At 42.5% G+C, this 60,948-nt stretch overlaps 1 protein-coding gene across 1 annotated transcript; it reads right to left on the reverse strand.

Annotated features, from left to right (window-relative positions):
• Window positions 1-33,960: 33,960 nt before the first annotated feature.
• LOC124619896 (pyrethroid hydrolase Ces2a-like) lies at window positions 33,961-60,048 on the reverse strand. Its single transcript, XM_047146526.1, has 6 exons — window positions 59,880-60,048; window positions 53,053-53,218; window positions 47,859-48,049; window positions 47,639-47,768; window positions 39,603-39,729; window positions 33,961-34,225 (listed from the first exon to the last, which is right to left on the reverse strand). Exons 1-6 carry the CDS (start codon window positions 60,030-60,032, stop codon window positions 34,063-34,065), a joined length of 930 nt encoding a protein of 309 aa, XP_047002482.1. The 5' UTR covers window positions 60,033-60,048; the 3' UTR covers window positions 33,961-34,062.
• Window positions 60,049-60,948: the final 900 nt, after the last annotated feature.

A 60,948-nucleotide genomic window follows, 5' to 3' on the forward strand; every position in this document is an offset into this window, starting at 1 on the left:
GTCTTAGCTTATTAAAATTGCAAGGCTATTCTTCTTAGTCCTTAAACCGTAAAAAAAAAGATGTTTCTTTTTCGGTACGTGGCCTTCAGCCGAGTTGACTTTCAAAATTACAATTGAAAGTTCCTTGTGCCTAGGCCATAAGCCGTAAATTAGTTTCAAGTTGGTATGTGGCCTTCAGCCGAGTTTTCAGCCTTTTCAAATCAAAAGCTGAAAAATTTTGTCTAGGCCTTAAACCACAAGAAATATTTTCTAGTTTGTCTGAGGCCTTCAGCTGAGTTTTCCTGCTCAAATTAAAAATTGAAAATTTCTTTGTCTGGGCTTTAAGCCGTTGGATTGTTTGGGTTTTGTATGCGGCCTTCAGCCGAGTTCTATGTGAATCATTTTAGGATAAAGCCTTTAGCCTATTATAGTTGAAATTAAGAAACTCTTCCCTTTAGGCCTTATGCTGTAAAATTGTTTTCTGCAGGGTGTGTGGCCTTCAGCAGAGTTTTGATATCTCTTAAATTAAAAATTAAAAATCCTTGTCTTATCCTTAAGTCATAAGATTGTTAGTCTTTAGTATGAGACGATCAGCACAGTTTTACACGAAATATTTTAAGATAAGGCCTTCAGCCTTTTCAAATTGAAAGCACTTCTTCCTAGGCCTTAAGCCATTAAATTGTCTTGTTGATATGCGGCCTTCAGCCGAGTTTTAGGCTTATTTAGATTAAACATTGAAAATCTTGGTCTCGGCTTTAAGCCGTATCACTCTGCTTGATTGATGCGAGGCCTTCAGCCGAGTTATATGGGAAAAATTTAAGCTAATTGTTTCAGCCTATTTATATTGAAGGTACAAAAAATATTTCTAAAGAATTGAAACTTCCAGAAGAACTCCTTCCTTGCTTAGGCCTTGCGTCTTGGATTTTCGATGTGGCCTTCAGCCGATCTACATTAAATCAAAGGAGGTCTTTCGTTAAAACCTTCAGAGTTTTTGATTCTTGCATGTGTGATTGTCTGTTTTAATTAATAAAGTTTATATGTTGAGTGCAACTGACAGTAACTTATTCTGGCCCCTTTCCACAAATATAACCACACCCGCTTTGTCCTGCTATCACAGGGATTTCAGTAAGGAATGAGGAGGTTCTGCGCAGGATCGGAGAGGAGAGGAGTATGTGGAAAACAGTAATAAGGAGAAGGGACAAGATGATAGAACATCTGTTAAGACATGAGGGACTGACTTCCACGGTACTAGAGGAAGCTATAGAGGGCAAAAACTGTAGACGAAGAGAGACTGGAATACATTCGGCAAATAATTGAGGACGTAGTTGGCAAGTGCTACTCTGAGATGAAGAGGAGGGCACAGGAGAGGAACTCGTGGCGGGAAGATGAGTGATGACACAAAAAACAAAAAAATTCGGAGAACTGATTACACTGACGGTATGACTAAGAGGGACATTACCCTTGTGTATATTTGCGGTTCATAAAGCCTGGGGTGTCTGGCGACACCTGCTGTTAATTTCGTCAGCAATTCAGTTGGCATAAAATAGTTCTTTAATGGATTCCCTTTCTTTTGGACAGGTATGACACCATGAAAGACTGTGAGGACACATTTCCTAGAATATTACTGCTAACCTAGAACTCCCTTATTTAGGAGGAATCTAACGTGTTAAGAAATTAAAGATTCGGGGCGTGGAGGGGAGGGGGGGGGGGCTGCAGAGGGGGTTCCTGTATCTGTTTCTTTCTTGGGTTGCGAAATACGCAACCACAAAAGAAGGAAAGAAGTTATGTAATTCAAAATGCCCCAGGAAACACTCTGAATTAAAAATAACGTTTATTCTTACGGGTTAGATAGCCTTTTAACGTAAGACTGAACAATAAGATTGCTAGTGTATAAAAGAAAGTTAATGGTCACCCACATATTTTAGGTGGTGTTGTTTCCAGAAACCATGGTCCTTGCAAATGAGTTCTAATTCTCATAATCGTGGGAATTCAACGTGAATGAAAGTGTCTACTTTCAGTAGTGCCTACCATCTGCTATCTGAATCATTTAATTTAGTGCGTGCAGTAATACACCTGCTATCTCACAACACGTTGTCGCCTTGTCGTAGCTTTATCTCTCGTTCGGGAATGGCAGCTCCCCGATTCAAGGGCTCAGTCATCTGACATACTTGTTGTCTTCTTTAATGATGCTGGAGATCGCCTGGAGTAGGTCAAAATGACACGAATTATCGTTCAGACGAAATTAACAGAGTAGTGTAATTCATAACTGAATGGAATTAATCTTATGTATCCATGCAGTATCATCTTTGTCACTAAGAATCTCTACGTCGAAACACTATCCTTCATACCACATGAAAATTGCTCACAAAGTGTTCGCCATAAAGTGAACAAAGTAACGCTTAGTACCAAAACAGTATTGTTGATCTTATTCTACATTGTGCTGCATACATATAGTAAGGGGTCCGTATGAATGCACTTTGGGCGCGAGTTTCTTCGAATTTCCGGAACGAACGAAAGGATAATGTTTTACGAGTCGGGACGTGGAATACCAGATATTTGAAGGTGGCAGGGAAGATGGAAAATCTGAAATGGGAATGGCAAAACGACAAGAATTCCAAGTGAGATGAGTATAGGGTAATACAACATCAGCAGGGTGGGATATAGCGGAAGTATGATTCGTTATTATTAGCAAGAGAGGGCAGAGAATGAGTTACTGTGAACAGCTTAGTGACAGCATTTTTCTCAACGTAAACGATAGCAATCAATATTGACAACCATATTTGACCGATACATGCCGACGTCGAAAGTAAAAAGAAGGGATAGAAGAGAGAATGTGAGGAATAGAACGAGTAATTCAGTATGTAACGGGATATGAAAATCTAATGGTTATGGGGGATTGTAATGGGGATGCAGGGGAAGAAATGGTTGCGGGAGAATATGGAATTGGTAGTGGAAATGAGACAGGAGAAAGACTAATTCAGTTCTGCAATAAATTTTTCCTAATAACGGCGAATATTCTGTTCAAGAATCACAAAAGGGGGAGATATACTTGGAAAAGGCCGGCAAATACGGGGGGATACCAGTTAGATTGCATCGTAATCGGTCAGAGATTCCGAAATCAGATACTTGACTGTAGGGTGCACCCAAGAGCAGATATAGACACAGATCACAATCTAGGAGTGCTGAATAGCAGGCTTAAGCATAAGAAACGAGCCAGGAAAAATCAACGTACAAATAGGTGGCGTACAGAAATACTAAGGAATGAAATGAGACCCTTGAATTTCTCTGAGGCTATAGATTCTTCGATAATGAATACCTTAATAGACGGTTCAGTTGAAGAGGGATCACAGATGTTGCCCATAAATAGGTAGCCACAAGGAAGGTAACTGCGAAGAAACCATGGTTAACAGAAAAAATACTTCAGTTGATCGTGGAAGAAGGAAGTACGAAAATTTTCGGGAAAATCCAGAGTTACAGAAATGCAAGTGACTTAGGGATGAAGTAAGTAGGAAGTGTTGGAAAGCTAAGGTGGAATGGCTGCAAGTAAAATGTAAAGAATTAGAAAATAAATGATTGCTGGAAGGACTGACTCAGCTTATAGAAAAGTCGGCCTTCCGTGAAATTAAAAGCAAGGCTGGTAACATTATGAATGCGATGGGAATTCCACTGTTAAATGAAGGGGAGAGAGCGATAGGTTGAAATAGTACATTAGGACTTCTGTGGTAGGGGAGACATGTCTGATGACTTGATGGAAGAAGAAATAGTAGTCCGTGAAGAAAACATATGGGATCCAGTATTAGAATCAGTATTGAAATAGCTGTGAAAAATTTAGGATCTAATAACGCAGAAGGGATAAATAATATTCCAGCAGAATTTCTAAAATCATTGGGGGAAGTGGCAACTAAATGACTCTTCACGTTGGTGTCTAGAATATGTGAGTCTGGCAATACACCATCGGAATTTCGGGAAAATATCATCTATACAATTCTAAAGACTGCACAAGCCAAGTGCGAGAGTTATGGGACAATGAACTTAACAGCTCATGCGTCCCAGTTGCCGACAAGAACCATAAACAGAAGTACGGAGAATTAAATTGAAGACATGTTAGATGACTATGAGTTTACCCATAGGAAGCGTAAAAACACCAGAGAGGTAGTTCTGGCATTAAGGTTGATAATGGAAGCAAGACTAAAGAAAAATGAAGACATTTTCATAGAATTTTTCGACGTGAGAAAGTTTTCGACATTATAAAATTGTGCAAGTTGTTCCAAATTCTGAGAAAATCTATGTAAGGTGTAGGGAAGGACGGGTAATATACCATATGCACAAGAGCCAAGAGGGAACAATAGCAATGTAAAACTAAAAACGAAGTAGTCGTTTCACAAAGAATGTAAGGCAGGGCTGTAGTCTTTCGCCTCTACTGTGCAGTCTGTCTATATCGAAGAAGCAATGACAGACATAGAAGAAAGGTTCAAGAGTGGAATTAAAATTGAAAGTGAAAGAGATAAAATTCGTTAATGACATTGCTATCATTATTGGAAAACAAGAAGAATTACAGGATTTGCTGAATGGAGTGAACGGTCTAATGAGTACGCTGTGTGGATTGGGAGTAAATCGTAGACAGGCGAGGTAATGTGAAGCAGCAGAAATGAGAACAGTGAGATAGTTAACATCAAGATCAATAAGCACGAGGCTGCTTCCTACGCAGCAAAAGAACCCATGACGGACGGAGCAAGGAGGACATAAAAAGCAGACTAGCACTGGGAAAAGGGAAGTCTTGGCCTGGAGTAGTCTCCTGGATTGAAGCATATGCTTTTAATTTGAGGAAGAAATTTCTGAGAATGTATGCTTGGAGCAGTTCATTGTATGGTACTGAAATCTGGGCTGTGGGAAAACCGAACAGAATAGAATCGAAGCATTTGAGATGTGGTGCTACATAAGAAGGTTGAAAATTACATGGACTGATAAGGTAAGAAATTGGGTGGTTCCCCGCGCAATGTACGAGGAAAGGAATACATGGAAAACACTGACAATAAGAAGGGACAGAATGGTAAGGCGTCTGTTAAAATATAAGGGGGTAAGCTCCATGTTATTAGAGGGAGCTGTTGAGGTAAAATTGTAGAGGAAGACAGAGATTGGAATACACGAAGCAAATAATGGATGACGTAAGTTGCAAGAGCTACTCTGAGATGAAGAGTTTGGCACAAGATTGGAATTCGTGGCGCCGCCCCCCCCCCCCCCTCCCCAAATAAAAAGACATAAACCAGAGTTCTTTAATAATTCCGCTGTCATTGTGACAGTCATGGCAGTTTTAAAGTATCGGAGAGGACACATTTCCTAGAGTATTAGCGTCAACCTACGTTGCCTTTAGATGGAATCTGAGGCTTTGCCTAGGGGGGAGAGGAGGGATTTTTTGTGCGAATTACATATAACAATGAAAGAAATTATGTAATTCAAAACGCCTCAAGGAAGCTGTTTGTCATTAAGAAATTGTTTATTCCTATGTGGGAAACAGCCTCGCAATATAAGACTGAACTACAAAACTGTTAACGCGTAAAAGAGAGCTAATGCTCCTTCACGTATATTAGTTGGCGTGATTCCCAGAAATCGTGGTCCGTAAAACATGAATTCTACTTCTGTTTTCAGTATCGTGAGAATTCAACTTGAATAAAAGTGTCTACAATCGAGAGTTTCTGATTTCTGCTATCTGAGTGATTTAATTTGCTGCTTGCAGGAATAACCCGCTATCTCTCAACACTTTATCGCCTTGTTGTAACCTTATCGCTCGGTCGGGAGTGGCAACTCAGGTGGTATACTTACTGTCTATTTTAATGATATTGGAGAATCGAAACGAGTAGGTCTAAGGACACGAGTTATCGTTCGGACGGAATTAACAGAGTACTGGTATTCATAACTCAACGAAACTATATATAATGCAGAAACGAAATTTCGTCTTTGTAATGAAGAGTCACTGCTTCGGAACACAGTTCTTCAAACTACTTTATCTCGCTTCCCGAGCATGGGGTCCCAGGTTCAATTCCCGGCGGGGTCACTGCATTTAACTGGCATCAAGATGAATGGGTGTTTGTGTTTTTCTCATCATTTCATCATCATTCATGTAAGTGGCGAGATTGGACCGCGCAGTTGAGCTCCCCACAAACCAAGCTTCATCATCAGCGTCGCTGAAAAGATATTTATGATATTGTGAATAAAGCAATTCGTAGTACAAACGTATTCGTGTTGATCTTATTGAGTGATTCAGTGCTTAAATGTAGTAAGCGGTTGGTATGAATAGACTTGCGATGCTCTTACTTTGAACGTCCGGAACGGATAAGATTGCAATAATGAGTAAAAACGTTGGAATCAGTCTAACTCTCCCTTTGTAACTGAAGAAATAATGTGGTGATTTGATATAGCCTAGCGTTACCTTTGGCCGACAGTACAGCAGGACAAATGCGAGTGCTCAAAAAATTACGTGTAAAGACTCGTGTGGGACATCAACCACAGGTAAATAATACATGTAACAGATTTTTCTCGAGAGAGTACCATGCTGAAATGCCAAACTGGCTATGTAACAGACACAGTTGTAGCCGGACGTGAGATGCAGTGGAAAGGAGAATTAGAAGATATGGCTCATGATACCAAGGAATAATGTGTTCCAACAGAGAATTAATTGCAGTAGAGTAACACTGAGGTGACAACAAAGTTATGGGAGAGCAGTATGCACAATGATGGTAGTATCGCACATTTAAGTTATACTAAGGCTATCGAGAAAGTAAGTTCCGATCGTCCGCGAAATGGGCACTACTGTAAAAATAAAAAAAAAAATGTTTTACTTGCAACAGCTAGCCACAACTCCCAGCTAATTATTAAATAATCTCCGTTCCGACTTAGACATTTGTCGTTGCGTTGTACCAATTTTCAATACTCTTGTCATAGAAGGCTAGTGCTTTCCGCTAGTTCTCTACACAAGTCTACAGCTCGTTATCTATGCCAAAATGTTGTCTTCATAGTCAGCGGTTCGTGCGAGCAGACATGAACCTCAGCGGATCAATAGCGGTCTGTATTGTGGTTGATCAAACACACCCCACTGAAAACGCTGTAGGTGAATCTTCATTGCCCCTGCAGAGTGCAGCTGAGAATTGTCATGAAGAATGAACTTCGTGACAGCTGTGTTACGTGGGCTGCATAGCTTCAGGAGAAATTTCTCACCAGGCCCTCGTACTTGGCGCGAGACACTATTTTCTAGGTACATTTACGTGCTCACTGTGAGCTCAGAACTGAAAAAAGCGTTGTGATGCGATGGGCGGGTGTTCCACAGACTCGGCCCAACACATATGTGCAAAGCGTCATCGGATTTTTGCAGTGGTTCCTGGATAGCCGTCGTAAAAGGCAGTGCAGTGGAGAAGGTGTCATTTGCTCTCAGGTGACTCTTGTGAAAATGTTTCCGATGTAATAACGGCTGCATTTTGGGAATTAACGGACTGACAGCAAGGAATGGTAGTTTGGGATAGACGCATGGGATATTCTATTTCAAAAATCGTAAGGGATTTCAATATTAAGTTTGTAACCTCCCCACAAAAATTTTCGAATGACAAAAATTTTGAGTGACAATGAAAATCGTGCTAAGTGTAACCTCCCAGCAAAAAACAAAATTTAATGACAATGATTGAGAACTAGCAATCTGAGCCATGTGTAAGCTCCCCACGAAAATGAAAGTCAATTCAATAAAAAATGAAATCTCAGTGACAATGAAAACGCAAATAGACCGAAATGTCGATCTTAGGCCCTGTTCTTACCTCAGTAAAATTGCATCTGCTCTTATTTTTCGCCATAGCTTGGAGGAAATGCATCGCAAAAATTCTTTGAACTTAAGTAAATTTTTTCTTTAAGTAAATGCATGGGAAATTTTCTTTCAATAAAATGTTTGTTTTGTTAAAATGCTTGGTTCGAAAGCAAAATTATTATTGGGGCGATGGTTGAACAAATTAATTACACTTAAGATACATTACATTATCAGATGAGCGCAATGCTGCTTCATTACCTTATTTAAAAAATGTACCTCGTCCTGAATCTTGACCAGAGTCCCATGTCGACGCCCGCCGACTCCTCACACACAACTCCGACTGTCTCTCGCGCGCTACTACATGCTCTCGCGACTCGCTACGTACAACAACTTACTCGCAACTCGACCGCAACTGCACCTGCCGACTCCCTACATGCAACTGAACTCTCGCGCGGTCAAGCGCAGACTAGCAACGATAAATAACTCTCTGGTCAGAGATTCTGTCATGCCTCGCCATCGCTGTACTAAATACATACGCGTTTCAAGTTCACACCGTCAGGGGTGTGCCGAGAATTCCAACTTTCAGGCATCACCTCTCACAACATACAACGCTTTGGCCGACGGCCTTAACTCAATGACCGAGTACAACAGCCTTTGCGTAGAGTTGTCAGTACTAACAGACAATTGACAATGCCTGAAATAACCACAGAAATCAATATAGAATTTGAATCGAATGTATACTTTAGGACAGTGCAGTGAAACTTGGCGTTAATGGGCAACGACGACAGATGCCTTTGCTAACATCACGACGTCGCCTGCAGCGACACTCCTGGGCCCGTGAGCGTTTCGATTGGACGTTAGACGACTAGAAATCTGTGGCCTGGGCAGATGCGTTACGATTTCAGCTGATAAGAGTTGATGGTAGGGTTCGAATGTGGCGCAGACGCCAACGAAGCCATAGACCTAAGTTGTCAACAAGGCTCTGTGCAATTTGGTGGCGGTTCAGTAATGGTGTGGGCTAAGTTTGAATGAGTCAGCTGGTTCAACTGAACAGCCAGATGTGAATCCCATCGAACATTCCATTCACAAAATCCTGCACCGGCAACACTTTCACAAATGTGGAAGCAGCACGGCTCAATATTGCGGCAGTCCCACTGACTTTGCGAGTCTATGCAAAGTCGAACTGGCGCACTAAGCCAGGCAAAGGGAGTCCCGACACGATGTTAGGAGGTATCCCATGACATTTGTCACTTCAGTGTAATATGGGAGAGGCATTCAGTCACCAGTAGACAAGTGCTGATGAAGAAGGTAACCTGAATACATGTGAAAGCTGTGCATGTACCAGAAGTGGTCCTACAATTTCATCATTACGCTGGAGAGGATAGGGGTGGAGGGGGGGGGGAGGGTAAGTGGGAGGTGGGAGATGACACACAATTGTGACAACGGAGCCTGGCGATGGTGTCAGTCCTCTAAGTATTCAAACTGCAGTCTGGCTCATTTCTCTCAACGGTAGGTAATTTGGCGGAGACCTTCTTGGTAGAAGTATAGGTTTTGGATGTTAGTAAATCAACTCGACGTCGTTCGTGCAACGATTTCCTCATCCACGGAAAGAAGCGGAAGTTATTGGTGGGCCGTCAAAATGGTCGGTGAGGCAAAATTTAATAGCCGAATGAAGCAACATACGTGTCTATATACCGTGCAGGATGAAATGGGGCTTTGTCGTGGAGCGAAAACATCTCTTTGGGAATCCCCCCCCCACTGTCCGACATTTCACCTGTACTGCTTCTTCTACTAATGAGATCTCGATATTATGATCCTATGACGATCGGTCCCTTACCAGCATAAATTGATTGCACCACGCCACGAGAGTGCAAAAAACAGAGATAGGTTGCCACTTCGCTGTCGTCTTTCAGACTTGCCTGACCACACTGCATTCCTCTGCACCACCATATCACTGTGACATACGATTGTGAATTGTTTCTGTAAACCTTCAGAAACTCAGACTGTTTTATCACTTCCACCATCTGAAAACGAATTACAGCATGAAGCTTCACTTTATCAAAAGTTAGCGCCATTTTCTTTTTGCTCTCCCACCGGAGTACTGCGGGACTATGGCGAAGAGATACAATGTATATGAGGAACCCAGACGTATATCTGCAAACAAAGTTATGTATGTAACTGTGCTTTTTTGAGGTAATAACTGAAACTTCATTAGTACACCTCATAATATAAATATAGATTTAGATGAAACTGTAAATGCCAAATCTTCTACAGAGCTCATACTACACTTAGCTTTCTTAAGAGATGTCGGAGGAATACGCTGGATAGTCATAAGTCTCGGTCCATTTCTAAGAAGTAGCGCATGCATTTTTATAATACGCGTATGTGTTAATTTTCACTTTTTGTTTAGATTTTCGTCACACTTGAACATGGCTTTCATCCATTTCGAAGTACTGGTCCCATCTTTGAAGAGCCGCTACGACAGACAACTAAAAACTGGGTTTATTTCATTTGGTTGTTGCCTGTATTAACACTTGTTATCATGAAAGAGAGTGACTGCACTGTAATTGTGAAAGAAGGGGATGTGATTTGGTTTAGTGCGAGCCAGTCAAACTAGCCCACCGGAGCAAAGATTAGCGGGAGAATTAGAAAACAATGACGTTCCAGTTGACGATGCACCACAGTCATCTCAAATTTCGGGGTAAAACTGGAACAGAATGTCTCGATAAATGCAACAACGGGGAACGGTATTTTTTTTGGCGACGGCCAGCTGTACGATTTTAATTATTCTGATTCTTCTTACGTTAGTCAGGTAATGCAAATGAACCGGAAACCCTGGAAGCAGATGCCAGATTTGGTTTTCTCTCTGCGAAGGAAAAAAGTAGGAAGTAGCATGTGAAGAAAGCAGAACCAGTGTGCATGCGTAGCTACAATTTTCCAAAAAATACCGCATAAAAACGAGCTTTTCTGGTGCTCATACTTCAGTTCCTATTGGTGATAAGAAGATAGGGTCAAGTGATCTGCGTAGCCCTTGGGCCAACATAAGAAGCGTCTCATTGTCACTACTCGACAGTACACGGTCAAAATATGAACATTACACACTTCCTCCCGCTTAATAATGAAGCAAATCGGTTGGTTCGTTTTGCATTTGCTGTGGATTACGGTGGACTTATTGGGACTTATCAAAGCATTATTAGCTCAAGGCTGGTTCCTCTGAAAACCCCACAAAAGGGTTTTTACCTATATTTTTGCCGTCACCAGCGTACCAAAACCCGGTCAAGGCACTAAGATGGTTATACACAGCCAATGAGTATAACATTTACGATATATTCCTAAAATCCTAATGTCAAACAACCTGGAAAATTTTCTTAATATCTTTATCCACATCCGAGATACCCAACCTGTAAGCCGGCCGTTGTGGTCAAGCGGTTCTAGGCGCTTCAGTCCGGAACCGCGCGACTGCTACGGTCGCAGGTTCGAATCCTGCCTCGGGCATGGATGTGTGTGATGTCCTTATGTTAGTTAGGTTTAAGTAGTTCTAAGTTATAGGGGACTGATGACCTCAGATGTTAAGTCCCATAGTGCTCAGAGCCATTTGAACCATTTGAACCCAACCTGTAAACGTGAAATTCGCACGTTAAATAGACCTAAGTTGTCAACAAGGCTCTGTGCAATTTGGTGGCGGTTCAGTAATGGTGTGGGCTAAGTTTGAATGAGTCAGCTGGTTCAACTGAACAGCCAGATGTGAATCCCATCGAACATTCCATTCACAAAATCCTGCACCGGCAACACTTTCACAAATGTGGAAGCAGCACGGCTCAATATTGCGGCAGTCCCACTGACTTTGCGAGTCTATGCAAAGTCGAACTGGCGCACTAAGCCAGGCAAAGGGAGTCCCGACACGATGTTAGGAGGTATCCCATGACATTTGTCACTTCAGTGTAATATGGGAGAGGCATTCAGTCACCAGTAGACAAGTGCTGATGAAGAAGGTAACCTGAATACATGTGAAAGCTGTGCATGTACCAGAAGTGGTCCTACAATTTCATCATTACGCTGGAGAGGATAGGGGTGGAGGGGGGGGGGAGGGTAAGTGGGAGGTGGGAGATGACACACAATTGTGACAACGGAGCCTGGCGATGGTGTCAGTCCTCTAAGTATTCAAACTGCAGTCTGGCTCATTTCTCTCAACGGTAGGTAATTTGGCGGAGACCTTCTTGGTAGAAGTATAGGTTTTGGATGTTAGTAAATCAACTCGACGTCGTTCGTGCAACGATTTCCTCATCCACGGAAAGAAGCGGAAGTTATTGGTGGGCCGTCAAAATGGTCGGTGAGGCAAAATTTAATAGCCGAATGAAGCAACATACGTGTCTATATACCGTGCAGGATGAAATGGGGCTTTGTCGTGGAGCGAAAACATCTCTTTGGGAATCCCCCCCCCACTGTCCGACATTTCACCTGTACTGCTTCTTCTACTAATGAGATCTCGATATTATGATCCTATGACGATCGGTCCCTTACCAGCATAAATTGATTGCACCACGCCACGAGAGTGCAAAAAACAGAGATAGGTTGCCACTTCGCTGTCGTCTTTCAGACTTGCCTGACCACACTGCATTCCTCTGCACCACCATATCACTGTGACATACGATTGTGAATTGTTTCTGTAAACCTTCAGAAACTCAGACTGTTTTATCACTTCCACCATCTGAAAACGAATTACAGCATGAAGCTTCACTTTATCAAAAGTTAGCGCCATTTTCTTTTTGCTCTCCCACCGGAGTACTGCGGGACTATGGCGAAGAGATACAATGTATATGAGGAACCCAGACGTATATCTGCAAACAAAGTTATGTATGTAACTGTGCTTTTTTGAGGTAATAACTGAAACTTCATTAGTACACCTCATAATATAAATATAGATTTAGATGAAACTGTAAATGCCAAATCTTCTACAGAGCTCATACTACACTTAGCTTTCTTAAGAGATGTCGGAGGAATACGCTGGATAGTCATAAGTCTCGGTCCATTTCTAAGAAGTAGCGCATGCATTTTTATAATACGCGTATGTGTTAATTTTCACTTTTTGTTTAGATTTTCGTCACACTTGAACATGGCTTTCATCCATTTCGAAGTACTGGTCCCATCTTTGAAGAGCCGCTACGACAGACAACTAAAAACTGGGTTTATTTCATTTGGTTGTTGCCTGTATTAACACTTGTTATCATGAAAGAGAGTGACTGCACTGTAATTGTGAAAGAAGGGGATGTGATTTGGTTTAGTGCGAGCCAGTCAAACTAGCCCACCGGAGCAAAGATTAGCGGGAGAATTAGAAAACAATGACGTTCCAGTTGACGATGCACCACAGTCATCTCAAATTTCGGGGTAAAACTGGAACAGAATGTCTCGATAAATGCAACAACGGGGAACGGTATTTTTTTTGGCGACGGCCAGCTGTACGATTTTAATTATTCTGATTCTTCTTACGTTAGTCAGGTAATGCAAATGAACCGGAAACCCTGGAAGCAGATGCCAGATTTGGTTTTCTCTCTGCGAAGGAAAAAAGTAGGAAGTAGCATGTGAAGAAAGCAGAACCAGTGTGCATGCGTAGCTACAATTTTCCAAAAAATACCGCATAAAAACGAGCTTTTCTGGTGCTCATACTTCAGTTCCTATTGGTGATAAGAAGATAGGGTCAAGTGATCTGCGTAGCCCTTGGGCCAACATAAGAAGCGTCTCATTGTCACTACTCGACAGTACACGGTCAAAATATGAACATTACACACTTCCTCCCGCTTAATAATGAAGCAAATCGGTTGGTTCGTTTTGCATTTGCTGTGGATTACGGTGGACTTATTGGGACTTATCAAAGCATTATTAGCTCAAGGCTGGTTCCTCTGAAAACCCCACAAAAGGGTTTTTACCTATATTTTTGCCGTCACCAGCGTACCAAAACCCGGTCAAGGCACTAAGATGGTTATACACAGCCAATGAGTATAACATTTACGATATATTCCTAAAATCCTAATGTCAAACAACCTGGAAAATTTTCTTAATATCTTTATCCACATCCGAGATACCCAACCTGTAAGCCGGCCGTTGTGGTCAAGCGGTTCTAGGCGCTTCAGTCCGGAACCGCGCGACTGCTACGGTCGCAGGTTCGAATCCTGCCTCGGGCATGGATGTGTGTGATGTCCTTATGTTAGTTAGGTTTAAGTAGTTCTAAGTTATAGGGGACTGATGACCTCAGATGTTAAGTCCCATAGTGCTCAGAGCCATTTGAACCATTTGAACCCAACCTGTAAACGTGAAATTCGCACGTTAAATATGGTGTCCCGTGATAACGCAGTTAGTAAAATGACGTAACAAGGATAAATACGCTGAAAAGTGTCTCCGTTATCATCTGGGAACCCCCTGTTGTAGTACTGAAGCAAATGAAATGTTTTTTTGTCACGCAAAATACGGTCTGAAGTGTAACACAACTTTTGCGGGTTTTAATTTCACATAAGTAATCTATCTAAATTTTACCGATCAATAAATATCTTTTCACATAAGTTACATGCGCTGCTGCAGCGTGGGGGAAAAAGGAAAACCAGCAGAAAAATGCTCCTATCAGAGCACAAAAAATGCTAGTATGTCCCTGTTTAATTAAAAGACTATGACTAAAAAGTAGTACCAGCTGCTTCATTCTACCTTCCTCGGCACCTATAAAAACTTGCCCAAAAATTTTGACACACGAACGCATTTGCGTTTTTTATGGTGCGAGAGAAGACACTGGCAATGGAGAAGAGACGGAAAAGAGATAATGAACGGTCATTGTGTTATACAGTGAGTGAGGGAGACAATGACAGTGTGAGGGAAAGAGACACAGTGAAGTGGATCATACTCGGCAATGCCAGAAAATAGTGATGAAGACGGTGTAGGGAGGAGGGAGGAGGAAACAATAGAGGGAAAGAGAAAGTGGGAGTGAATGAGAGCCAGAGATAATGAAAGGTGTAGTATGTGACAATGACAACGGGGAAGAGAGAGACAATAATAGGGGAAGGAGACAGCAGCGTTAGGAAGGAAGGAATGAGATATTCCAGCAAGAGAGAGCAATGGGGAGGCAGTCTCAGTGGAAGGAGAGTGTAGTAGTAGGGCAGAACTAAAGGGGCCGTATTTGTGTCGCAGGAGACAAGTAGACAATGGCGGAAAGACACAACGAGATAATTACAGTGAGTTGGGCAGATTGAGTGGGTGTGAAAGGACCACTGGCTGTGGATGGCTGTCTGCCACTCTCAGCGATTGACTAGTGAGTGTGAGTGAGTTGCAGTTAGGGGAGCTTGTGGGAGTCTGAGATGAGTTGCATCTTAAGAAATATGCGAATGTGTTAGCATGTCAAAAGCTTTGGGAAAACTTTTATGGTGCTGAGGAAGATACAACGAGGCAGCTGGAATCCCAATTTTTAGTCAGTCTTCTAAATAACAGGAACATATTGATATACATTTTTATGTTATTTATTCGAGTGCTCTGATATTCGAGAGTGTGCTTACGTCGTTCATCGAAGTCTGTGCTGCGTGTCTATGTTTCAGGGCGTGCGGTTGCAGCTGTAGCGGTTCTAAAGTTAAGTCCCGACAGTTAGTAAATTTAGTAATTTTCGACTGTGTCTCGTGTTGTTTTTGGCTAAATAACGGTTTTATAAACTTTCGGAGATTTTCACCCACTGTGTTTTTTAGAGTTGCCTGTGCGCTGAAGCCATTTATTAAATTTAGTACCGTAGTTATAGTTGAGGTTCGTTACTGTTTGCATCGAAATATTTCAGTAAAGCTTTCGTTCACTGTGCAAATTTCGGTGAGTGTTTTAGTTGACGTTTGACTTTTTGGTTTTACGTATGAAATTGTGTGAAGTGTTGGAGGTATTCGTATTAGTTGTGGTTTAGTAGTATTAATAAAAGTTGTTGCTTTCTTAGCGGAGAAAGAATGTGAAGAGCACTATTGTTTGTTCTTTAAATAGTTCTACTGTTTTACCTGAACTTACGTAACGTAGACATTAGGTTTTTCAGGAACTATTAAAATTTTGCCATGAGTAGCGCGTTAAGGTGAAAGATTGTTCAAAGTATTTTCATTTGGGGGGGGGGAGGGGGGGAGGGGAGAGATGCAGTGGGGAAGCCAGTGGAAATTTTAGCGAGATCCTCTGCTGGAAATGCAAAATTCGTAGCAGAAATATGGCGACAGAGGAGTAGGAGAGTAAGATCTCTGCTCTTCATGTGCAGTTACAAGACGCAAAGGAAGAACTAGATAGAGTGAGGAGGGTGAAGGGTGCTGGGAAATGGGAAGTGGCTGTTGATAAGAAGGCAGCTAGGAGGAGGAGATATTAAGACCGTTGTATTTTGTTTATAATCGATAGATTTTACCAACTGTCAGAGTTGAGTGGAGAGTAACCTCTGGTAGCTCTCGGTGTAAGAAACAGGCAGCAGACCTCAGCAGTTATAGAGCCTAAGTCGGTTGCAAATTCTAACAGAAATAAGAAGTATCTTCGGCTAGATAGCTCGAATAGCAGAGGTGTGGGCCAGCAGCTGCAGGGATTGTTGGGGAATGAATAGTCGGTCACCAGCATTCTGAAGCCTAGTGCAAGGTTGCTTCAGCTGACTGTTAAGGTAGAGGTGCCACGTAGGAATTTTAAGAAAGAGGATCAGGTAGTAATTGTGGGTGGAGCAGACAACAGTCTTCATAGAGAGGGAGAGTATGATGTAGATGGTGACCTGGTAAGGATAGCTACTCAAAGTGGTGGCACTAAGGTACTCTTCATGCAGCTGTTTCAGTTTCGAGATTGGTCTCATCTTAATGCTGCCATTAGGCGTCTTAATATGGGGCTGGAGAAGGCCCTGATGGCGGAGACCATAGCTGACGTTGCACTGGTGACAGATGAGTGTGTCAATAGATCGGATGCATGGCCTGCACCTCAGTAGGTATGGGAAGGGGGAGGCTGGCGAAGCTTATAGGTGACAGTGTAGTGGGCGGTGGTGGGATCACTCATGAAAAAATTCGTGTAATAGTGTTAGAGCTGCACCTTTTCTAGATTGAAGTCAGCTGATAGGTATCCGTGCTTAAAGGACGTCCCTCTAACAAAGAAATCACCTTCAGAGGAGGTGAGGTATCCAATCACAGAAGGAATTAGCACACATCATCAAAGTATAAGAGGTATTGGAGATAATGATAGTGAACTTGTAACCTCCGCGTTCACAGTCGAGCTACTGAATTGCGATATAACTCACCGTGATCTATGCCTAAATTCTGCAGTGAGTAAGGCTATCGCTACCGAAGGAAAATTACACCGGTTAGTTGAAGGAAAGTGTCCAACAGACTCTTCTGAAGGAAGAATCTATTCTAAACTTAAGCTGAATACTGATGATAATTTTGAAATGGGTGGAATATAGTGCACTCACGAAATGCACATAGGGGAAAAAGTGTACCACGTAATATTTACTACAAAATTTACTGATTGTACAAAAAAAACACTTATTAGCTAAAAAGGGTACAATTAAACGGTCCCCAGCCCGCTAGAGCAATGAAGCTCCAGAATCTTAAGAAAAGTGAAAGCAAAGAAATTTAAACAATAATCACTGTCGTGGCAACAGAAGGTTGTCAAGCTTCTCAAAAAAATGGTTCAAATGGCTCTGAGCACTATTCGACTTAACTTCTGAAGTCATCAGTCGCCTAGAACTTAGAACTAATTAAACCTAACTAACCTAAGGACATCACACACATCCATGCCCGAGGCAGGATTCGAACCTGCGACCGTAGCGGTCACGCGGTTCCAGACTGAAGCGCCTTTAACCGCACGGCCACACCGGCCGGCTGTCAAGCTTCTCCACAGCACACCAGTTAACGAGGATATAAATGAATCAGAAAGCAATGAGATTGAAATTACTTCTTGTGAAATACTAAATTTTGAATGTGAAATTAAATAACGTCACTGGTTAAATAAATGACTGGCTTAACTTAAACTCCGTTATGATAAAACATGACTTTCAGTAGCCTCAATGTAATGTAATGCAAAATGTAGAAAACAGCAAGCGATTTACTTTTGATTATTGAAAGACTGAAGTGAATTAACTTTAAGCAAATGAGCATCTGATTTTATTTTTGATACAACAACAATAAAATACACACCAAGCCAGCAGAAGTCACTGGCAAAGCTAAATACAGAATACACGAAATTGCGCACTCTTAATTTGTGCTGTACCTTTAGTTATTACTTTTGCCAGTGAAATTTTAACTTACTTTAAGTGAATGAAGTTAATACTCAAAATTACAAATTACTTGCGCCTCTGTTATGCAATACCAGAATGAACACTCACCGAGGCAGAAAATTTAGACTGAAACTGGTCATCAGCAAACAAACAAAACTGGCCGTAAATAGTTAATCAGTTTTCATATTCTTGACACTCAGTAATTGTATGGAAATGAGAGACACCCTGCTTGGTAATAACGTCTGAGGACAATGACAACACAGGTGCCCTACAAGTTTCAATTATTGAAAGTTATTTTTCAAGTTAGTCATACATTGTGAAAGGAATGTCATTGGATAAAGCTTCTACAGTACTGCATCTGCAGTTGACCATCTTACGATGTTGTAGCTTTGAGGACGACGAAGAATATAGCCGACGACAATGGCGAGTTGCAGATGATGCTTCTGCTGCTGCTCAATGAGAAACCCGATTCGTCTCCAGCGCCACGTATAGTGTCCCTTTTGAAATGTTCAATCCGATATATTTGAACTAAATAATAAAGGGACTCTGAATAATATTATATGGACATAAACGACAAATTAATATGAAAATGTATTAAATTAGCTTCAATGAAAGACTATATAGATTGCAATGTAACAAAAAGACATTATTTATTTTAGATGAGATCGTAATGCATAACGTTCTCGAAACTAACATTAATATTTTTGGCATTATATATAAGCGAAGAAAGATATTTAAATCACTTCGAGTCAGATCATTTCTTCTGCTGTATGTAAAGTACGCTTGCTATTGTAAAGCAGTAGCTTTTGTTCTGTTTGTTCTCGTACCTAGCGAATAATTCAAGTGTGTATTCTGTGCTTAGTGGAAATATATTTACAAAAAGTGAGTGCATTGTGTTACTTAAAGAACCCATACAAACAATTCTTCCTCAATTAATAATTGCAAGAAGTTATTTAGCACTTTTTCAGTCTCTGCGAAGCGAGCAGCGTTGATTTTGACTGGCAACAATTGGCCGCCATTACGCAGCGTATTTAAATTTATTTTTTTGTGTAACATATCACAGCAGCCGGAGGAGAAAGAGTCATTTCAAGTTATTCAACTAACAAAAGTGCAAAGCTTCACTAATTTTATTTCGTCAATAAATGCATACATTCAAAGATACGATTTATTATAGGTCAGTGAATTTCGTTTGCATTACATTTTGCCGAAAGCATATGAAATAATTTGTAGGGAGCCTGGCGCTCATTTGAAACATAATTTAATATTTATCTTTGGCAACCTACAAATCAATGTATATATATATATATATATATATATATATATATATATATATATATATATATAATCCCTTTCTAGTGGTATACTTAATAATAATAATAATAATTAATAACCACAGAAAGGAAGCGATAATATAAAATATAAATGCCGCCCGGTAACGTGGGGTTCGATATATGTATATAGGACCACGTCTTAATAAATAAAGCCGATTAATATTGGGGCAAGACATAGTGATTGTAAATATATATTTCATATATTATGCCTTTCTTGTGTTTCTCTTAATAATAATAATAATTAATAACCACAGAAAGGGAGGCATAACATACACGGATAGCGATGAGGCAAGCAATAGTTAGATCAGCAGTTTCTTCCGCCTGTCCACTCCTACCGTTCTCTCAATACTCGCGGGTTAACGAATTAGGCGAGTCTTCACTGGCGCGATCACAGCTGCACACCGTGTCTGCGGGAGCGCCCAATAAACACTTCTGCACTCTTTCATGGCTCAAGTTGCTCTGCTACTATCTGCTCACGCAAAGATAAACGACGGCACGGCTACTGCCATTTCGTAGTTGCTATCGATTCATTTAAATAAAGTTCCATTGGCTAATACTTAGCAATTTACAATATTTTCATTAAACTACAATCAATTATATACAGTCAGAAATAAATAGACTATTACATCGATTACTTACGAAATATAGTTTCTGTGATACAGCTTATAGATACAGAATCAGAAGTATAGTGCTCGTTATCAACGGATATTAAACGGCAAAATTTTTGGATGGTGGTAAAGGTATTTTATCTGCATTTTCCGTGTTACAAATTGCTTATAGATGTTGACTCTGGCATTCTTCGTGTATCGGAGCACCGCTCAAATAATTTGACAATTCAGAGGCTTCCTTTACCAAGATACAGTTTACCTGACTGTTTTTCAAATAGTTCTTTGCGGATTGATGGAGTGGGCAATTACGTGAAAAACAGTATTCCAACTGAGTCTGTAGATGTATCACCGCGCTACACTGAACAGGTATTTGAACGTTGTGCAGGGGCAGTTCAATTTAGTGAAACTAAACTTCTAATTGTTGTTGTTTTTAGGTCCCCTAACTCTGACTTCGGAGCATTTCTCATCAAGCTAGAGCGGGTTCTGTATTCATTTTATATGAAGCACTAAAAATTAGTTATATGTGGTGACTTCAGTACGTATTAAGTCTGTATGTGTTTGTGCTAGAAAAAGGATGTTGGAATATCTCCTAAATTCACATGAGCTGATGCAGACTGTGTTTTTCCAACCAGTGTGCAAGAGAACAGTAGCACAGCCTTAGACCGTATTTTTATTCATTCTTCATTACTAGATGGGCATACTGTTAGTAAAAGGCTGAATGGCCTTTCAGACCATGATGCTCAAATTTAACACTAAAAAGTTTTTGTTCTCAAATAAATGTTAGATATAATTACAAGCTACGTATTAAAGCTAATCCAGTGGTAACAGAGTTTTAAACCTCGTTAAGGAACAAAAGTGGCAGGATGTTTACATGGCCGATAACATAGATAACAAGTATAATACTTCCCATAACACATATCTCATGATCTTTAAAAGTTGCTTTCCATTAGAAAGTTCTAAGCAGGAAACTCCCAGTAAAAGGCAGCCTGAGTAAGAATATCATGTGGGACAAAGTGGGAATCGTATCAAAATGTTAGAGGTAATCACAATCGAGACACAGTGGCTCATAACAAACGGAATTGTAAGGCGCATAAAAACGTTGTTAGGAAGGCAATGACTATGTGATATGCAAATAGAATAGCTAATTCACAGCATAAAATTAAAACCTTGTGGTCAGGCCTGAAGGAAGGTCAACAGCGTAAGGTCGATGATATAAAGTCAGTTCGTAGTAAAAGAATTTCTCTTACTGATAAGTCGGATGTGTGTACAGTATTTAACTGTTATTTTCTGAGTATTGCTGGTGAATTAAATGAAAATTTAGTTTTTACAGGGAACCATATAACTGTCTTGGAAAATATCTTTCCGAAATTGATGTCTGAAATTCTCCTCTGTGATACTGACAAGGGGCAGATAAGGTAAATAATAAAGTAACTGAAGACTAAGGACTCTCATGAATTAAGATGGAGTGCCTAGCAGAATATTAAAGTATTGTACTGCACATGTTAGCCGTGTACTTAGCCATATTGGTTATTTTTCCTTCAAGAATTCTCAGTTTCCTGCATGGTTAAAGTAGTCAGTATTACAGCCACTTTATAAAAATGAAGAAAGAGATAACGCAGACAATTTTAGACCTATTTCTTTGCCATCAGTGTTTGCTAAAGTTAATGAAAAGGCTGTGTATGTAAGGATAATTGATTATTTTATTTGACATAATTTGCTATCAAATGTACAGTTCGGTTTTAGAAGTGGTTTAACATCTAAAAGCCCTATATTCTATTTTCTCTATAAGGTACTGCATGGATTAAACAAAAGGTTTCGAACGTTAGGCATCTTTTTTGATTTGACTAAGACGTTTGATTGAACTGATCACGAAATACTGCTCCAGATGTTGATCCTTATGGAATGAGAGAATTAGGTCACAATTCGATCTTCTCTTACATTTACAACAGACAACGAATGGTCATTATCGAAAGTGTTGAGAATGGCTATGATGTGGGGTCTGAGTGGGGCACTTTCAAATGGGAGGGGGAGGGCGGTTGCCACAGGGATCAGTGCTGGGGCCACTCCTCTTCCTTCCTTATATGAATGATATGGCTTCTAGTATTACATATTTATGTTTGCTGATGGCACTAGTTTGGCAGTAAAGGATGTTGTGTGGAGCACTGGCACTGTTTCGAATAGTTTAGTTGATGACATAAGTTCATGGCTTGTAGAAAATAAACTAACGCCAAATCACAGTAATAGTCAGTTTTTACCGATTCTGAGACAAAATTGAACAAAACAGGGCGTTATAATTTCGAAATAGGCATTTGCTTAGTGAAACTGAACAGTCCAGATTAATAGTTGTTCAGACAGATAGTAAACAGTCGTGGAAATCCCGCGTTCAGCATCTTATTCAAAGAGACAGTGCTGCCATTTTTCCTATTCGAATGGTATCTGAAGTAAGTGATGCTTCGACATAAACAGTAGTCTGCTTATTTTCGTTCACTCTTATTTTGGGGTAACGGTTCCCATTCCAAAAGGATATTTTTCCCCCAGGAAAGGGTGGTTTGGGTAATAAGTGGTGTAAGTTCGCCAACCTCTTGTCGAACCCTGTTCATTAGTGTGTTTATTGTGACATTTGCCTCTCAATATATATATCCTTTACTGTCATTGCTTGTATTCAGTATTAGCTTATTCCCAAGAATTAGCAGCTTTCACTCACTCAGTACTGGACAGAAATCCAATCTGCATTTGGATCGCACCTCCTTGTCTCTTGTGCAGAAATTTGTGCGGTACAGGGCTGTATTCATTTTCGATAAGCTACCACAAGAATTCAAAAATCTCTGCAGTAATTGATACGCTTTCAAATCGAAACTGAAGAGTTTCCTCATGGGTCTCTCCTTCTTTTCTGTTAAGCTGATTCCTGTGTTACATTGTTGACTGCCTTTACATAACCTTGCGGCCTTTTTTGGGGGGTTCATAAACATTTCATTTTATCTGTTATTACTTTTACGTTGTAATTTAATGTACTGACACGTTACATGAGCTGGGAGACTTACTGCTCAATTTGGTCCTACGCAACTAGACGAGTAAAAAAATAGAGTTTTTTGTACTCCAATACGAGAATTTTTCCTCTGGTACAAAGTATGCAGGAAATGTTTGCTGCACTGATGGGTACTATGAAAAACAGATTTGTGGAGATGAATAAAAGTTTCTGGAGAATAATAAAAAATGGGTGAGGTAAATAAGAACATGGAGCAACCGAAAGAAGCAAAGAAAAGTTCGACTTGTGAGCTTAAAGTACAGACATAATCGTCAGCAAGCAATTGATCAGCAGTCTACTAGTATTAATAGTTTGGCTGTTGACTGGAGGCGTGATATTCGCGTGGGGCGGTAGGACGCATCCTTGAGTGCCTCCCACTTGGTTATCCCATTTGAGGCTGGCATCCCTGATCGACCAGCGTCTTGTGTTGAATCGCGAGCAGCACGAAACTTGTCACTCCATTCGACAGTTATAGGTACCGACAGACATGATACCCCATATAAATTCTTCACCCTCCGATGGGTGTCTACTGGTGTTTCTCCCTAGGCAGCCAAGACAAGAAGAACAGCACGTTGGTCCAGTATGTACGCATTTGTTAAAAACATCGTCAGAGCTCACATTTCCGTATTTACTGTATGCATATCGGAAAGACACGATTTCCGAATTGATCTCTTGCATTCATGTCGGCGCTTATATATCCACAGTGGAGTTGTGTTACATTGTAGCAACTATCTCAAACAAACTTTTTGATCGTCCTTCGTAGATTTATCAATGGCTTCTTATCCATGTAAGTAGTGTTAAACATTTAGAAGGAATGGTGGATACGTTTCCACAAATCACGACGTCGGAGGCAGGGCAGACCAAAATCCTAAAAAGTGGGAAATGTATACTAGTGGACAAGTAGGATGCACATAGTGTACCCTATGCATTAACGTTACGCGAAAAATACACTGAAGAGCAGAAAAATTGGTACACTGCCTAATAACATGTAGAGCCCCCGCAAGGACGCAGAAGTGCCCCAAAACGGTGTGGCATGGACCCAACCAATGTCTTAAATAGTGTTGGAGAGAACTGACACCAAGAATCCGGCAGGGCTGTCCATAAATCCGTAAGAGTACGAGGGGGTAGAGATCTCTACTGAACAGCTCAATAATGTTCATGTCTGGGCAGTTTGGTGGCTAGCGGAAGTGTTTAAACTCAAAAGAGTGTTCCTGGAGCCACTCTTAACCAATACTGGACATACGTAGTGTCTCATTGTCCTGGCGGAATTGCTCAAGTCCGTCTGAACGCACAATGGACATGAATGGATGCAGTCGATTAGACAGAATACTTACTTACGTGTTATATTTCAACTAAAGTTCGGTCTTGATCTCCACACTTATGTCTCAATAACATAGGTGACCGGTTTCGGTTATATTTATATAACCATTTTCAGACCAATGGTTTCCTTGGAGGATGGTAGGCGGAGCTCTCCTCAGCTGCTACGAAGTCAACTTCGTAGCAGCTGAGGACAGTAAATCTAATAGTTACGGGGGTTCGGATTGCGTTTGTATGTGGAGGAGGACAAGAAAGCTTTACGGGAGAATCTGGACTTGGTAGTAGGAATGAGAGAGGAGAAAGTCTAATTCAGTCCCGCAATAAATTTCACCATGGTAATAGCCAATACTCCGTTCCAGAATCACAATGACATGTGGTATTTTTGGGAAAGGCCGGAATTAGACTACATCACGATCAGGCAGAGATTCCGAAATGAGACACTGGATTGTAGGGCACACTACGGGGCAGTCATAGACTCATATCACACTTTGGCAGTGATGAAGATTAGAGTGAAGTTTAACAGACTAGTTAAGAATAATCAATGCCCAAAGAAGTGCGATACGGAAATACGACGGAATGAAGAATTACTATTGAAATTCTCTGTGGCTATAGTCATGGCGATAAGGAACAGCTCGGTAGGCATACCTGTTGAAGAGGAAAGGACGTCTCTGAAAAGGGAAATCACAGAAGTTGGAGAGAAAAACGTAGGTACGAGGTAGGTAACACCGGAGAAACTATGGGTGTCAGAAAAAATACTTCAGTTGATCGACGAAAGAAGAAATACAAAGACTTTCCGGGAAATTGAGTAATACAGAAATACATTTCGGAATGAAATAATTAGGAAGTGCAGGGAAGCTAAGTCGAAATTGCTACAAGAAAAATGTGGAGAAGTCGGAAAAGAAAAGTATGTCGGAATGACTGATCCGGCATATACAAAAGTCAAAACAACCTTCAGTGAAATTAAAAACAGGGACGGTAGAATTAAGAGTGAAATGGGAATTATGGTGTCAAACGCAGAGGAGAAAACTGGTAAGTGGAAAGAGTACCTTGAGGGGCCCTGTGAGTAGGAGGAATTGTCTGGAAACTTGATAGAGTATGAAACAAGAGTCATTAAGGCAGCATCCAGCATTAGAGATAAAATTAAACCGGTTCTAAAGGACTTAAGATCAGATACGGCCGAAGGGATGGAAAAGTATTCCATTGAACTTCTGAAATCACTGCCGACCGATGTGGCCGAGCGGTTCTAGGCACTTCAGTCTGGAACCACGCGACCGCTACGGTCGCAGGTTCGAATCCTACCTCCGGCATGGATGTGTGTGATGTCCTTAGTTAGTTAGGTTTACGTAGTTCTAAGTTCTAGGGGACTGATGACCTCAGAAGCTAAGTCGCATAGGGCTCAAGCCATTTGAATCATTTCTGAAAGCACTGGGGAAATTTGCAGCATAACGACAGTTCACTCTGGCGTCTAGAATTTATAAGACTGACGATATACCATTAGACTTCCGTAAAAACATCATTCACACAATTCTCAATTTCGGAAGAGCCGTAAAATGTGAGAATTATAGCACATTCAGCTAACTGCTCATGCATCCAAGCTGCTGAAAGGAATAATTTACACAAGAATGGAAAATAAAATTGACGAGGTGTTAGCTAGGCTCTAGTAAAGGGTCAGAGGGGTAGTTCTGACGCTCCGGTTGATAACAGAAGCAAGACTGAAGAAAAATCAAAACACGTTCATAGCGCTTGTCGACCTGTAGAAAGATTTCCACGGTGTAAAATGGTGCAAGATGTTCGAAATCCTGAGAAAAGCAGTGGTGCAGGCGAAGATGGGTAATATACAACATGTACAAGAACCAAGAGAGACCAATGAGAGTGGAAGACCAAGAGCGAAGTGCTCGAATTAAAAAAGGTGTAATACAGGCATGTGGTCTGTTACCATTGCTGCTCAATCTATACTTCGAAGAAGCAATGACTGAAATAAAAGAGAGGTTCACGAATACCATTAAAATTAAAGGTGAAAGGATATCAATTATAAAATTAGATGATGACATTGCTAACTTTTTTTCCAGAGTGGTGCACAATATGCAACTGTTTCTGGGTAAAACAGTGGCAACGGAATGTCGGAAAGAAATATTGGCACCAAAGCCTCATATTCAAGAGTTAGGAGCACACTGGATGAACTCAGTTTTTGCACTAGAAACTGTGATTATGAATTGCTATGAGAATGGAAAACTTCAGGACATGATAAAGTTAGAGTTAGGTGACATTAGTGGTTTGGTAAACTGCAAGACTTGTGAGATAACCAGGAAGAGCTTACGTCTCCCAGCTACGCTCACGGGTACGGATGTACTCCATTTCACTCCCTCTGCATTATAATGGTCAGAGAAGGAGCCTTAAGTACTGCCAACGCAAAATTTAACTTATCTTAACAACACTTTGAATCCTGATCTCATACATTCTTTACACATACTGGTAATGTGTGAACAAGACAATTTCTCGATAGAGGAAATTCGCAAGATATTCAGGATTACCACGAGAATAGATACCGAAACACGGTAACTATGAGCATTACAATCGCTAGTCTTGCCGTGTTTCTGATAGCAATTCGTGTACTTTACTTCTCTCTGAGACGAAGAGGCTTCATCCTTTAGACCCACCGAAACATCAGATACCTGGCGAGTGGTTAACTAACATAAACGCCAAAACGGATATTCAGAAAACTGAAAAATCAATGTAACTTGTGAAAAAAAACTTAAAGATAATGATACAGAAGTAACAAACAATCCATGTTGAGTCAGCTCCCAGAAACAACAGAGTTTGCGATCTTTGCACCTTGTACAGTCTACATCTACATCTAATTTACCATTTAGTGCCTGGAAGAGGGGTCATCAAACAATTTTCATACTTCTTCTCTACCATTCCACTCTCGAATGGCGCTTGGGGAAAAGGAACACCTAAATCTTTCCGTTAGACCTCTGATTTCCCTTATTTTACTATGGTGATCATTTCTCCATACGTACGTGGGTGTCAACAAAATATTTTCACATTCGGGAGAGAAAGTTGGTAATTGAAATTTCATAAATAGATCTCGACGCAAAGAAAACCACCTTTGTTTCAATGACTGACACCCAAACCCGCGTATTATGTCAGTGACACTCTCACCCCCATTGCGCGATAACACGAAACGAGCTGCTCTTCCTTGCACTCTTTCGATGTCCTCCGTCAGTCCCACCTGATATGGGTCCGACACCACGCAGCAGTATTCCAGCAGAGGACGGACAAATGTAATGTAGGCTGCCTCTTTAGTGGGCTTGTCGTATCTTCTAAGTGTTCTGCCAACAAAGCACAGTCTTTGTTTCGCCATCCCCACAATATTATCTATCTCGTCTTTCCAATTTAAGTTGCTCGTAATTGTAATTACTAGGTATTTAGTCGAATTGACAGCCCTTAGATTTGTGCGATTCATCGTATACCCAAAATGTATCGGATATCTAATAGTATCCAGTGGATGACTTCACAATTTTCTTTGTTTTGTGTCAATTGCCACTTTTCGCACCATACAGAAATTTTCTCTAGATGATTTCGTAATTTGAATTGATCGTCTGATGATTTCACTAGACGGAAACTTTCATTGTCATCTGCAAACAATCTGAGGGGGATACTCCGATTATCACCTACATCATTTATATAAATCAGGAACAGCAGAGTGCCTATGGCACTACCTTGCGGAACGCCAGGTATCACTTCTGTTGTGTTCGATGATTTACCGTCTATCACTACGAACAGTGACCTCTCTGAGAGGAAATCATGTAAATTATTATGTAAGTATATCTGTGAGAGTAGTGTAAGAAGAGGCAAATAGAAAATTTGGGAGACTCTTTTTGAAACACGGGAGTAGGTTAGCGCTGGGCTTGTCTTCCATTTGGTATGTCAACAAGGCTTACAGCCTAGGCGACAGGTCTCAGAACGTGGCAGACAGAAACGCAAGTATTGCTGTGCTACTTAAGAAGGCACGGTGAGCCAATCCAAAGCAACTCCACCACCTGACAACCACTACAAAATCGGATGTTCACAGAAACGAACTCGGCGGCCCAAAACTATGCAAAGAGTCCTGAAGGGCCCAGTAAATGAAGACAAATGTGCTCATGCACCCACAGCCCCCGTGTGACAGATATGGTACTGGAATCCTGTCGAGCAGAATAGGAAGCAGCCGTTCGCGGAAACCTGATCTTATCAATTTCTGATGATCTGCTAGGACTACTTGTGTCTTTTTTGCGTTTAGTTTAAACAACTGATGAGCGACCGAGCCTCCTCTGCAACTGGGTCGACGTGAATGATTTGGAAGCTGCTATCTACATAAAGACCAGGCGAGGCATGTCCACACAGCCTCCTAGACTCCTGGCCTACTCGTTAGTATTTGCTGCAGGGTTGGATGACCAGAACGTAGTCTTCAGGACAACCGACATCCTGGACAACAGTCGACAACCATCACCAGAGTGCACAATGGGCTGTCTTCGAGAGCGCTAAGGTGCGATTTGTACAAGACCAGTGTGAATATCTGGTGAGGCAGGGCCTTCCTCGCCACACCACCGTTGCAAGAACTGACGCGCAGCTGTGATGTCACAATTCGCTGACGAGGCATCTGCACTCCTCCATGGCGTGGACCCTTACGCCCGATCGCCGACTGTAGCTCTGAGAGCGTCTATATTCCTGTACACTTTGCACGATAAATGTATGTTATGACCGATACCACTGCATCATTGACGCCTTCGCACGTGCACTGAACCTCTGTGCTTGGCCTCCTGACCATAAAGTTGCCCCAGCTCAAGTGTCGCAACAGTAGATTAGTTGCTCTGTCTAAGCAATTGTAGGTTTGTTTCAGAATTTTAAATCAGTCTCTGATAAATCTTGATGGCTTTGCTAGTTTGTGAGTTGATGGAACCCCATGGGTCCCCATGTTTGCAGGTGGGTTAAAGAGTTTGAGGTTCACATATGGCTGTACCGCTAACAGTTGCGCTCAGTAATCATTTTTTGATATAGTCCGCTTAAAAGTTGTGGATAAACTATTGAATACACTGATAACACATAAAGTTTGCAGAGTTGGCTGAATTTCTTCTCCTCGGCAACCCCATCTATCATTCACCCTAATAGCTTACCTCCTTAATAACATTTTAAAGGTCTGTAAGCATTACTTTTCCTTCGCTCAGTACAGTCAAAAACTGGATTTATCTATAGCCTTTGCGGCCTGTGTTAGTGGAGGATGCAGCTGAAGTGTTCATCGCATCTCACTCCACATACATACATGCATACCACTGCTCTTTATTTCAGCTTGCAGTGGCTGTACGAATGTTGCACTACCAGTAAATGCAGATGAGTCGAATAGCGAGATCAGGTTAAAATGAGCATGAAAGACTATCGAGAAGTCAGGTCCCGTTTCCGTAAAGTGCTCCGTTCATGAATAGATGCATGAGCCTTTGTGGGACTCAGCAACTTGTTCACGATCTTATGCAGGCGGGTTCTTCCATTTTTACAGGATTAATAACGGCAGATGTGCTCTTATTTAATTCTCTGGATTCGTCAGGTAGCAGTGAAATTGATTTCTTTTGTGCTCAATAACTTTATGTGCGTGTGTTTCTTGTTGTTCAATGAGCTTGTAGAAAAGTACACCTTAACAGTCATATTACTAATATTCCGCTGACTAATTGTATGGAGAGAAACGTATAACTCCTACATTTAGATTTCGTATGTGTGCTACATATTTACACAGCAGCACAACAAAACGTCTCTAAGGAGATCTGCGAAAATATTGGCTCTAAATGATAAAACACTTGTTCTAATCACCATAATAATTTCATTATCTCATGATGTAATTCAGGAGAACTCCATAATCAGAAATATTTAAATCAATACAGAGTAAACGTCTCTTCCTTCTTCATACCTTAACACTATTAGTGCCCAGCATGTTGGTTATAAACTGCAGATTAAAACTGAAAAAATCAGAAAGATGTAGGAAATTAAGAAATGGAACCTGAATGATTTGAAAGTATCAGTGGCAGGCGAGAGTATTAAAGGGACCATTAGGCAGCTATGTCTCTTACAGGGGAGATGAATACAATAGAAAATGAGTGTTAGTCATTGACAGATGAATTAATGAATGCATCAGAGCAAGCGAAAAGACAAAGCTCAGTGGATAACACTGGAAGTTATGAATATCAAAAAGAAAAGGAGAGAATACTTAAATACAAAAGTAAGACAAGCAAAAGGCACACATATGTCTACAAAATGAAGCTGACAGGAAGTACAAAGTTGCAAAGCAGGAATGGATAAGGAGAACTGCAGTGCTGTAGAATCGTACATGACTACAGGAAAGACAGACATAATCCACAGAAAAATGGAAAGGACCTTTGAAGAAAAATGACGTTCTTCTATGGATAGTGAGAGCTCAGATGAGAAGCTTGTACTGAGCAAAGCTGAAATGTGAGAGGAACGTTTGGAGGGTCTTTACAAGGAAATCAAAAATGAAGACAGTGTTATAGAAACGAATGTCGAAGTAGGAGGAAGTGGCACTGCGAGAAGGATTTATCCTAGCGCTGATAAACGTAAGCCAAAACAAACAACTTGGGTCTGTGATTCCTAAGAATTAACGAGATTCTTCAGATAACGAAATGTGATCATGTTATCACAAACAGCTCACAATAAATACAAGAAAGGTGAAATACAATCAGACTTCAAGAAGAATTCCTATTCGAAACACAACTTACACTGAAAGGTCTGACTATTACCGAACCATTAATTTAATATTTATTGTCACCAAATACTAACACAAATTAGTTAACAAATTGACTGCTAGAAAATTATTTTGGAATATATATTGAAAAAAGTAAATCCAACATTTACTGCACCGATGTATTCAGAAAAAGTTTGTTGACCAAAAGACACTGATATTCTGAAGTTAGCAAGGATAGAGTGTAGGGAGCGAAACATTATCTACGGGCTGGTATAGGTACCAATCTGCCGTTGTAAGGTTCGAAGGACATGAAAACAAGCTCTAGTTAAGAAGTAAGTGAAACGAAGTCTGCCAGTCTGTCGACTGAGCTACCAGAAAAATTTCGAAAGGGAACTAAAGTTCACTGGTAATAAATGAAAACTTTAAGATATGACTAAGGGCAATGCACTGCTGTCAGAGACAGGAAAGTCCTGGAATGATCAGATGAACAGAATGAATAATATCTAGAAAATAGGATCTAAGACGAACGTCATCAAAAGTAAAACAAGTATAATGGAGCGTAGCTGAATTAAATTACTTTGTAAGGTGGCTATAATTTCACACCTTACAAGCACTCATCCACATACTTTGTGTGAACTACAACCACAATTAGATGTGATTTGATAGGTTGTACAACGTATATATGAATGTATGAAGGAGACTGACATTATCATATACGCCTTGTAAGTAATTGTTAACGCTTATTGCTTGTACGAAAGGTGACGGAGTGTCTTTATTATAAAAATGGCGCAATGAATGATTGCCTATACTAGTAGAGGTAGCAACGCAAGTGCAGGTGAAACTGCAGGTAGAACTCAGAGTGGAAGGCCTACACAGGTGTTGGTCCTGCTTAAACACAGGAATTAGGTAGATGGACGTCGTGGTACCTGAACTCTGGAGCACAATAGGATGAGGCCCGGACGCTATTGTAATAGGGCCTGAAGGATAACCGGATAATACTTCAGAACTTTTGAAATCTTGGACGCAGGTGAGAGGAACGAAGAAGCGGCACCTCGGAAACCATGCAGGCTGGGTTATTTTTAATGATTTTCACTGAGATGGGTAACATTGTACGAGTATAGGTTTTTCCTTGCAAACTTTCCGCGCTGGACGACAAAAGACTAAAATATGGGTGGTTGGCGCTCAGAAGAATCTGTAGAGAGGGAGAATATTCCGTGGTTTCGGGAATATGATTTGTTTTCGGAATTACGATGGTGGGGAGCCGAGCCTTGCTGGGAAGCCAGCGGTGGAGAGACGAGGTCTTCCGTTGTGAGCGCCCATGTGTGACGGTCGCTCGATATCAGCTTTTGTTGGTACAGACGGAGTTGCTGTCTTTGCTCTCAGTATAGTTTATAGTTAGAATAGTTAGGAACTGTACTGTTGCGAACGTATACGATTCTGGACTTCACCTCCGGGTTGGAAGTTGTCGTCGTTGAGTGCGCAGCGTTCAGTAACTGAGAGCACTCCCTCTGCCTACACTTACGTTGAAACGTCTGAACTCTGTCCTTGTGGTTGGGAGTTCGCGTTCCTCGTCTGTAGAGCTCAGAGTGATGAATATAGTATTACAGTATATTAGTCAGAGGACCGCTTTCTGCCGTCCTAGTATTAGAAATAGTTTATTTGTAGCTGGAGTTCTTCCATGGTCGCAGACGAGAACGAGAACTATCACTTCGATGCACCGGACGCAATACATACGGTGATATCGCAAACTGCTTCGGCTTATTAGGTCTATAAAAGCTAAACAGCTGTGATCACGTTAGTTTATTTCCACTGAGGTTGCACACCACCGTAGATCATCTTTGAAAGTAGTGTCTTCCAGTGTTTGGTAAATAGATGATGTCAGTCATTTCGCGTTATTGATATTCGACCGCGCAGTCATTATATGGGGCAGAGTTGGGCAATTGATCAGCAGTTTTACTTAGGAAATGTAAACTTTGTAATGTAAAGGGTTTTTTAAACTACAATAAATATATATGCGGGAACAACGTTTATCATTTAGCAAGATTAGTTGCCTTCATCATTGATTTATGTTTAGAATGTAATTTATAGAATTAAGAGATCCTAAGATCTGCTTCAGGGGGTAGACAGACAGGGCCAAATCATCATTAAGCGTTTATTGTTATCCGTTGCGCACATTAATTTTACACCCGCCTGGCGTAGCATCTTGGAACATGATTCTAAGGGAATTACACTAAAAACTGGGGCATTAATGTTAATACATGAGTTCTGCTTTTTGGCTAACATATAACATAAATTAAGCTGTCTTTTTTGAAAGTGTCTGTAAGGAAGAGAAAAGATAAAAAAAATACAAACAAGAGAACAACAAGGTTAGAAATCAGGTGCTACCGAAGAATGCTGAAGGTTGGATTAGTCTTGTTACTTAGGAGAGGGTAGTGAGTCGAAATTAAAGCACAGCTTGACTAAAACATGGGATCGATTGATATGACACCCCCTGCAGCACTAAGGTATCATCAGTTCAGTTAAGTTTGGAAGAGTGAGGAGTAAAATTTGTAGAGCAAGACCGATAGCCGTGAAAGATAATGAGCTTAAAAGGACGTATGGGGTTCTGGTTGCGGCTAGCCTGAAGAAGTCCATCAAAACAGTCTTCTGACTGAATACAACAGTATTTACGGGAAGAGATAGGATTTCCACAAAAAGTTTTTCCTTCTTTGATTTGTATTTATGTCACTTATGCACGAGATACGAAAAGGTTATAGTACTCAGTAGCATTCAGTTAAAAAGTTGTTCATATTTAGTATTTAAATCTGCCTCTTACAATACACAAAAAGTCTCAGCTATATATTTTCAAGTCACTAGAGGTCGCCCAGTGAGTGACGAGTTGTCGATAAGTAAATAGGTAAACACGTATGTCCACGCTACACGATTGTTAGTTTTTAACATTTTATTGAAACAGCATTCGTACAATAAAAAGTGTCCAGTATTTCATTACTCTGTTGTTTTACATAAAATATTTAAACAATACGAGAAGTAGTCAAAAGTGTTTATATCACAGCCAGTTTCAGTAGTACGGAGGTATCACTGAGTGCACGAAATCCATCCGTTCCGCATTCCTGTTTTGCTGGACGGTAGAGTTGACGTCAATGTTGAGGAAGTACTTGGTTTCCAGGTTGTAGGTAGGCCAGCCGCCCTCAATTACAGGATCGTCCTCAGGGGTGGGATTCCTGCAAGCAGCAAAACGTAGGAGTCAGAGCATACTGTTTAACCAGGTTGAAGCATCGAGATACACGAAGTCTCCACCTAATGATTGGTAGCCTTGGAACCAATCTAAAAAGTAAATGAGTTAACAAAGGAAAGTGAGAGAGAGTAATAGAGTGAGAAATACAAAATGTAAGCAGAAAGACGTGTACAGAATATAGGCATTTCCTGCTAAATACATTTTTACTTCCCGATTTTTGCTACGGCAAGAAAATCTAAAACGTGTAAGTCAGCACACATTACATTTCTATAATACTGATACTCCGCATAAATTACACTGCTGGCCACCGTAAATGCAACACCCTGAAGGAAGCATCCGAATCAAGTGAAATTTACACCATGGGTTTGCAGCGATGAGATATGCAACTGATTAGAATTTCAGCGCAGACGCACATCACGCGCGCCTGTGGCGCCACCTCATAGCGTCATTTAAGGCTTGGCGATTTCGACGAGTGTACGTTCGGCACGTGTGTTTACCTTGTGGTTGTTTCACAAGACGATCAGTTATGCCTCGTAGACAACAGCGAACATCGTTTGATCAAGTATCCGAGTTCGACAGAGGAAGGATAGTGGCTTACCGAGATTGTGGATTATCATACAGAGAAATCGCTAGTCGTGTTGGACGAAACCAAACAACTGTAATGCGGATATGTGACCGTTGGACGCAGGAGGGTACGACGGACCGACGTGGTCGATCGCATTCACCTCGGTGCACCACTGCACGTGCTGATAGGCAAATTGTGCGCATGGCAGTGACGGATCGCTCAGTGACATCCCGAACCATAGCATAGCATATTGCGTCTGTAACGCATCATCCAGTGTCTGCGCGTACCATTCGACGCCGTTTACAGCAGAGTGGTCTGTCCGCAAGACGTCCATTGCTTCGTCTACCATTGACGCAGAACCACAGGCGTCTCCGTCGCCAATGGTGTGATGACAGACGGATGTGGACGGCAGAATGGAATGACGTTGTCTTTACTGACGAGGCACGCTTCTGTCTGCAGCACGACGATGGTCGGATTCGAGTGTGGAGACACCGTGGAGAGAGGATGCTGGACAGCTGCATTATGCACCGCCACACTGGTCTTGCACCGGGTATTATGGTATGGGGCGGTATTGGATATTACTCTCGCACGCCTCTAGTACGCATTGCCGGTAATTTAAATAGCCGGCGCTACATATCTGAGGTGCTGGAGCCAGTTGTCCTTCCTTACCTTCAGGGCTCGGCCACAGCCATATTTCAAAAGGATAATGCGCGACCACACATGGCACGCATTGTCCAAAGGTTCTTCGTCAATAACCAAATTGAATTGCTTCCCTGGCCGGCTCGATCTCCGGATCATTCGCCGATAGAAAACATGTGGTCCATGGTTGCTCGACGAGTGACCCAGATTACATCCCCAGCTGCCACACCAGATGATCTTTGGCAACGTGTGGAAGCTGCTTGGGCTGCTGTACCCCAGGAACACATCCAACGTCTCTTTGACTCAATGCCGAGACGTGTGGCAGCGGTGATCTCCAACAATGGCGGCTACTCTGGCTACTGATTCTGGCAGGAACCACATGTCACAGACGTCTGTAAACGTAATCATTTGATACATGGTCAACATGTTATCTACAAAATAAATTATGTTGTGCTACCTCTTGTCTTTCTTGGTGTTGCATTTACGGTGGCCAGCAGTGTATATGCTTCCCTAGAAGCATATTTCGTAGTAATTTATTTAATCTGTCGTTCAACTTTGGTAAATGTTACTCTCGATTTCTTAACTGAGGATATGCAAAGAGATTCTTGTTAGCATGTTCATAGACATTCGCACAGGGTGCGGGAACATTCACAAGAATTCTGAGGGATCAGCTGTGGAAACTTGAAAAGCATTGTTTTCGTACTTCCTATTTCTCCCTTCTCTCTGACTGCTGTGTGAAATGACAGATTTGTGCTTAACAGTGTCTTGCTGTTTAACTAATACGATCTGCAGTTCAGTGCAGATAACTACGTATTGTGTTGAATGGCCATACGCAAATTCGAAATGATTAGCTTTGGCTAAAAAGGAAATACTGAAAATGTAGGACACGAAACTGCAGCGGTTTTCCTTGGACATGTCAGATTCGATTTCGAAATTGCGTTTCATCAGCTGCATTAGTGAAACTTGAAGGCAGAGTTGTTGAGTTACAGCATAGTAGATTAGAATTTTTTGTCTAAGTAAGACTAATGAGATAGTTTAAATGTCAGATTCGTGCTTTGCTAAATAATATGCGGATTTTAACTGTGAGTCAAAAAGTTGCACTGCAAATAAATTTGAAGACAAATGGCTTTTGTGGAGCGATATTAGTTCTGTGCTCTTATGACAGCAGCACTAAACGTAGGCGACTTCAAAGCCAGCGCAGGGTTTTTTGACTTTCGCTTTTGTTGTTGACAATGGGGGGCTGGGTTTAGAATGCCAGACTACCGCACCATCTTTGTCAGCCAGCGACACAACATTTCGTATCTTATTTTCGCCCTTTGACGCCAAGATATTCTTTTAATATACAATCTTGTTGACTCTGTAACGACCTGGAAATTTTTTAGTTTGTCTACAGTTTCTGCCTCTCCATATCACATGCCCCAACGTGTATAATTATAAGCTTGTAGTTTGTAGGCTGGAAACTCTCTTTGAAATTCTGAAGTTAGCGAAGGTAAAATACAGGGAGGTAAAGGCTGTTTACAACTTGTACAGAAACTAGATTGCATTTCCAAAAGTCGAGGACCATGAAAGGGAGGCAGTGGTTGCAGAAGGAGTGAGACCGGGTTGTTATTCATTGAGCAAGCTGTAAAAGAAACAAAATTAAAATCTAACCGAGAAACTGAAGTTCAAGGAGAAGAGCAGGTGAACAGACTGGACAAGGTCTTGAAAGGACGACATAAAATGAACATCAACAAAAGCCAAACAAGAATAATGGAATGTAGTCGAATTAAATAATGTGATGTTGCGGTAACTAGAGACACTTAGTCTAGTATACGAAGTTTGTTATTTGTGCAGCAAAATAACTGGTGATGGCCGATGTACAAAGAATATAAAATGTAGACTGACAATGGGAAAAAAAAATTCAAATGGCTCTGAGCACTATGGAACTTAACATCTTAGGTCATCAGTCCCCTAGAACTTAGAACTACTTAAACCTAACTAACCTAAGGACATCACACACATCCATGCCCTAGGCAGGATTCGAACCTGCGACCGTAGCAATCCACGGTTCCGGAAAGCAGCGCCTAGAACCGCAAGACCACCGCGGCCGGCCGACAATGGGAAGAAAACCATTTATGAAAAAGAGGAATTTGGTAATATCGAATATAGATGTAAGTTTTAGAGCCGGCCGTTGTGCCCGAGCGGTTCTAGGCGCTTCAGTCCGGAACCGCGCGACCGCTACCGTCGCAGTTTCGAATCACACGTCGGGAATTTATGTGTGTGATGTCCTTAGGTTAGTTAGGTTTAAGTAGTTACAAGTTCTAGGTGACTGTTGACCTCAGATGTTAAATTCCATAGTGCTCAGAGCCATTTGAAACATTTGTAAGTTTTAGGAAGTGTTTTTCTCAATGTAGGGCATTTGTATGGGGTGTCGCCATGAAGGAATGTGAAACATGGACGATAAATAGCTCAGACAAGATGGAGAATGGAAGCTTTTGAAATGCAGCACTAGAGAAGAAGGATGAAGATAAGATATCACGTAACTAATGAGGAGGCTCAGAGTAGAGTTGAGAATTGTGAAGAAAAGAAGTGAGGGTTGGTTGATAGTACAGATTCTGAGAAATCAAGGGATCAAAAATTTAGCCGTAGAATTAGGTATGCGTGCGGGTTTGGGGATTGAAAAAATTGTAGAGGAAGGCTAAGAGATGCATACAGCAAGCACATTCAGAAGAATATAAGTAGCAGTAGTTCTTCGGAGATGAACGGGCTTGCACAGGATATCTATGTGGGCTGCATTGAACCAGTCTTCGAACTGAAGACACAATTCCTGAACGTACTACCTGTATGTCGCGTGTTCTTTACTCTCACATACTTGTCTTCTACGCATCCAATACAATTCGGAAACCGTCATTATTCTCAAAAATCATTTACTGTAGGCTTGACATCATCATCTTTGGGGAAAAGTGTGTGGAAAGCGTGCATATTATCCCAAATCGCTTGACAAGTTTCCCTCACTTTTCTCCCAACTTTAACATAAGATATTCTAAGTGAATATACCAGTGTCATGAAGAAAGAATAGCCTGCCAGGAATCTGTAATGTTTACCCCGCATCCGTCCTCGTTCTTACAAACAATCTGGTCATCACTAATTCTGTAACTACTCCTGCCATTGTCAAAACTTATTCTCTGATCACTTTCACTAACCTTGCCAGAATCAGCAGTTTAGTTACCTCGCGTTTGTTCTCTGGTTAGTCGTTTTTATGTGTTCGTACAAAACGTTTTCCGCGCTGTTCTGAGAACAGAACCTGAACGACTGATTACCGGGGACTGTGCAACTATGCCTTAGTAGAGTAGCGATCCAGTAAAAACTTCCTGTCAAAATTTCATTAGATACATAGACAAGCTAAACAAGTAATCTTTCTTACCTGTTATTCCTGTTAGTCTTTTATTTCCACTCTGGAAGTGCGAATGTATCGATATCGCTAGCAATTATAACAACACTGATCATTCGCACAACCAATCAACTACATAAACAAACAGCGATTTCCATTCTCCTGTTCGGGTTTATTCGGCTCAGATTGAGTAACCCCGTCTCGTTTTCTCCGCGGGAAACTTATTTCTAGGTGCGACGGCAATTCCCCTGGCAGAAACATCACGTAAACTTTGCACTCATTCAAAAATTAACTTTTAATTCGTTAAGAAATCAACTTATAATGTGTACAAAAATGTTGAAAAACCAACAGGGATGCGTCTCAATATTATATGAATAATCGAAAGGCCAACGTGCGCCGGATGCTAGGAGTTTTACGAAACAAGATTTTTTTTCTGCAAGGACATGAGTTAGGCGCCCGCTGAAATTGCCGCCCGGGGCAGATACCACGGCTATCCACCTCCCTCCCCCTATCCTAGATCCCGGCCCGCCTAAATTAATCGTGCCTAAATAACCATGCTGTCCCTGGGCCGAAGCGGGGCAAAGACACAAGGAAAGGAAGAAGCTGATTAGGAAGTTTTCCGGCTTAATATTATGACCATGTGCTGCCGGACACCGACGAAAGATTTAATTGAATCAGATGGACATAGTGCCGTATGTAGCTCATAGTTCAAAGCTGTTTAGTCATAAATTTATGACGCCCTTACTCTAAAGTGTCGAATAGACGTGCAGTACGTCAGCAAATACTCACAGGTACTTGGCGAAATTGGTCCACAGCTTGACGACCGTGTTGCGCACCTTCTGCTCGTCAGAGTCGGGGTCCAGGTTTAGATCAGGCGTATACCAGATGGATTTCAAGTCATAATTGTGCCAGGCACCTGTGGAACAAGAATATTCCTTTTTTGTGTTTCATTGCTTATTATAGTCTGGAGGAGGGAGGGCTCTGCTGTATGTATACAGTTTCTTCAAACAACATCTTCTCCTAAGTTTAGGAGCGATAACTTCTCATATTAAATGTTATCTAAGTGAACAGTTCTACTAGGTGTGCTCCGCACACCGTCGGCTGAAACACGCATATAGACTCTTATTGACTCCTCGGCTGAAACTACTGTCTAGATTTAAATATCGACTCCTGTTCCGGTACGTTAATATCCCACCGGCGACATACAATATCTTAAAAGGTAAACACATCTAATTCATTACAAACCTGATCACTCCTTGCGGCCTGTCAAAGAGATTACTGCTCTTGATTTAGATCTACTGTGGTTTCTCAAAATATTCCAAGCGGATGCAGGTTGATTTACAATGATAATGACTCACACAATCACCTATTCTTGTGCACAGTTAAGCCTCTTAAAATATACACTACTGGCCAATAAAATTGCTACACCAAGAAGAAATGCAGATGATAAACGGGTATTCATTGGACAAATATATTATACTAGAACTGTGATTACATTTTCACGCTATTTGGGTCCATACATACTGGGAAATCAGTACCCAGAACAACTACCTCTGGCCGTAATAACGGCCTTGATACGCCTGGGCATTGAATCAAACTGAGCTTGGATCTCGTGTACAGGTACAGGTGCCCATGCAGCTTCAACACGATACCACAGTTCATCAAGAGTAGTGACTGGCGTACTGTGACGAGTCAGTTGCTCGGCCACCATTGACAAGACGTTTTCAGTTGGTGAGAGATCTGCAGAATGTGCTGCCCAAGGCAACAGTCGAGCATTTTTTGTATCCAGAAAGGAACGTACGGGACCTGCAACATGCGGTCGTGCATTATCCCGTTGAAATGTAGTGTTTCCCAGGGATCGAATGAAGGGTAGAGCCACGGGTCGTAACACATCTGGAATGTAACGTCCATTGTTCAAAGAGCCGTCAATGCGAACAAGAGGTGACCGAGACGTGTAACCAATGGCACCCCATACCATCACGCCGGGTGATACGCCAGTATGGCGACGACGAATACACGCGTTCAATGTGCGTTCACCGCGATGACGCCAAACACGGATGCGACCATCATTAAGCTGTAATCAGAACCTGGATTCATCCGAAAAAATGACGTTTTGCCATTCGTGCGCCCAGGTTCGTCGTTGAGTACACCATCGCAGGCGTTCCTGTCTATGATGCAGCGCCAAGGGTAACCACAAAAATGGTTCAAATGGCTCTGAGCACTATGGGACTTAACATCTGAGGTCATCAGTCCCCTAGAACTTAGAACTACTTAAACTTAACTATCCTAAGGACATCACACACATCCATGCCCGAGGCAGGATTCGAACCTGCGACCGTAGCGGTCGCGCGGTTCCAGACTGAAGCGCCTAGAACCGCTCGGCCACAACGGCCGGCGGGTAACCACAGCCATGGTCTCCGAACTGATAGTCCATGCTGATGCAAACGTCGTCGAACTGTTCGTGGAGATGGTTGTTGTCTTGTAAGCGTCCCTATCTGTTGAATCAGGTCCGAGACGTGTCTGCACGATCCGTTACAGCCATGCGGATAAGATGCCTGTCATCTCGATTGCTAGTGATACGAGGCCGTTGGGATCTAGCACGGCGTTCCGTTTTACCCTCCTGAACTCACCGATTAAATATTCAGATAACAGTCATTGGAGCTCGACCAAAGAGAGCAGTAATGTTGCGGTGCGATAAACCGCAATCGCGATAGGCAACAACCCGACCTTTCTCAAAGTCGGAAACGTAATGGTACGCATTTGTCCTCCTTCCACGAGGCATCACAACAACATTTCACCAGGCTACGCCGGTCAACTGCTGTTTGTGTATGAGAAATCGGTTGGAAACTTTCCTCATGTCAGAACGTTGTAGGTGTCGCCACCGGCGCCAACCTTGTGTGAAAGCTCTGAAAAGCTTATCATTTGCACATCACAGCATCTTCTTCCTGGCGATTAAATTTCGCGCTTGTAGCACGTCACCTTCGTGGTGTAGCAATTTTAATGGCCAGTGGTGTATGTTGTATTGTTCAAAGGGGGGCTTCAAAATGTGAGTTACTGTTTATTGTATGAGGTGGAATAACGTTTGTTGAACCTGTACTTCAAAGCGAGACAGATACATAACAGTCCTTCTTCAACAAAGTCACCCAATCCCTGTAAGCAACGGTCCGAACATTCTACCAATCGTTCAGTTCTACTATGATAGAAATTTGCTCGTTCGTCACGGATCCATTCTAGAACCGCACTGTGAACGTCCTCATGGTGTTAAAATCTCTTTCACCCCGTACTTGTAGCTTGCTGGAAAGGTGAATATCTTATGGTGCATCTGTTCTTCTCTGTCAGCATCACCGAACATCTGAGCGGCCTTGGCCAAACTGCATGATTTCCCCACCGCTGGGCGGGGAAATGCATTATTCATATACCGCAAGAATATTATCGTGAATAAGTATTCGATTTGGACGTTTCACCCACGAGAATCGTAATACCGCGTGTACAGAATTTTCAAGCTGCCTCCCCATTTAACGCGTACCACTGTGAGACAACTGTTACCCATATTTATCCTGCAGGTAAAACGGAACATATACTCTCTTGGGACGATGAACAACTCTTTTTCTGCAATGGACTTAGCAGGGGATGACATGTGTAACTTAGTTTTTGAGGTGCCTACATATCATAATTATACTGTCCTTGTCCGCCTACCTAGCTAGCTGGTAAGCCGGCACGGTAGCTCAGCGTGTACGGTCAGAGGGTTAGCTGTCCTCTGTAATAAAAAAAACTGAGTTAATGGATCAAGATGAACTTCAACAAGCGCCATGGGATGTCTGCCCAGAACAGATACAACGAACGATAACGAACAAAATGATTTTTTTTTAAAGAAAGATGTTAACGTGCTTGCCTCCCATGCAAAGGGCCTGTATTCGATTCCTGGGCGGGTTGGAGATTTTCAAGGCTCGTTGACTGGGTGTTGTGTTGTCCTGATCATCGTTTTATCCTCATCACCGGCAGTCGAGTCACCCAATGTGCCGTCGACTGAAATAAGACTACCCCCGCTTGGCGGCCGAATTTCCTCAGATTTTTCCTCCCGGAAAGCAATGTCATACGCTCAGTTCATGTTTTTATTATGCCCTTGATCTATGTTCCGTCATTCGGCTTTTTTGCGCACCATTGTGACGGATGTTTCACACAGTGGTTCGTAGTCCACTCCTAGAGGTACAATTGATCGCGTGAAAAAGGCTGTGAACTTCCTTGGTCGACGCAGCTCTGTTAAAATCTCCGTGAAGTGCGTACTGGTCGTAATCGGTACAAAGTGGTCATCGGCTGGTGTCATTGACCGCCGGCAACCACTATGACATCGGTTCAAAGTATTTTTTCTCATGAGAGAGTTAACTGTTAAATGTTTTAATGACGTCACTCTGGTTTATGCCAAGTCGACAGACAGTTTCCCACGTTGAAATTCGTTTGCCTTAAATTGAAAACGCAAAGCCTAAGCTTGAAATTACATTTCGAAGTATATTGAAAGACTAAACTCTGTACACAAGTTGCATTGTTCTTTTCACGATTGGAGACAGAGGGCTCAACTGTTAAGCACAGGAAAAGCTACTAGCACTTACAGTACACAGATGGGCGTACGTGTCGATGTCGTCTGTCGTGAGAAGGGTATTCAGCCAAATGTTTATGATCAAAAAGCATGAACAATGCAAGTCATGAAGAACACACAATTTCGTAGCTGCAACTGCGCACTCGTCCTATTCGCTGATGTGGCCGCCACCTGTGGTAGCCAGGGGACGAAGCCTTTATTCGGTTTCGAGATGATGATCGGCTCATCCCACAATCTTTCTAAGCGGGTGTGATTAACGCTTACAATGCAGGCTTATGTGTTTGTGATTTTCGCAGGGCAGTAGGTGTTTCCCATCAACGCTCGGATAAAAGCTTCTGGAAGTCGTGGTGGAAGGCAATACTTTAACAGAAGTGTGTGATAAATGGAGACAACAAACGCATGGCACTTGCTTCTGAGGCTGATATATATATATATATATATATATATATATATATATATATATATATGTGTGTGTGTGTGTGTGTGTGTGTGTGTGTGTGTGTGTCTTACAAATCTCCTCCTAAACCACTGGACCGATTTCAATCAGACTTGGTACACACACTTCTTAGTGTCAAACAACACCAACACTCGCTACGGGGATAAGAGTCACCTACTTATCATAGTTCAGATGAAGTCACGTAATAGGCACTGAGATGCATGAAAAACGGCTGCATCGTGCATGGCATTTAAATTTATTACTTCTTTGCTGCTAACTCTATTCGCAACATATTCGCAAACAGTATCTGCGTAAACCGCTGAATACATATATATATATATATATATATATATATATATATATATATATATATATATACACATGTGTGTGTGTGTGTATGTGTGTGTGTGTGTCGTACAAATCTCTTCCTAAACCACTGGACCGATTTCAATCAGACTTGGTACACACACTCCTTAGTGCCAGACAACACCAACACTCGCTACGGGGATAAGAGTCACCTACTTATCATAGTTCAGATGAAATCACGTAATAGGCACTGAGATGCGTGAAAAACGGCTGCATCGTGCATGGCATTTAAATTTATTACTTCTTTGCTGCTAACTTTATTCGCAACATATTCACAAACAGTATCCGCGTATACCGCTGAATCTACCCACACGCAGCAGAGATAGTTCCAGACATATGACGTCATATGCATTGAGATGCGTGAAAAAATGCCTTATCATACATGAACTTTTAATACATACAGTCGAGCGAGCTTAAGAACATACTTCAGTGATTAACAATGCAAGGTCACAGGTTAATGTAAGTGTGCGATAAGCTTCTGCAAATGTAAAATACTGATACATAATAACACCCGGAAACGCTTGTGACAGCTTCCAGCAGCGAAACGTAAATAACTGTAGGCCGTTTATAGAACTGTCAAGAGGTGCTGTCATAGAGACGTTTACAACATCGCGTTGAAGACACGCAATGCAGCTTCGTCCAGTTTACAAACCACTTGGTTTCTAATAGAAAATTGGCAAAGTGAATACACATGCTGTGTCGAGTTTGTCACCAAGTATTAAACAGTTTAGGGAAGTTTACTGAAGCACGCGAAACATAGCCGTCTGAGGAACTGATAACTTACAGGGGCAATGTGTGACCTCAAACGATCGGAAAATGCGCGCATATCATAAATCGCTTATCGGAGGAACGGTGGTAATAACCGTTCACATGCAAAATTGCGCCTCTTCCCTAGAGAGACGGTTGAATGATCACCTATTCAAGATCGAAGAGAAGAACTTTGGTAATGTGAATAAACAAAACATTGAGGGGGAAGGACCAAAAGCACACTGAAGACAACATAAGGTTGACAACAGCTTGTTGCGAATTTTTTTAGGTGATATAAACACTATGTGATAAGTACCGTTGATTTTGTAGGATTAAGATTTCCCTCTCTGCTATACAATCAGCTTCCTCCACCGAAATACAGTCATACGTTACAAGACGTTAAGACATTGACATACCAACATCGTCGCTTGAAAATGTAATTAGTTGACGTTTGATTCTGGATTTCCTGAATGCGGATGTTGAATGTGAAAAAGTGACCATTAGGCAGATGTACTCATCGATCTGTTCCACTTTACTTTGACCTTTCATTGACATCCCACACCTGCGCTTAGATCTGTATACATGTAGCACTATATGGTCAGGACAAAAAGTTTGTTGTTCAGGTAGTTCTTTTTTTTTAAGCTGAGAAAAATGCAGCAATAAGTCACGATACTGAAGTACAGCATGTGATCAAAAGTATCCGGACTCCTATCTGAAAATGACTTAAAAGTTCGTGGCGCACTCTATCGGTAATGCTGGAATTCAGTATGGTGTTGGTCCACCCTTATCCTTGACGACAGCTTCCACTCTCTTAGACATGGGTTCTATCAGGTGCTGGAAGATTTCTTGGGAAATGGCAGCCCATTCATCACGGAGTACTGCACTAGGCAGAGGTATCGATGTCGGTCGGTGAGGCCTGGCACGAAGTCGGCGTCCCAAAACATCCCAAAGGTGTGCTATAGGATTCAGGCCAGGACTCTGTGCCGGCCAGTCCATTACAGGGATGTTATTGTCGTGTAACCACTCCGCCACAGGCCGAGCATTATGAACAGGTGCTCGATCGTGTTGAAAGATGCAATCGCCATCCCTGAATTGCTCTTCAACAGTAAGAGGTAAGGAGGTGCTTAAAGCATCAGTGTAGGCCTGTGCTGCGATAGTGCCAAACAGAACAGCAAGGGGTACAACCCCCTCCATGAAAAATACGCAATCGTCCAATGCTCATGCTCCTTACACAAAGCGAGGCGTCGTTAGACAGTTACCTGCGTGATGTGTGGCTTATGAGCAGGCGCTCGACCATGAAATCCAAATTTTCTCACCTCCTACCCAACGTTCATAATACTTGCAGTGGATCCTGGTGCAGTTTGGAATTCCTGTTTGATGATCCGGATAGATGTCTGCTATTACACTTTACGATCCTCTTCAACTGTCGGCGGTCTCTGTCACTCAACAGACGAGGTCGGCCTGTTCGCTTTTGTGCTGTACGTGTCCCTTCACGTTTCCACTTCACCATCACACTGGAAACAGTGGACCTAGGGATGTCTAGGAGTGTGGAAATTTCGCATACAGACGTATGACAGAAATGATTCCCAATCACCTGAGCACGTTCGAAGTCCATTAGTTCCACGGAGCGCCCCATTTTGCACTATCACCAAGTCTAATGATTACTGAGGTCGCTGATATGGAGTACGTGGCAATATGTGGCAGCACAATGCACCTAATATGAGAAACGTATGTTACTGAGGGTTTCCGCATACTTTTGATCTCATAGTGTATGTATGTTTATGGTCCTCTTATTTTGATAGTTTGTTTGTGCGCTACAAATATTCCTCTCTTACACCTTGAGTGGGTGATCATTGTGGAGCAACGTGAAGTTCCGCATGCGATTGGGTCTACCTACTGTTTCTGGGACGAGTGAATTATGTTCTACGAAAATTTTCGTACGGCTAAGCCTGTTCGATGCAAATAGGGAGTGGGACAGAGTGCTTGGGTAGCCACACAGCTTGCATTGTTGAGTAGTAAGAATTTAACGCTGTTTTGGAGATCACTTATAGAGGACTGTTATGTAGACTGACTTCGTAGTTTAAGAGTACAGAGGATTAATAAAGGTCTACCAATAAACGTTTCAAAGCAAATCCCGTAATTTGTCTCTTGCATTGCGCATCGCTGTGTACCTCCTTAACTGAGCGGTCAACGGGATTTGATTGCTATGAGGAGGGTCTAGATTTCATTCCTGGCACTCCAAGGGTTTTTACTTGGTAGGAGGAGTGGTACGGAATGAAGTCAACCTCGTTATACCAACTGAAGACTGCTTAGTAGCGGTGCCAAGGTTAAGCAAAATAATAACGAGGGAAAGAGCGGTGAGCTGACCACGTGCTCCTCCATGCAGCATCCAATGACACCTTTGGCAGAGGACGACACTGCGGTCGTCGGTCCCCACTGGCTCATCTAGTGCTAGAATGCGTTTACCGCGCATCGTTTGGAGTACGTGGAATCCGGCGAGGACCGCACGTGGGAGTTCAGTAGCTCCGAGGAAAGATGAAAGCCGAAAGCAACATTTCTATAAACCAGTGTCAAACATTTTTTTGGGGAGTTCAGTTGTTGCAGATGCCAGATTTTGGGTGTTATCTCGTATGCAAGCGAGAAACGACCCCTCAGCTTGTGTCTGCCTTGCCTCACGCTCACCGGGCAGGCCGATGTCCGGACTCGCTCCCGTGTAGTCGTACTGGTAGTAGAAGATGGGCTGCGTCATGGTGGTGCTCAGCAGTCGCACCGTCGTGTCTGCCGGCTCTCCGTTGTTCAGGTCCGTCATCATCTGGGACAAGGCGAAGCGAAAGCATTAATCATGCGACCCAGTTTAAGTCCGAAATTCTTGTTTAGTTGGCTGCGGTACGTATGTACTCACAGCTGCGTACTGGACGGCGTCGTCAGCCGTGATGTTGGTGATGTTGCCGAAGTAGTACTGCCTGAGGGCGGTCGCCGCCTGCCGCTTGGACTCAATGTCACCCAGGCGCAGGACGAAGTCGATGGCCCCCTCGAAGTCCGTGTTGAGCTGCTCCAGCACAGAATCGTCGATGATGGCCTCGCCTCCAGAATCTGTAAGGAAAAGACACGGACTGTCGGAATCGCAATACAAGTATTAACATCATGCATTCGTGCTCCATATACTTCTACACCTACAATCAGCAGTCCACTACAAGGTACTTTTCATTATCACACACATGGTTCTTCAGGTTCCACCCACGAGAGGAGCGTGGACGGAATATCTGTGGCAAGGCTCTGTGGAAGCTATTACGAATTACGATTGTACTACTTTTCTCTGCTTGAACTTACAGCATCTGTTTGTAACGGGTTCACCTATATCCATAAGTTCTCCAGACAAAAGCTCGAAATCTCGTTCCTTGGAGTTTTCCGAGCTAATTTCTGTTAGATGTACGCCTTCTATTCTAGCGTGTCTAGCAGTTACGATTTTTCACTATTTCGTATGTTACACCCTCGTCCAGTCAAACAATCCTTACATCATTTGCACCTTGCTTCACTGTATGTGCTTAGTGTCACTTAGACCTAGTGTGGGTCCCATACACTTGAGCAGTATTAGAGTACTCACAGACAAGCCAAAACATTATGACCACTGAACACCGCAAATTTGGATGCCACCTGGTGCCGTTGCGGGCACGTGGCATGGTAATAGAAGTATGTAAGCAGGAGAGACACTGATGGGATATCACCTTAGCGAAGATATGGGCTGCAGATGGAGAAATTCTTGAGACGACTTTGACAAATGGCAGATTGTTATTACGCAGAGCCTGTGAACGAGTATTTCTAAAACGACGAATCTGGTCGAAAGTTCACATGCTACTGTCACGAGCATCTACGGTAAGAGGTAGAAGGACAGTGAAACAACCATTAGGCTCTAAATGGTTGGACGTCCACGACACAAGGTGGTGAATGGCTGTCTTATAAAATTCCCGGAGCTGCGATGTTAACCAGTTCAGCACATACAGCTGGACGTCGTCGTCCGAGGTGAATCGCTATGCTGACGTTCTTCTTTGACCAAGATGTTACTCTTAAACATTGACCACCCTTCGCCAAGCGATCAAATCAAACCGACCAGGCAATCTCACCAGTGGGGTCATTCTGCTCCACGATAATGCAAAGCCTCATACGGCCAACACACTGGCGGAACTTCTGCAGAAATTCAGATGGGAAGTTCTCGGCCACCCTGCATACAGCCTGGACCTCTCTCCCTGTGCCATTGGTCGGAGTCCAGAAACCGTCGGACTATGGAGTTACCGACTCATGCGTAGGCTGCCATTAACACCCCTACAGAGACGGCGACATTTGGGCTGTGCTGTGACCAGAAAGAATGGCACTGAGGGAACTCTGATGGAACAATTGTACGTCACAGACATCCTGGATTCGGAATTACCTTACTAACTATAATTCAATGATGACGAGATGTAGTCCGAGAAGGAACATATCAAGGACTACATACAGGGTTTGTATCAATTGGATTACGATGAGGAATAATCCTATTTATTGCACCAGAAGTATTATTCTTCGTTTCATTCTTCTGAGCCTTCTTCAGAAGAAGACTAGCACCAACAATTGAACTAGGAATATTATGACCTCCAATAGGAATTCAACCTTTTAATCCCATACAAATTCCATTACTTAATACAGCTATTCTTCTAGCCTCAGGAGTAACTGTAACATGAGCACATCATAGTTTAATAGAATCTAATCATACTCAAGCATTACAAGGACTATGTTTTAAAATATTATTAGGACTATATTTCACAATACTGCAAGCATATGAATATTGAGAAGCACCTTTCACTATTGCAGACGCAGTTTATGGATCAACATTCTTTGTTGCAACAGGGTTTCATGGTCTCCACGTAATCATTGGAACAATCTTCTTAACAACATGCCTACTTCGACACTCAACAAATCAATTCTCGCCAAGACACCACTTTGGATTTTAAGCAGCAGCATGGTACTGACACTTCGTAGACGTAGTATGATTATTCTTATACATCTCTATTTATTGATGAGGTAGATAATTGTTTTTCTAGTATAAATAGTACATTTGACTTCCAATCAAAAAGCTTGATATAAATCAAGAAAAACAATCCTAATTCTATCTACAAGAGATACTCTTGTAACAGTATCGTGGTGCCATTTTTCAAGACGGCAGTGCTCGTCCACATACAGCATGTGCCTCTATGAACCGTCTGCGTGATACTGAGGTATTCTCGTGGCCTGCAGGATCCCCCGATCTGTTCTCGCCTCTCGACAGAGCATGTGTGCAACCTGCTCGAACGTCAACTCTGTGTTACTGCCTGTATGCAATGTATCAAGGATCGTTTACGAGAGTTGCGAGTAGCTTTGCCTCAGGAGAGGCTGCAACGTTCTTAGGTTGCACTTCCCAACCGTATCCGTATATGAAATCAGGCCAGAGGGCCTGTAACCTCAGACTGATGTGGGACCATACTACCAGTTTCTCTACAGAAGTGATTCGATCTGTAATTACCACAGCAGTATCACTTACCCGCTATGTCAGTTAGTGTATGCACAACTAATGTTGTGTTTCTCTGAGGACAGTATGGGTGTATGGCGGTGGGTAGTTATTGTTTTGGCATTGGATGTGTATTGGATGATGATGACAACTAACAACGAAATTAGATGTCGCTGTGCTCAACAATTATTTCTCTAATAACCTATTCTCATATCGAATACCACAACTACACATTTACTGAACAACAATTCTATTTTTTACTTTAACTGTATCATGAACAGTCTCTTGTTTCACAAGGTCTAGCGAACTCACAAATGCGCCATTTTCAGGTGCTCACTCCTATTTTAATTAATTTACACAGTCACCTTCTTTTGACGTTTACAGGGCGTATATAAAGTCCAGGAACACATTCAATTATTTACAGCACATGAACTAAACATTGTACAGATGTCATACATATTGCGTTTTGAGGAGAAACTGGAAGTCTTGTTTACAAATATTCGATATGTGCAACATGAGTGATCCGGCAGACGTCAATACGGTAATAGAATTCTTGCCATACCCGTCCCAGCATGGCATCGTCGACTGTCGCAGTCGTTTCCCGTATTCCCTCCCGGAGCTCTGCTGCATCACGTGGTAGAGGCGGTACAGACGCCAGATCTTTAATGTGTTCCCACAGAGAAAAGTCACATGGAGTGAGATCTGGTGTTTTTGTCGAACTCCAACACACAGAAAGCTCGCTCCGACCCTGAAGTCACCAAGTTTGTGACTAACGCTGGCTACCGGACAATTACTAGATTACGCTGTGGCGGTATACATGAAAAACAAAATACTCTCAGGGTTTCTCTTCAAAATGACATATGTATGATATCTGTATAATGTTTGGTTCTTATGCCATAAATAACTGAAAGTGTTTCCGGACTTTATGTATACCCTGTGTTACGTACCGCTGTCATATTTAAATGTATGGAATGATAGACTACACTGTGTTCACCCACGAAAGTTGAGTGTGTAAATTTATCAGGATGGCAGTAATTACTGGAAAATGGCATATCACCGGTATCAATAGCTCGCGTAAAATAAATTTTTGTGATCGTAGCGCGGTTGGATGGTCTTGCAGCTTGATCATCTTCTTTTACCGTCTTCAGGAATAGTTAATGGGCAGAAGCAATACATATCGTGTCCCACAGTGGGTAGTAGGCTCTCATACTTCCGTGAGTCAAATTCTCAAATAATACGACGTTAAGTGACCTTAAACATTCATTGAGACCTACAGTAGTCTGAGCTTAGGAGTTGGTAAATCCTTCACATTAGTTAGCTGTGTTTTCTCGAACAGCAGTCACAGTAACATGCAGTAACAGAACTATTGAAGGGGATACTTGATTCTACACAACCACTCCTACTAGGAGATATTTCCTTTAATGTATCATACACACATGTCAAATGATACAAATAACATATGTTAAGAAAGAGTTCCACCAGTTTGTATTTAAAACTGTACATTAAGCACTACTTTTTCCGAGCTTAGCTCATTTTCAAGTAGTGATTAATAAAGTACAATTTTTAATACAAGCTGGTGGGACGGTACCTTTCTTCAGCTTTGTCAACGCTGTGGTGTCCACCCAGAAGAAACTGGCCATAACAAAATAACATATTTCTGGTTGATCAAGGCTTACTGATGTAAGAAAATTGGTTACAAAAGCGGAATTGTTCACACAAAGTACATCTAGTTACATACTCAAATTTAGGGATGTTGCGAAAATGGACAGTCCCTATTTGGTTCACACAGGGAAGGTTTTTCATTTTTTGATACCCTTGTGGTAACTACGCGAATATTACAACAAATAACGTTTCCTCCTTCCAGGACTTCATTTTCACGTACTTTTAGTGTCATTAAAATTACTAAATGGAGTCATGTCAAATGCTTTGGCTCGTAATTTTTATCGAATGAAAAATTCGCACAGGGGTAAACAGTCTTTTACGGATAAGTTAAAGAAACAGGAAACTATGAATATCTGCCATCTGGAAGAAAACAATACTGGAGGCAAAAGTAATACAGTCCAGCAGCCATCCACAGAACAACGTGCTAGGAACGGACGCTGCTCTCCCGTGTATCAAAATCTGCAGCCAATGTGACGTGTATTATGGAGCAGCCAAGGCATCAAGAAATAGCGTCAAACGATGTGAACACCGTTGTTGATGATTCTTCCGGGTTATATGGCCGTGGTCCATGGAATACACGCCCGTATAACCCGGAAGAATCATCAACAACTGTGCCATCCGGTCGTGAAAGCCTTCATTGTATGGTGTGAACACTGTCTCTGACTGGTGATGAGCGGCAGAGTTCTGAAGGTCTTCTCATCTGTATTTTGAATCTCTCTACTCTCGAATATCAGACGTGTGTCCCAAACAGAAAGGGTGACTTGAGTCATAGCCATTGTTTAAACGAGTGAAGGTACGGAACCTTCTTAATCTGCTTCTGTCGGTAACAGAGGATATCGGTTCATCGCCATTACCGAGCGTTCGTTTCTAAGTACACAGCAGTGAGTCACTCGACTGACTGGTTGATGTCGCTTACCGTCCTGCATCTGCAAGTTGTATTCGCCAGTGGTAACCCCGGTAAGGAGCGGCATGTGGGTGTAGTTGCCTGCTGCAGCCCACGCTCCGAGCCTGCTGTGGTCAGCCGTCATGAATGCCCCCTCCGCTTCAGGCTCTATGGCGATCATGAAGCCCACCCCACAGCTCTGAAACACACAAAAAGATATAAACATAAAATCGCTCGCCAGAGTTAAGATCTCATATCCAGTCGTCTACCCAATGTTCTAGCTACAAAGTCAAGTCAAAATACACTTAGATATTTTTTGATACTTTATCGGCATTTTGAAGTAACTGCCAGATTTTTAGTTAAAACTGCTGTGTAGATGCGGCGATGCTCCTTTTAAAGTAGCAACTGTTTGTTCGAGACCACACAGCCAGCGCACTGAAGACCATCTGACGAGGACTACATGTTAGTCAACAGAATATTTCTGGAAGATTTTTATATTTTTTTCTTCCTTTATTGTCTTTTGAAAATAGATAAAGAGAGCAAATTGTTGTTCTTTTTGCTGACTGCAGAGAGTGTAACGCTTCTCTCTACTTCCTGTTTTTTCACCACTATCATTGCTGCATCTAACATATATACTATCTTAAAAGGTCTGTTAAATTTAAAAAAATCAGGAACGTCTTTAATAAAATATTAACAATTAAGAATTTATTAACAAGAAGCGTATTCAGCCACTTCAGTTGCACAAAATTTTGTATTGACCAGGGTGTAGATATTCTGATGAAGATTGCCGTATTGCAACTGAAACCATGGTCAACTGACAAAATGTTGTGCAACCGAAGTGGCTGTATACACGTCTTGTAACTAAATTGCGAACGATTGGCGGATCACAGCCAATATAATGTTTAATTAAGAACTTACTTTTGCGGTGCTTGCAATGTATGATTCCCTCCCACCGGAGGTTCGAGTCCTCTCTCCGGCATATGTGTGTGTGTGTGTGTGTGTGTGTGTGTGTGTGTCTGTCTGTGTGTGTGTGTGTGTGTGTGTGTGTTGTTCTTAGCATAATTTGGTTTAAGTAGTGTGTAAGTCTAGGGACCGATGACCTCAGCAGTTTGGTCCCTTATGTATTTACACACATCTGAACATTTGAACAATATGTGATTAGAAAAAGGAACTCTTACATTTGTCTAAAAATTGAACATCAGATGTGTGATATTCAGAAAATATTCTCTGAATTTTATATTTAAACGGTGTGGTAATACGAACTGAACTAAAAAAGCGCATAGGGAGATCGGTACCAGCAATCCATGGATTATCCACATAACATTCTCGAGCGCCGTCGACTGAGCCACGCGGTACATCGGGAAAGTTACCTAAATTTTAGTAAGTTAAAGTTCCTCGGAAATCTTCAATGTCGATTTTGTCCGGAATTTTTGAGGGTTGAATTGATATTTGAGTCCTGAACTTCACGTACTGGCACTGTAAATACAAAAAAAGTACAAAAATCCCACTGTCGAGTGGTCTGCTTGTAAGAAAAACTGCGTAACAGTCATGTGACGATCGGGAAGTCAACGTAAAGGATCAACAGCACACAAAAATCATCTGAGAATTAGCCATTATTTTAACAGATGGACAGAAATACAAAGACCTACTACGATATGTCGTTGTCTCATAGATGTTTAAGAACACTATCGCTTCGGATTTGTTGAAGTTTTCTGTGAAAGAATGGCTACATGCTGACCAGTTAATTAACTAGAGTTTTGTAAAAGGAATCATAGTTAAAGACCCTGATTGCTACTCGAGACAGGTATTATCTGTCCACAACTTCTTCTATAGGGTAAAAGATTTTGTCAAGCACAAACGATTTCAGTTCAAGTCCCACGCTCTCATTATTCGCCATCATCTTTCATTCACATAGGGAGTGATCAAATGTTATTATTGGTGCTCTCTGCGCAACAGTGTGACTAAGTAATAAACATCCAAGGCTAATTTTGGTCCTACCACTATATTTAACTCCGTTTCCTTAGTTTAAAATTGCGACTGCTTATTCTCGACCAAATTCGTGACAGGGTAACAGCATTGTTAGGCTGCTCGCAACGTGCAGTGGCCTTTATTAGGAAATTGCCTGCAATAGTCTTTGAGCATGTTTATGTTTATTCTATCATCACCAGCGTCGGCATTTATACGTACAGTGATGCTAATGGTTCAAATGGCTCTGAGAACTATGGGACTTAACTTCTGAGGTCATCAGTCCCCTAGAAAGTAGAATTACTTAAACCTAACTAACCTAAGGACATCACACACATCCATGCCCGAGGCAGGATTCGAATCTGCGACCGTAGCGGTTGCGCGGTTCCCGACTGAAGCGCCTAGAACCGCTCGATCATCCCGGGCGGCTGATGCTAATGATTTCAGGCGATCTGTGATATGTGCTTTCCAGTTAAAGTTATGGTCCACATCGACTCCTAGAAAATTTGAACATTTACTCTTACATACACTCCTGGAAATTGAAATAAGAACACCGTGAATTCATTGTCCCAGGAAGGGGAAACTTTATTGACACATTCCTGGGGTCAGATACATCACATGATCACACTGACAGAATTACAGGCACATAGACACAGGCAACAGAGCATGCACAATGTCGGCACTAGTACAGTGTATATCCACCTTTCGCAGCAATGCAGGCTGCTATTCTCCCATGGAGACGATAGTAGAGATGCTGGATGTAGTCCTGTGGAACGGCTTGCCATGCCATTTCCACCTGGCGCCTCAGTTGGACCAGCGTTCGTGCTGGACGTGCAGACCGCGTGAGACGACGCTTCATCCAGTCCCAAACATGCTCAATGCGGGACAGATCCGGAGATCTTGCTGGCCAGGGTAGTTGACTTACACCTTCTAGAGCACGTTGGGTGGCACGGGATACATGCGGACGTGCATTGTCCTGTTGGAACAGCAAGTTCCCTTGCCGGTCTAGGAATGGTAGAACGATGGGTTCGATGACGGCTTGGATGTACCGTGCACTATTCAGTGTCCCCTCGACGATCACCAGTGGTGTACGGCCAGTGTAGGAGATCGCTCCCCACACCATGATGCCGGGTGTTGGCCCTGTGTGCCTCGGTCGTATGCAGTCCTGATTGTGGCGCTCACCTGCACGGCGCCAAACACGCATACGACCATCATTGGCACCAAGGCAGAAGCGACTCTCATCGCTGAAGACGACACGTCTCCATTCGTCCCTCCATTCACGCCTGTCGCGACACCACTGGAGGCGGGCTGCACGATGTTGGGGCGTGAGCGGAAGACGGCCTAACGGTGTGCGGGACCGTAGCCCAGCTTCATGGAGACGGTTGCGAATGGTCCTCGCCGATACCCCAGGAGCAACAGTGTCCCTAATTTGCTGGGAAGTGGCGGTGCGGTCCCCTACGGCACTGCGTAGGATCCTACGGTCTTGGCGTGCATCCGTGCGTCGCTGCGGTCCGGTCCCAGGTCGACGGGCACGTGCACCTTCCGCCGACCACTGACGACAACATTGATGTACTGTGGAGACCTCACGCCCCACGTGTTGAGCAATTCGGCGGTACGTCCACCCGGCCTCCCGCATGCCCACTATACGCCCTCGCTCAAAGTCCGTCAACTGCACATACGGTTCACGTCCACGCTGTCGCGGCATGCTACCAGTGTTAAAGACTGCGATGGAGCTCCGTATGCCACGGCAAACTGGCTGCCACTGACGGCGGCGGTGCACAAATGCTGCGCAGCTAGCGCCATTCGACGGCCAACACCGCGGTTCCTGGTGTGTCCGCTGTGGCGTGCGTGTGATCATTGCTTGTACAGCCCTCTCGCAGTGTCCGGAGCAAGTATGGTGGGTCTGACACACCGGTGTCAATGTGTTCTTTTTTCCATTTCCAGGAGTGTATTTGATTTAGTTCTTACTTTAGCATTATTGATAATGATAAATACTGTGTCTTTTACTCTTTGTCCTTATTTACTGAGAACCGGTTCTGTTTATGTACCTCTGTCTCCTCCTTAGAACGCCATCTCATAACAGAGGTTGGTGACACACATAGTTAGCTCTGATCTTAACACTGAAGCGTAGAAGTCTTCTTTCGATGTACATGTATTCTTCCTCAAATATCTTTCAACCACAATTCTCTCTGATTGCTAACGGACCATTCGCCATTTACTTTTCCTGTAATAAAGAATATTTTTTGTCCCTTGCTCCTGAAAATGTAGCCCATGTATTGGGTCTATCTGTGTTTTGCAGCGTGAAGTAGAATTTTTTTTAATCCGATAAAGGAGCTCGATACTAGATATTTTCAGTATATCCTGTAGGGCTTTATTATGATGCTTGCCTCATCAGCAAATAGTATCGCATGTCAGTATGAGGCTGAATGTCATTTAGATATCCGAAGTGAAAGAGCAGTCCCAATATTGAATCATGCGTTCCGCCTCAGAAGAAGATGCATCATCAGAACTGCGTGAGATATTAGGCGTTACCTTTTGCTTGTATTTGATGACGAATTACAGTTGCAAATATTCAAAAGTTGTTCCTAAAATTCAGCTTAACTGTAAGAGGTATAAATGTACTATCTAAATCGAAATATGAAAATTTTACCGGACCGATACAAGAACCCAGGTTTTCCGCTTATGAACGGTCACCTTACCTCGTAGGCTTTAGATAGTAGACATTCAAATATGAATGTTAAGTTGAATTTCTGAAATAAATTTCAAAATTTGGAACTGTAGTTCATCATCAAAGACAAATACACTGCTGGCCACTGTAAATGCAACACCCTGAAGGAAGCATCCGAATCAAGTGAAATTTACACCATGGGTTTGCAGCGATGAGCTATGCAACTGATTAGAATTTCAGCGCAAACGCACATCACCCGCGCCTGTGGCGCCACCTCATAGCGCCATTTAAGGCCTGGCTGTTTCGACGAGTGTACGTTCGACACGCGTGTTTACCTTGTGGTTGTTTCACAAGACGATCAGTTATGCCTCGTAGACAACAGCGAACATCGCCTGATCAAGTATCCGAGTTCGACAGAGGAAGGATAGTGGCTTACCGAGATTGTGGATTATCATACAGAGAAATCGCTAGTCGTGTTGGACGAAACCAAACAACTGTAATGCGGATATGTGACCGTTGGATGCAGGAGGGTACGACGGACCGACGTGGTCGATCGCATTCACCCCGGTGCACCACTGCACGTGCTGATAGGCAAATTGTGCGCATGGCAGTGACGGATCGCTCAGTGACATCCCGAACCATAGCACAGCACATTGCGTCTGTAACGCATCATCCAGTGTCTGCTCGTACCATTCGACGCCGTTTACAGCAGAGTGGTCTGTCCGCAAGACGTCCATTGCTTCGTCTACCATTGACGCAGAACCACAGACGTCTCCGTCGCCAATGGTGTGATGACAGACGGATGTGGACGGCAGAATGGAATGACGTTGTCTTTACTGACTAGGCACGCTTCTGTCTGCAGCACCACGATGATCGGATTCGAGTGTGGAGACACCGTGGAGAGAGGATGCTGAACAGCTGCATTATGCACCGCCACACTTGTCTTGCACCGGGTATTATGGTATGGGGCGGTATTGGATATTACTCTCGCACGCCTCTAGTACGCATTGCCGGTACTTTAAATAGCCGGCGCTACATATCCGAGGTGCTGGAGCCAGTTGTCCTTCCTTACCTTCAGGGCTCTGCCACAGCCATATTTCAACAGGATAATGCGCGACCACACGTGGCACGCATTGTCCAAAGGTTCTTCGTCAATAACCAGATTGAAGTGCTTCCCTGGCCGGCTCGCTCTCCGGATCTTTCGCCGATAGAAAACATGTGGTCCATGGTTGCTTAACGAGTGACCCAGATTACATCCCCAGCTGCCACACCAGCTGATCTTTGGCAACGTGTGGAAGCTGCTTGGGCTGCTGTACCCCAGGAACACATCCAACGTCTCTTTGACTCAATGCCGAGACGTGTGGCAGCGGTGATCTCCAACAATGGCAGCTACTCTGGCTACTGATTCTGGCAGGAACCACATGTCACAGACGTCTGTAAACGTAATCATTTGATACTTGGTCAACATGTTATCTACAAAATAAATTTTGTTGTGCTACCTCTTGTCTTTCTTGGTGTTGCATTTACGGTGGTCAGCAGTGTACAATATTAGGTGACGGCGGGCATGTGACGAAAATGACAACGACGGGCTATGAATTCCAGTTGTCTTGATTCTAAAACCTGGATGGGAATCACGAGATGAGCGAGTGTGGGTAAATGGCTTAATAATCTGTAAGAAGAAGTAGATAGGTGTGTGATATGTGTGGAAGTTTGGGTCAGCCCCGAGAGAGTGCTAGGATAGCCTCAGTGGCGAGGCGACCGCTCGCGGTAAGTGGTCCCGCTCGGATTTTCTATGTCACTTTAGGTAGTATATGTACAACTATTGCAGCTAAGCTGAAGTTCAGGGATAAATTTCAATGGCCGTCCGTTGCTTTGGGGATTAATACGAAAGGAAGTTCAAATTTAAATGGCTCCAAGCAGTATGGGACTTAACATCTGAGGTCATGAGTCCCCTAGAATTAGAACTACTTAAACCTAACTAACCTAAGGACATCAAACACATCCATGCCCGAGGCAGGATTGGAACCTGCGACCGTAGCAGCAGGGCGGTTCCGGACTGAAGCGCCTAGAACCGCTCGGCTACAGCGGCCGGCTGAAAGGAAGTATTTACATATAGTTACAGTAAATTTAAAATAAATCGTGTCTAATGGAACACTCTGCATGTTGCTCAGTTAGTTTGATTTGTCCGAGCTACACATAGCGCCGGGAATATCTGTCAGAGGCGCACCGTGTTGTAGAGCGAGTTAGCCTCCACCGACTGCAGGAAGGTGAGCAGCTCCTGAGGATCCTCTGTCTGCAGGCCCAGCTCCGCGCCGATGCAGAAGGCGATCTCGCGGTTCGTGTCCGCGATGTGGTCTCCTCCGAGGGCCGATCCACTCATCGAGATACCGGCCCGGAACAGTCCTACAGCAAACACGACAGAAGATCGGTATTTGCTAAAGGCAGGTTCCAAGTTGCGACAGTGCATTCTGCAAAGTAAATCTGTTATCGGAGCCTTGCTGGACGCTGTCCCGAATCAGATGCAAATGAATGTAATGCTGTTTCAGAACCTCTCACAATGAAATTCACTAATGATACAATAATGGTCAACGATCTACAGTCTGCTTGGGTCTGCAGCAGCGACGAACTGTTTGACTGAATTGTTACTACATGTAGCAGTACTTATTTTAAATTTATTTGTATACTCTTGTACAGTTTCGGCCTTTGACAATTTTCAGGTATTTTGAGAAGTGGAAGCAGCAAGCAGCAGCAGTTCGTTACACTGACAAACGTTTAGACGTTAATGAACTTTTCATAACTGGGACTCACAGTCACGTGAAATTTCTTGTAAGACATCATGTTTACGCCAGTGGTTGTTAAACGCCGACCGCGGTGACCGAGCGGATCTAGGCGCTTCAGTCCGGACCCGCGCGACTGCTAAGGTCGCAGGTTCGAATTCTGCCTCGGGCTTGGATGTGTGTGATATCCTTAGGTTAGTTAGGTTTAAGTAGTTCTAAGTTCTAGAGGACTGATGACCTCAGATGATAAGTCCCATAGTGCTCAGAGCCATTTGAACCATTTGACTGCTAAACTTTTTATTTCCACTACAGCAATTTGGGCCTTAGGAAACTATCAAGTGCAGATGTGCAAATGACAATGACATATAAATGTGTCACCTTGTATAAAGTAGACATGGCTTAAAGCCAAAACATCTGCACTTCATAATGGCCTAAGGCCGAAAATGCAACAGTGGAAATAAAAAGTTTAACAGTCACTGGCGTAAATATGATGTCTTTCGAGGAAGTATAGACGTTAAA

This window comes from Schistocerca americana, chromosome 6 (assembly GCF_021461395.2).
Source record: "Schistocerca americana isolate TAMUIC-IGC-003095 chromosome 6, iqSchAmer2.1, whole genome shotgun sequence".
NCBI lineage: Eukaryota > Metazoa > Arthropoda > Insecta > Orthoptera > Acrididae > Schistocerca > Schistocerca americana.

Coding starts and splice junctions, on each gene's coding strand:
- LOC124619896 (XM_047146526.1), bottom strand. CDS start 60,032: ATGAGTGGATCGGCCCTCGGAGGAGACCACATCGCGGACACGAACCGC. Junction 48,050..53,052: donor CAACTTGCAGATGCAGGACG/GTAAGCGACATC, acceptor TTTTCCTTACAG/ATTCTGGAGGCGAGGCCATC. Junction 34,226..39,602: donor ACCAATTTCGCCAAGTACCT/GTGAGTATTTGC, acceptor TGCTGCTTGCAG/GAATCCCACCCCTGAGGACG.